This window comes from Myotis lucifugus, unplaced genomic scaffold, assembly GCF_000147115.1.
Source record: "Myotis lucifugus unplaced genomic scaffold, Myoluc2.0 scaffold_186, whole genome shotgun sequence".
Lineage (NCBI taxonomy): Eukaryota > Metazoa > Chordata > Mammalia > Chiroptera > Vespertilionidae > Myotis > Myotis lucifugus.
The window spans coordinates 2,107,202-2,175,846 of NW_005871234.1; the positions used below are offsets into that span (position 1 = coordinate 2,107,202).

A 68,645-nucleotide genomic window follows, 5' to 3' on the forward strand; every position below is an offset into this window, starting at 1 on the left:
AATGGGGAAAAGGGGGACCTATGTAATACTTTCACAATAAAGATTTTTAAAAATAAAATCCTAGCCCTAACCGGTTTGGCTCAGTGGATAGAGCATTGGCCTGCGGACTCAAGGGTCCCAGGTTCGATTCCGGTCAAGGGCATGTACCTTGGTTGCGGGCACATCCCCAGTGGGGAGTGTGCAGGAGGCAGCTGATCGATGTTTCTCTCTCATCAATGTTTCTAACTCTATCCCTCTCCCTTCCTCTCTGTAAAAAATCAATAAAATAGCCAAAACCGGTTTGGCTCAGTGGATAGAGCGTTGGCCTGCGGACTGAGGGGTCTCAGGTTTGATTCTGGTCAAGGGCATGTGCCTGGGTTGCGGGCACATCCCCAGTGGGAGATGTGCAGGAGGCAACTGATCGATGTTTCTAACTCTCTATCTCTCTCCCTCTCTGTAAAAAATCAATAAAATATATTTTAAAAAAATCAATAAAATATATTTAAAAAAAATAAAATAAAATCCTATGTAATAAAAATCCAGCAACTGAATGGCGGAACGACCAGAACAACTGGTCGACCAGTCGCTATGACGCACACTGACCACCAGAGGGAAGACACTCGACAAAGGAGCTGCCCATTGGTGGTCAGTGTGCTCCCACCGCTTGGCTGACCTGGATGAGCTGCACTCCCACAGTGGGCCAATCCCTGCAGGCCATGCCCCCCACCAGTGCATGAATCCATGCACGGGGCCTCTAGTGAAATAAATAAAGAGTGCTGGGTTCAAAGTTACTTGAATTCATTTTTTTTCTTCTGCATGAATGATTTTGTTATTAATTTGATTTACAGGGAGGTTCATTTTAAACTGAAATTTTAAGTATTTTTCTCCAATCCTTGTCTATTGACTTTTATGTTTTGGATATGTAAAACATTATTAACATAGTTCAAAAGTCAAAACTATATGCAAAGGTGTATTCTGAAAAGTCTCATTCCTTTCCCATCCCATTCTCACTTAACCCCCCTAGGCAAGCCATTTCATTCATTTCTGGTTTATCCTTAATCTTTCCTTTTACAAAAATAAGCGGACACACATATAGACTTTTATTTCCCTTACTTACACACAAAAACAAAAGCATTCAAAATGCGCTTTTTCATTTTATTTTTTAGGAAGGTTTATTGAAGTATGATATATATTCAGTCAAATTCACCCTTTTCAAGTGTGGAGTTTGATTGATGTTGACATGTGCGCAGCCAGGTAACCACAACCAAAACCAAAATACAGAAAACGTTTCCATCCCCTCACAGCGCTCCCGTGCCCTTTTGCAGTCGGTCTTCTTCCACTCCCAGCCTCCGATGAACAGATTTAATTCCTCTCTCCATTACTTTACTTTTCTAGAATATCATAGAAATGCAATCATACGGTATTTAGCTCCTCGTGTCATCTGGCTTCTTTCACTAAGCGTAATGCATCCTTTGTTGTTCAAAATACTAATAGTTCCCTTCTTTTTATTGCTGTGTCCTATTCGTCGTGTGGCCAGAACTGTTTGTTTATTCCTTTCCCAGTTCATGGTCATTTGGATTGCTTCCAGCTGACTTCACTTTACTTTTATATCTTAACAATATAAACCGGGAATAATTGAATATCAGCTTATAGAGTTCTATTTTCTTTGCTTCCCTGCATTTTTGAAGTTGCTTTTTCTGGTGCTTCCATACAGCTCCTCTCCCCTCCCCTGCAAGACTTGTGTTTGTCACCCTAATGCTGTTAGAGCAGTGTCCTAATACACCAAGGTTGTGGGTTTGACCCCTGTCAGGGCACATGCAAGAATCAACCAGTTGCCGAAACCGGTTTGGCTCAGTGGATAGAGCGTCGGCCTGCGGACTGAAGGGTCCCAGGTTCGATTCCGGTCAAGGGCATGTGCCTGGGTTGCGGGCACATCCCCAGTAGGAGATGTGCAGGAGGCAGCTGATCTATGTTTCTAACTCTCTATCTCTCTCCCTTCCTCTCTGTAAAAATCAATAAAATATATTAAAAAAAAAAAAAAAGAATCAACCAGTGAATGCATAAATAAGTGCAACAACAAGTTTATGTCTCTCTCTTCCTCTCTCTTCCACTCTCTAAAATTAATCAATAAAAAATGTTTTAAAAGATATGTTTGTCAATAGAAGTTCTTTATTTTAGATATTGGAGATCTAGTATCTTCACTTCATATCAGTTTTTTTTTTTAACTTTCTTGTAATTAAAAAATGATTTTTAGATTTTGGGGATCCAGTGTCCACACTCCAAAGTTATGTGTTTAAAAAAACAAACAGGCCCTAGCAGGTTTGGCTCAGTGGATAGAGCATCAGCCTGTGGACTGAAGGGTCCCGGGTTCAATTCTGGTCAAGGGCACATGCTGGGGTTGCGGGCTCCATCCCCAGGGGCATGCAGGAGGCAGCGATCCCCAATAGGGAATGTGCAGGAGGCAGCTGATAGATGATTCTCTTTCATCATTGATGTTTCTGGCTCTCTCTCCCTCTCCCTTCCTCTCTGAAATCAATAAAAATATATTTTAAAAATTAAAAACAAACAGTAATGTGCAAGGACAAATGCTTTTGGATAAACATAGGCCTATTTTATGACCTTTCTTTTTTTTTTAATTAAATCTTTATTGTTCAGATTATTACAGTTGTTCCTCTTTTTCCCCCCATAGCTTCCCTCCACTCGGTTCCCACCCCACCCTCTGCCCTTACCCACCCCCCCACTGTCCTCATCCATAGGTGTAAGATTTTTGTCCAGCCTCTTCCCGCACCCCCACACCCCTTTTCCCCCCAAGAATAGTCAGTTCACTCCCTTTCTATGCCCCTGATTCTATTATATTCACCAGTTTATTTTGTTCATTAGATTATTTATTCACTTGATTTTTAGATTCACTTGTTGATAGATGTGTATTTGTTGTTCATAATTTGTATCTTTACCTTTTTCTTCTTCTTCCTCTTCTTAAAGGATACCTTTCAGCATTTCATATAATACTGGTTTGGTGGTGATGAACTCCTTTAGCTTTTTCTTATCTGTGAAGCTCTTTATCTGACCTTCAATTCTGAATGATAGCTTTGCTGGGTAAAGTAGTCTCGGTTGTAGGTTCTTGGTATTCATCACTTTGAATATTTCTTGCCACTCCCTTCTGGCCTGCAAAGTTTCTGTTGAGAAATCAGCTGACAGTCGTATGGGTACTCCCTTGTAGGTAACTGACTGTTTTTCTCTTGCTGCTTTTAAGATTCTCTCTTTGTCTTTTGCTCTTGGCATTTTAATTATGATGTGTCTTGGTGTGGTCCTCTTTGGATTCCTTTTGTTTGGGGTTCTCTGCGCTTCCTGGACTTGTAAGTCTATTTCTTTCACCAGGTAGGGGAAGTTTTCTGTCATTATTTCTTCAAATAGGTTTTCAATATCTTGCTCTCTCTCTTCTTCTGGCACCCCCATAATTCGGATGTTGGTACGCTTGAAGCTGTCCCAGAGGCTCCTTACACTATCTTCATATTTTTGGATTCTTTTTTCTTTTTGTTTTTCCGGTTGGGTGTTTTTTGCTTCTTTGTATTTCAAATCTTTGACTTGATTCTTGCGATCCTCTAGTCTGCTATTGGAACTTTGTATAATATTCTTTATTTCAGTCAGTGTATGCTTAATTTCTAGTTGGTCCTTTTTCATAACCTCAAGGGTCTCACTAGATTCCTTGAGGGTCTCACTAAATTTATCAGATGTTTCTAGAAAATTCTTGAAAACCCTTATAAGTGTGGTTTTGAACTCTATATCCAGTAGTTTGCTTTCCTCCATTTCTGTCATTTGTGACCTGTTTCTTTGTCTCCACATTTTTTATGCTTCCCTGTGTTGATAGAGTGGCTTTCTGTGCTAGGTGTCCTATAGGGCCCAGTGGCTCAGCCTCCCCAGTTACCTGAGGTGGACACTCTTGGTGCACCCCTTTGTGGGCTTTGTGCACAGTCTTGTTGTAGTTAAGCCTTGATTGTTGTAGGTATCACTGGGAGGAATTGACCTCCAGGCCAATTGGCTGTGAGAATCAGCTGTGTCTGCAGTGGGAGAACTTCTGTGCTGGAGACACCCTTCTGGGGCAAGACTTGCTTCAATGGGGCTTTGGTGCTCACTGAGTCTGCCCCCTGAGTGTGTTCCTTATGAATCTGAGAGTTGTAATCGGATGGTCCCACTCTGACCACTGGGTACACTGGCACTTGGGTCTCTAGAGGTGCTAATTTAGCTCTGCATGAAGACCCCACATGAACTACGGAGAGATCGTGCGCTCGTCTTCTTCTTCGGGGTGGGAGGGGCCCAGATGAGGCCCAGCTGTGAAGCAATGCAAGCTGCTGTGGGGCCTTGGGCCTTCTTTTGGAAGTTCTGGGTCTCTCTGACCCAGCTGCAGTTTGTTAGGTAATTTTCAGATTGCAAAGGGCCAGGCCTTTCATATGCAAAAGCCTCTGCGCACAGCTTGGGTGGGGCGGGGTCTCAGGTGATCAACAGGGCGGAGCAAGCAGCTATGGCTGCTCCTCAGTCCTGCCCTAAGAGGCCCCAGGTCTCAGTGTCCCGGTAATTGCTGCAAGCACCTCTGAGAGAAAGCCACCCTTGAGTTCCGACCGATGCCAGACAGTCCAGTTTCTCCCCGTATGAGTCTGGGTCCCCAGAGACTCACCCAGAACTGGAGTTCAGAGCAGTCGGGAGCTTGAGGCTCCCTCCTGATTGAGAAAGACAATTGTGTCCTCAGTTGCCAGCCCTTTCTGCGTCCGCCTCCGTACCTCTACACTTTACTTCCACACCTCCTCTGAGTCTCAGTGTGCTTTTCTCTTTCCTTCTAGTTGTAGAATTTCCACTCAGCCAGCCTTCCTGTGGTTCTAGATGATGCCCATTTTGTCTTTTAGTTGTAGTTTTGAAGTGGTTGTGCGAGGCAGCAATTTCTGGTGTTTACCTATGCCGCCATCTTGGTTTTTCCTCCATTCATTTTCAAAGAAAGTAAAAGGGAGGTAAGGAGAGAGGGAGAGAGAGGGAAACATCAATGTGAAAGAGACACATTATTGGTTACCTCCCACATGCCTGACAGGGGCTGGGAATTGAACCCACAAACCAGATACTTGCCCTTGACTGGAAATTGAACCCAGGACTCTTGGGTGGACGGGCCAACACTCTAACCACTGAGCAACACCAACCAGGACTAACCTTTTATATATATAGATCGTGTCTGCCATACATTGAAATACATTAGAATTTTACATTTGTAACTTTTAAATAAATTGATTTTTACCTATGGTACCAATTGATCTCTCCACCAAATTGACATAGTAGATCAAATGTTCTAATGCTGTATAAACAGCCTTATAATGCAAACAGTGCATACCTACTTCTCAACCATCTTGATTCTGTATCAGTGGGAGGTTCTGTGGCAAGAAGAACTGTGTTCAGCTCACACTTCCCTAGGCTGAGCTATAACTAGGATGCAATGTGGCAGTAACTACAGTAACACAGAGACACAAAACTCAGCATGTTGTTTTTCAAATGGTAGATTTTTAAATCATTGGCATCTTTAAGACCTAAATTTTGAGCTTGCTGGAATTTTTTAAAACCAGCAAATGTAAGGCTCACTTCAAAAAATAATGTGATTAACTTTGGCCAGAATGAGATAAAAGCGTCTCACCATCTTCAAAGAAATCTGGCCACACGAATAGACGCTACCAACCCCAGTGGTTCAGCTTGCCCAGTAATGAGATCTGCCCAGAGATCACAGAGAACCAGCGCTAAATGGGTCAGAAGGAAGCCTCAGGTTGAGACTTTCCTTGTTTAAAAAAAATTTGCTTTGAGAAAACATTAATTCATTTCCTTCCTCCTTTTAGAAAGGAAAATGAGGGCCTTGCCTCCACATGTGGACTCATTTCATCAGCTGAAATCAGAGAATCACATAATGGCAGGCAGGACTCAAACTTGCTGCTCTGGGTGGGGGTGAGTCAAGATTCCAGCAGTAAGTTAGCTCACCATTTACTAGGGTTACCAACGTGAACTGTGGCAAACTTTTCTTAATGACAGCCTGACTTATAACTGTCATTTTAAAAATATATATATTTTTATTGCTTTCAGAGAGAAAGGGGGAGAGAGAAACTTCAATCATGAGAATCATTGATCAGCTGCCTCCTGCACGCCCCCTAGTGGATCGAGCCCACAACACAGGCATGTGACCTGACTGGGAATCGAACTCTGACCTCCTAGTTCATAGGTTGATGCTCAACAACTGAGCCACGCCGGCCAGGCAACTATGTAATTTTTTGAATGTTGAAATTAAAATTTTTCTTATTAAAATGATTATGCCCTCACTAACAGGATATTGATAACACTTCTCATCTTGATCCAGATCTCTTTGGTCGGGGAGTGGGGCGTCAGTTCTCCTAAGTATTGCAGCAAAAAAATCAGCTGACCCTTAAACCATGGGGATTTGGTTTAGTGAGCCGTAAATGCTTCCCCCACTTCAGCACTAGTAAATGACCAGCTTTAGGCATTTTACCAAACAAAATGGGAGACCGAGGACATTAAAATCTGACTTCCCTATGTCAGAAGATGAACTCATTGCCAAACTGTTAACTGTCAAAGAAAGCAAACTAACCCCCCCACCTAAAAAAAACAACCTAGAGCAGTCAACAGTAGCTTCTAAAAGGCCTGCCTTGAAAAACATCCTGTCCTTTGAAAGTGTGTTTTTTTCCCTTTAGACTTTTGCAAATTTGATTCAGAAAATAGCTCAATTGGTTTGTTATAGAGCAAGAAGTGTGTGTGTGTGGGGGGTATACATAGATTTGTGACCATTATTTTAAGTTGTATGCCTCAGCACCGAGAACAGATGAAGATGTGGGACATTGACTAAACAGTTTAAGATTACACACACACACACACACACACACACACATTTTATTGATTTCAGAGAGGAAGGGAGAGGGAGAGAAAGATAGAAACATCAATAATAAGAGAGAATCACTGATCGACTGCCTCCTGCACTGGGGATCGAGCCTGCAACCCGGGCATGTGCCCTTGACCAGAACTGGAACCCGGGACCTTTCAGTCCGCAGGCCGATGCTCTATCCGCTGAGCCAAACCAGCTAGGGCCAGTTCAAGATATTTTGTAGTTTCAATTCCTCCAGTCAGTGTCTGAAGTATTAGAAAAAGGACTGAAACAATTTCCAAAGCATCAGGAATTTCCATTTTCACCCAACGTAGTCTTTGTTTCCTTCCAACAGTTCTCTGTTAAATAAGAGAAGGAAAATCTCTGCATAAAGTTTTCTTCCTTTACTTGGAAGGTTGATAGTGATATACTTACAGGTCAATAATGTGTTAGGGAAGCCTTGCCTCCCTAACCTTGTTTATAAACCTACCAACCCTCACCCGGACAATGCCCTCCTTGCACTCAGCCTGTCTGGGCAAAGCTGTTATTTCCTGATGTCCATACCTCGGGCAGTTGTTTGATTTTTTTTTTTAAATATATTTTATTGATTTTTTACAGAGAGGAAGGGAGAGAGAGATAGAGAGTTAGAAACATCGATGAGAGAGAAACATCGATCAGCTGTCTCCTGCACATCTCCCACTGGGGATGTGCCCGCAACCCAGGTACATGCCCTTAACCGGAATTGAACCCGGGACCCCTCAGTCCGCAGGCCGACGCTCTATCCACTGAGCCAAACCGGCTTCGGCTGATTTTTAATAACACCAGTGCACTTCTTTGGGGTGGTGTCTAAGACATGATTATTTAACATTTGCCAAAATGTTTAGAATAGTGTAAACATCATCAATCCACCAACTGGATTGTGACTTCTTTTGTGCTCTTGATTTTTTTCTCAAAATTGCTTTTTGTCAAGCACATCCATATGGAATATAATTGTATGTACTGCTATTTAAAAACTAAAGGGTCGCCCTATCCGGTTTGGCTCAATGAATAGAGCGTCAGCCTGCGGACTGAAGGGTCCCAGGTTTGATTCCTGTCAAGGGCACATACCTAGGTTGCAGGCTCCATCCCCAGTAGAGGGTGTGCTGGAGGCAGCCAATCAATGATTCTCTCTCATCATTGATGTTTCTATCTCTCCCTCTCCCTTCCTCTCTCTGAAATAAACAAAAATATAATAAATATATATATAAATAAACTAAAGGGTCATCAAAAACAAGAACATTCTGAGAAATTGTCATGGCCAAGAGGAGCCTAAGGAGCCACGATAACTAATGGAATGTGGTGTCGTGTAGGACAGACCTGGCAAAAGACATTAGGGAAAAACTAAGGAAATCGGAATAAACTATGGGCTTTAATTTGCAATACTGAATTAATGCTGGTCCATTAATTGTAACAAAAGTACCATAGTCGTGTAAGCCTTCAAGAGAGGAAACAGTGTGGGGTATAAAGGAACTCTGTACGATCTTCTCAATTTTTCTGTAAATCAAAAGTGTTCCAGAAAGTTATATAAACTGTTCTAAAAATAGCTTAAAAATAAAAACTAAAGTTGTTACTTGAACTTCAGTTGTTTAAACTTTTTACTCTTTTATCCATTTGTTTAGCTGCTTATTCTGCTGCTTAAAGACCTTTCATTTTTTTTTAATATTTTTTTTTATTGATTTGAGAGAGAGGAAGGGAGAGGGATAGAGAGATAGAAACACTGATGAGCTGCCTCCTGCATGCCCCTTACTGGGGATGGAGTCTGCAACCAAGGTACATGCTCTTGGCCAGAATGGAACCCGGGACCCTTCAGTCTGCCAGCTGATGCTCTAGCCACTGAGCAAAACTGGCTAGGGCAAGACCTTTTGTTTTTATAACTGCTGGAGAGGTGCCTGCTGGATGCTACGCATGAACAGATTGTAGACACTTGGGTTCTGAATAAATTGTGTTTGAATAAAGGTCATCATGATTGTTTCTTTTTATTCTTACTCTAAAAGAAAATAATATATCTGGCATCTTTTAGTTGTACCCTTTTATCTGCCTCTCTAATAAACATATTTTTCTCAAAATACATGAAAGTGCATAAATGTTCTTTTAAATTCAGAGTGGAAGGGTATCTTACAACAACCTATGAGATCAATATCCTGAAATGAGGTGCCTAAGATACTTAATCCTACCAGCATTATTAGAGCAAATGCAACCATAAAAGGTGTCAAAAGTCGGGTTCATTGGTAAGGCGTTGAGACGCCCTCCCGCGGGTCCCAGGGGAAGAGCTGGGAGACATGCTTTGGGTTCTTTAGGACGCAGGCCAGGGTTCAGATATGTGCCCACGTGTCTTACAGAGGCCTCTCCAAGAAGCACAGGTGAGGAACGCATGGGCGGCGCTGGACCGGGCCTGCTCTGCTCCAGGTGCTCCGGGGAGACCGTCATAGCGGGTGTCCTTTTCCCACGGATCTGCAGGCTGCATCCCTCCCAGGTGAGGTCAGGGCCTGCACGGGCTCAGGGGGCACTGGCGCTCTGCCGCCTTTTACCCTATGGAATTAGGGGCGTGGGGGCAGCTCCCAGAGACGGGTGATGGGTGGAGGAAAGCAGGCAAACTGAGGCATGCACAGAAGCTCCCTGGAGGGACAAGAGGGTGCGCTGGGCAGGCCTTACAGGGGTAGAGGGACAGGGGGAGGGAGCCTGACTCATCCTCTCTGAGTCTAACTTTGACTACCTGGTCCCTGTGTGTCTACTCTCCCCACCCGTCACTAGCCAGCCTCTTAGACCTGAGAGGGACCCAGGTGGGAGCGATTTCAATCCCCAGGTGGTTCTCACAGCCACTGAGAATCACGCCACCTTATAGTGCCCTCTTCTCTTAACCTGGACTCCCAGAACCTCCTGACACATCCCAGGGCTCTTTTGCTCTTTACCTGATGGATTCTCCTGATGTGAATGCCCAGCTTCGTCTGCCCTGAGCTTTACTGGGTCACCCTTTCCAGTTTGGTTCCCACGAAAGGGAATTGGATGTATTGACTCCTTGCTACGATGAGTGTTGGGTGGGGCTGTGTGGCCCCAGGTCCGCTCCCGGATTGCAGGCCAGCTGACCCCATGACCACTAGCTGGGTGGTCTAGTCAGGGGTGAGAGGGGCCTACAGGAACCCCTGGAACAAACCGGCCTGGGGGAGGGCTGTGGACAGGCCAGCTCCCTTTAGTGACTTGCCTCGTCAGCAAGCACCTACCTCAAGATTCTGAATTTTCTTTTGTTGTTGTTGTTCATCCTCACCCAAGGATATTTTCCATTGATTTTTAGAGAGTGGAAGAGAAGGGGAGAGACAGAGAGAAACATCAATGTGAGATAGATCAATTGGTTGCCTCCTGCACGTGCCCCGACCAGGGCCAGGTATCAAGCCTGCAACTGAGGCACATGCCCTTGGATTCAAACCCAGGACCCTCCAGTCCACAGGCTGACACTCTACTGAGCCAAACCGGCTAGGGCAGGACTCTGAATTTTCCATTGGAAAACCGTACACTGTTTTTAAAGACACTTAGCTCAGAAAACATATCATCTTTCATAATTCAGCAGTTTCCACAGAGCACTTAATCAGAAAGCCAGGAGTTGGCTGTATCAGATGCCATGTTATACTCTGGCTACTAAAAGGAGCAACTTCGTCTTTTTTAATCAACTAAAAAATAAACCCGGTGATTCCTCTTCCAATTTTCCTTTTAACTTGAGGGAAGAACAACTTGGGAGGGCTACTTTAAAAATTTCTTGTTGCCAGATTTGGACGCAGACATGCAGAACTGGTAGAATTGACACACTTCACTGGGCCTGAGCATCCCTTGGGGTGGGTGGGGTGGGGTGAAGCAGAGGAGAGGCGAGTTTCTCTGACATCCCCAGACTCCTAGGAGGCTAGCAAGGCCACAATACCTTTTCCTCTAGTCAAGAATGCCTGTTGCTTTGTTCCGGCCTCTTCTGTGGAGAACAGAAGCCCTACTTATTCTAGCAACTGTTCCTTCCTTTTCTCCAGAGTCTAGAGACATGATTCTCAGACTCCAGCTGATTGATTGGTCCAGGGTGGCTCCTGATTCAAGAGGGGCAGATCAGAGGCCTTCCCTGGTGTCTTTGAACTGAACTTGGAAGGAAAGTATGCCCTTCTCCTGGCCTGGATATATTTTTATTGAGAGAAAGGAAAAGATAGAAACATCAATGATGAGAATCACTGATCAACTGCCTCCTGCACGCCCCACACTGGGGATTGATCCTGCAACCTGGGCATGTGACCTGACTGGGATCGAACCGTGACCTCCTGGTTCATAGGTTGATGCTCAACCACTGATCCATGCTGACTGGGCAACAATTAAGATATAAAAATTAATGTATGGTACCAGGTGGGTGCTGGAAATATTAGGGGGAACACTTTGTAAAGCATATGATTGTCTAAGCACTATGCTGTACACCTGGAACTAATACAAAATAATATTGAATGTAAACTGTAATTGAAAAATAACATTTAAATATATATATAAAAATTAAGAGCTACTAGCAATATAATCACTGCTATATGGTGGACACCCATGCAGAGTGAGAGATAATAATGCTGACCTGCCCTGGCCCGTTGGCTCAGTTGGTTGGAGCATCGTCCATGCACCAAAAGGTTGCAGGTTCGATTCCCAGTCAGGGCACCTACCTAGGTTTCGGTTTGGGTTCCCCAGTCGGGGCGCATGTGGGAGGCAACCGACCATTGTTTCTCTCACATCCATGTTTCTCTCTCTCTAAAAATCAATTTAAAACATCCTTGGGTGAGAATTTAAAATTTAAAAGTAATAATAATACTGATCTGCAGAGAAGCAGACAGCAGATGCAAAGGCCTGGTGGCACTGGTGTTCCTGCCATTTAGCTGTGCCCTTATCCTTTCTGCAGTTTGGCTCATCAACCCTTACTTCAACATGTGAAATGCCTCGGTCCTCCCAGTAACACACAGGTGTGTCAGTTACCTGTCATGGCCAGAATCACTGCACCACTGCCCCCGCTTCCTGGTGTCACCGGCTCCCAATTCAAAGTCCTGGGCAGATCTGTCTGAGTGGCTGAGTCTACATCTGCCTGTGCCTTACTTTCAAGAGAGCGAGGAAAGCAAGCCTTTCAGCTCCTGTCGGGAGGGGGGCTCCACCTCCCCAGAGATGCAGAGGTGGGGATCTCCAAACACAGGACAAAGATCCTGATCCAGGCAGCACCAAATCCTGAGTCTATCCAGGGAGTAAGAAAACGAGAGTCCAAAATCATTCTCGGAAGAAGTTAGGAGGGGAGGGAAAGAGAGTGGTAAACTATGGGAAGAGCAAAACCAAAGGATCTTTTCTTTTCTTAATATATTTTTAATGATTTCAGCGAAGGGAAAGGGAGAGAGAGAAACATCAATGATGAGAGAGAATCATTGATTGGCTGCCTCCTGCACGCCCCCTACTGGGGATTGAGCCCGCAACCCAAGCATGTGCCCTTGACCGGAATCGAACCTGGGGCCCTTCAGTCCGCAGGGTGACGCTCTATCCACTGAGCCAAACCAGGTAGGGCTTTTCTTTTCTGTTCGATAAGATTAGGCCTGAGCCATTTCATAGATGACAAACAAGGAGGTCTCATGACAAGACAAAAGTAGCTAGCACTCCATCCTGCCTCTCCAGCAGCAGGACGGAGCTGTCCAAGGACAAGGCCACGCTGGACAAAAGGACATTGCTCCTGAAATAAAGGAACTAGAAGCGTTATTAATGACTCCTCAAAAGACTCAGTTATCTGTTGCCTTTAATTAACATCTAAATAGATAACATTATTCTTCTATAATTATAACATGGAAATGTCTATGAACAAAATAGATAAATTTTTTGGCAAATGCCTAGGAAAGAATAGTCAAGTTCATCCAAGGTTTTAAGCAGCAGCATCTATGCAGCCGGGGTGTGGTCAGTGTTTGGGGACAGAGGTAAATATCCGCAATCCGTGCATTCCTTTGATTTCTTCCTTTAGGGCCTAAGGAAGGAAAAGAGCATCATCATTTCCTTTGTATATGGCATTGGCTACAATGAGTCCCTCAGACAGTATCTTCATACAGCTCTCTATCTGTAAGACACTGTGCACCTTCTTGCAGCACTTTTTCCATTTTTTTGGAAAACAATTTATTTTTTTAAATCAGAATCTAACCTGGCTCAAAAATCAGAGGCCTAAAAAGGCATACAGTGACATCTCCCTCCCACACCTGCCCTCTATCCCCCAGTTTCCACCTCCGTCCCCCAATAGCAGTGGTTCTCAACCTCTGGCCCTTTAAATACAGTTCCTCATGTTGTGACCCATCCATAACATTATTTTCGTTGCTACTTCATAACTGTAATGTTGCTACTGTTATGAATCGTAATGTAAATATCTGATATGCAGGATGGTCTTAGGGCGACCCCTGTGAAAGGGTCGGTCGACCGCCAAAGGGGTCGCGACCCACAGGTTGAGAACCGCTGCCCAATAGAGAACTGCTGTTAGTTTCTATGCGAAGACTCAACATTGCATAGTCAAGCTAATATAAATATATATTCCCCCACACACACACTACCTTTTTAAAACAAAATGGTAGCACTTTAAACACACTGTTCTACACTCTGCTTTCCCCCTCACCTCTGGAGAGCGTTCTGTATCGGCATAAAGAGCACATTCCTTGTTTGCATCAGCCTGGCATATGGATCTATCATAACTGCTCAGCCCAGCCCATCATGATGAACTATTAGGCTGTTTTTTGTGTTTTGCTATTTCAAACATCAAACAGCTGTTCTTTAAAACCACACTATTTAGCACAAATAGCCCACTTTTACTTGAAAAATAAAGTTGTAAAATATGAGACTCAGCACCAGGGCACAAACCTGAATGAGCCACCACAGCCAAACTGCATTCATTTCTCTGGCTTGCCAAGAGGAAAGCTACTGGGCCCAGGGAGGCGTGGACCACGGGAGCGTATAATCAATGCAGAGGAAGAGTCCACGTCCTTTACATTAGGCCCAAATCTGACCATCACAGTGGGGTGGACATTCCGCCCCCCCCCCCCCCCAGTCTGTCCAGCCATCTCCCTTCTCCTGGGGAACAGCTGCTTTCCACGTTGTGTGCTGCTTGCTGGTGGGACTGCCAACTGGCCTGGCACTGAGGGAGCTATGCCCCTGACCCAGCCTGAGTGGTTCAGGTGTGACACCGGCTTTCAGCTGGGGACACAGATGGAAAAGCCACGGGAAAATGATGAGAGAGGCAAGAGAAGTAACACAAGTCCACGAGAAATGGACTCAGTGCAGTGATGGGTGCGCCAGACCCCAAGCCGGCTCAGGGCTGTGGTGGGTGTTCCCAGGAGGGAGTGTCTGCTACTGAACTGGCCACTCGTGCAGGAGGCAGCCCAGGAGCGGGGCAGCTGGGGATGGAATGGGCAGAGAGGGACAGGGCATCGGGCCCAGGAGCACAAGGTGGGGAAAGGCTGGGAACGCACCGTGGCTCCCCAGGAAAAGCCTGGCTTCCAGGCAGGTATCTGAGGGGTGAACTAAGGCAGGCCACACAGGGACTGGTGATCCCAGGCCAGGAGGGTGGGACTGGACTCTGTGGGCAACCAGGATGCACAGGGAAGGGCTCTGAGCTGGGGAGACACAGGCAGAGGCACCCTCGTGAGGACCCAGGTGACGAGCACCAGACAGGAAAGGGGCCAGGGAAGAGGAGAGGGCAACTGCTGTTTACCAAATGCCTCCCACATGCCGGCCCGAGGCTGGGCACGTGTGGGCAATACCTCACGCGATCTTTGCCGAAGAGGAAACGAAGGCTCAGATCCCACTGCAAAGTGGAGAGCCAGGTCAGTGCTCACTCTCCTCCCTGCGGCTGCTCCCCAGGCGGGAACAGGATGCAAGGGGAAGAAACACTTGTTCTCCTGGCACCCCTGGAGGAATGGTGAGTTCACTCCTGAGGGTGGAGGAGTGTGAGCTGCAGTGGCAGGGGCTCCCCATCCACAGGGAACCAAGCAGGGACCATTGGAAGAGCCAAGTGGTTGCTGTTCCATCCCCGACAGCCCGGCAGACCACTGGCACCTTCGGGCCGTAGGTGTCCGCGTGCGAGTGAAGGGTTGGGCTCCACGATGATCCACAGACAGATTTAGAAGGGAACCAGCCCACACAGGGCTGACAGGCCAAGGGGCATTAGTATCCCTGGATACAAGGCAGACAATGCTTGAGTCAAAGGGTGGAGGGCATTCATCCCTGCCAGGCAGGTCGGGAGGCAGCACTTGAGCTGGGCAGAGGAGGGAGGAAGGGAACCCTGCAGGGGGTCCGATCTGGGCGAAGCTCATGCACAGAGACCACGGGGCAGGGCCAAGGGAGGGTGTGTGCCGAGACAGGTGGGGGGGCCTGGAACAGCAACCTGGGACGCCTGAACGTGACGTAGAAGGGGTCACAGCGGGGCCCTCATGACCAAAGCAGTGCTTTACAAACGCTAACCTAGTTCACAACGTTGAAGACCTTCCAGAATGATGCCAAATATCCCTGCTGAAGGCGGCCAGTTTACAGACACGCCCCAGGGTCAAGGCTTGTATTAATTCCACGTAAAATAAGCGTAGATAATAAGTAAACCGGCCTTGTCTGGTTAAAGCTGATGTTTCAGGCCCCTATGGTGTCTGTCACTGGGTCTGGGGCAGCTGGAGCAATTCTCAATCATGCTGTGCCCCAATCTGTAACGCAGTCCTGGAGAGAGGCTCAAAAAATCTTCAAATCTACAAAACGTATCTCTCGGCACGCCTACATTTACCAGTACTATCCAATATGTGACCACAACAGTAAGCACTGGCTCATACAAAAACACGACAAAACTATTAGGTGGCTTGTTTTCCGTTTTGAATAGAAGCCGTAATTGTCCACAATGGATTCCAGATAGTTCCCGCTTACATTTTCTCAGTCCTGGGTCCTGTTGGCATGACTGTGGCACTGCATTATTCTTTCCTACGACTGCCAGTCAAATACCATGCCGCCCGGCAGGCCCTCCCGGATGTAGGGACAGGGGTGGAGGGGCAAAGGGGCGCTGTTCCTCTCTGACCTGATTTACCATCTGGTGCTGCTGGACAGTCCTCTTCTCCTTAAATTCTTCTGACTCGATTTGGATTTCATACATCGCCCCACAGCCTCCTGAAATAAATGCGGTTTGAAAGCGTTTCCATTATTAAGTTGGGGCCGCCACAGCCCGGCAGGTCCTTGGAGTCACGCACAGTCTCAGGGTCCGAATACTACTGTTCAGCGGAAGTTGCTAAGACTGTTAGAAGCAGGCTACGGCTTAGGGTCTGAGCACACACACCTCCTGGCAGGCTGCCCCCATCCAAAACGTGTTCCTCCTTTGGCAAGGCGGGTGCCCCACCCAGGGTTATCACTTGTGGGGGAGGAAAGATAAGGCGCGAATGCAGGTTTTCCTGGTATTTCCTTTTATTAAGCCAACAAATGCCGTCGAAGAGTGTGGGAGGGACTGAATTTCAGTGTTCCTCCTTCAAACTATACCAGCAATCGCTTTTTTAGTGCAAAAATACACTAAAATTTGGTTTGAAAACTAGAATACTACCCAAAAGAAAGGAACAAGGATGTGCAAGAGAGACAGGGACATAGGAGCTGCAGCCCTGGCCAGGGTTGTTAAATGGTTAGAGAGTTGGCCCAGCAACAGAAGGGTCACGGGTTCGATTCCCAATCAAGGGCACGTGCCTGGGAGGCAACCAATCTCTCACTTGGAAGCTTCTCCCTTTCTCTCTCCGTCCCTCCCTTACACTCTCTTTAAAAAATCAATGGAAAAAATATCCTCGGGTGAGGATTAACAACCACAACAACAATGCTGGCCGCTGGCCGCTGGCCGCCAGGCCTGGCCAGCCAGGCGGGTCTCTCTCCAGCGCCTCCTGCTCTGTAAACAGCACCGAGTGTTTCATCAGGGCTTCGGCAGGGAGGGAGAGCTTTCTGGTGAAGTGCTCGAGGCAGAGCTTGTGGTGGACTCATCCACACCCTGACCAAGCTCTGTCTCCACGTGGCTGGGGAGCTAGTGCTGTGACTGATGAGAAAGAGAATTTCCCCCTCCCCGTGCTGTTACACCAGGCCACTGTGTGCAAAGCGCTCTGTTTCCCTTCTCTTACAAGCCCTGAGTCCAAGCTTTGCTTAAACCAAGGCTGCCGGCCTCAATGCCCTTTCTGTACTCGGCCCCAGGCTGGGCAGAGTCAGACAGGAGGTCAAGTTCCGGCTCTGCCTACGTGGGCCTGGGCAGGTACAGGGCTCGTGATATCAAGGCCTCAGCATTGCCGAGACCCCGGCAGAGTGTGCACCCCACCTCCCACTCCAAAGGATCTTCAGATTGATTCATCTCTATTCCCAGAACAACACTTTTTTCTAAACCTTCTCCCAATGTTACGTTCTCAGAAAAGCCTGTGGGCCGTTGTGGCTGTGCAGAGCGGCCAAGACCGAGTCGGGGTGTGGGAGTCAGGTGCCCGCCCACTGCCAAGCTCCCCCCACCCCCCGCATGGGTGTGTCTGGCAAAAGGCCCTATCTCCCCCGTCCTGTGGGTGCAGGAGGTGACTGCCCAGTCAGCCGGCCTGAGGAATGCACGGTCTGGCTGGGGCAGGAAACCGGCTCAGGCCAGAGTCTGCCCTGGGTCCTGGTTGGCCGCCTCCTCCCTGTGAGGGGCTGGGCAGGTTCCCGGGCCTCCCTGGGCTCATCTCTTCGTGAGGAAAGGGAGGCAGGTACTTTCCTCAAAGGGACAAACTCCCGCTGGTCCGCTCCAGCCCTGACGTTCGAGGGCATCAGGAGAATGTGGGGGGATTTCTGTAAAGCCCACCTGGCAGTCAAATTAAAGGCCGGGCCAGAGCCCAGGGGTGACTGAGAGGGAACTCATCCCCACAGTCTCCCTCCATGGTTCTGTAGCCCCTCCTCCACATCTGCCCCAGAGCCACCCGCATTAAGGAGCAATCAAGTGCCTTTTGCTAAGCCCACCTCCCCCTCCCCGCCCCCTGCCCCTCCAGAGAACAAAATCCCATCAAACTCTGCGGGAAGATGAGGAAACCTTACCTGAAATGTCAGTGACTTTGATAGTTGTAGCTCGAGGAAAGCTTTCTTTGAGGATTTGGGTTACTTTGAGCTCCCCGTCAGTCTGCGAGGCAAACATCCGCTGGGTGCAGCGAAGAGGAAGCTGCCACAGGACAGAGAAGGCAGAGGAGAGGCATGGCTGAGCAGGATGACGCTGCCCCCAGGGGGCCACTGTGCAGGACCCACCTGCCATCTCCCCACCACCCCCACCCCCCGCCCCGGCAGGGCCAGCGTGGCCCTGGGCTAAGTCATCTAAGCTCGCCGGGATGCAGAATCAGCTTTCTTGGGGTGGGGATGATTGTAAATAACTCATTTGGACTCTAGAGACAAGGCCCCAAACCTAATTCAACAGATGTCTGACTTGCCATGATGATGCCGGGAGGAAGACTATCATGATGCCAGTTGTACAGGTGAGGAAACTGGCATTAAGTAATATGCCCAAGCCTGGATCCATTAGTAAAATGCAGAGCTGGGAGAGGCCAGGCAGCTGTGCCCCGCTGGCCCAAGGTGCCACTGACCAGGCACTGGTGGGGCCAAAATGCCACCTACCCTTTAGGCCTGATTAATATTCCAGCCTCTCCAGTGGGATATGACCTTGTGACCTACTGTTCAATAAGCCAGTGACCTTTTGCAACATGAATTCTCACTGGGGGGAAGCAGACTTCTATTAAACCACCTGAAGGAGAAACATTTTTAGATTATTTGCCATTGGCAACCACTCTCCCCCGTCCCCTAATGGCTACCACAGGGACCCAGTGCTTCCGAGGGGAGCGTATCTCAGTCCTTAGGGGTGAAGGCGCAGAAAACCAGGCCAGCAGCCCCTTGGCTGAGTTGATGCTGAGAAGGGAGGCGTAATATAGGGTATGACAGGCCTTGAAGGTCAGGCTAAAGATGTTGGACTCAGTCAGGCATCTTGGTGCCAAAGTCACCTGCACAAAGCGGTGTCTTCTGAAGCTCGTCAGGAAAGATGCCCAGGTAAGAGGCAAAGGCAGCAGGGCCAGCTCAGGTCCCTGACTGGAGGAGGACGGCAGGTGGGGAACACCTGCACTGTTTATCCCGTGCTGGTGCTAAAGGGACCTCCCCCCACCCTCAGTCCTGGCCACCCTCAGGCCTTTCCTGATGGCCCAGAGCAGGGTCCTGTGTGATAGAATCTCGGGGCACCTTCTTTAAAATGACCACCTGGTCTCAAAGGCCATGACCGAGTCTGTCCTGTTACTGCAGCCCTCCAGGGCTGAGCCAGGGCAGGCCCTCGGAGGACCTGGGGATGGATGATGGATGGATGGACGGACGGATGGATGGATGGATGGATGAGCAGGGAAAGGACCACACAATTCAAGACATGCCTACTGGACACCCACAAAGAAGTCCGACAAGCAGCTGAAATGCAGGTCAGCAGAAAGAGCTGGACTTACACTGAGTGCTGTGTGAAGGGAGAAAATGTTGTGGATCTGGGTAAGACTGGGTGGTGGGGTGGAGTGGGGTTGGAGGGACAAAGGCAGAGAATAATGGGGTGGCGGGCAGAGGGCAACCACTGAGGAGTGCAGTGGTTGTCAGCGCTGCAGATTTCTCAGGAGAAGGCTTTCCTGCGTAGCAGATGTGTGGGCAGCAGCCTTTAAACAGGCACCCTACTGGCAAAATCCCCAGCGGCCGCCGGGCCACGCTGACAGTCACCCGTAGACCTGCCTGGGGAGCGGGTCCAAGGCCAGCCGGGGAGCAGGAAGCACAAGGGAGGACAGGGAAAGAGGTGGGTGAAGCGAGGAAGGGATGAATCAAGGGGGAGAGGAAATGAGGAGCGCGCGTGGTGAGTGCCCTCTGCTGGGCTCGACGCCGGGACTGTGGGATTTGTGCGGGTCAAGGTCAACGAGGCCGGCGGACGTTCCCACAGTCCAGACCCCGCCACATGCCCGGCACGCGCGCCGTGACTCCGGCTAGGACTCCGATGCCCGCGGCTCGATAGAGCAGCACTGCTTTTCCCGTGCCGCTGCACTGGGGTGTCTGGGTGTCTGGGTGTCTGGGTGTCTGGACCCTCGCCCGGCCTCCACCCGGCTCTGGGGGCCCCCTAGCGCACCGGGTCCTGACACTTCCCCGAATGCCGGTTGCCGGGACCACTGAACGAATGAATCAACGAGTGAAAGAATGAATGAACGAGAGAAAGGACGGGGAGCCCCTGCCCCGACCCCGCGGCCCCTCCGCAGCTCCCGCCCCGGGGCGAGCACTTGGCCCTGCCCGTGCTCACCGCGCGGATCCGGCGGAGCAGAGGCGCTGCCGCGGCCGGGCTCCACGCCGCCATGCCCGGCCGACGCGACCCGCCGCCCGAGGTCGCCGCGTCTCCCGAAAGGCAAGGAGCCCAGAAGCGAATGCCACCGGGGCGGGCGAGGCTGCCCCCTGCCGCCCGGAGGCCGCGGGCCGCCCGCGCCGCTCCGCCCCTCGCCCCGCCTGGTCTGAGCCTGCGGGACGCGCCACCTGGGACCTGCCGCGCCCCGCCCAGGGTCCCGCCTACTCGGCGCTCCGACAGCCAATCCCGGCCCGTTCCACCAGCGGGGCCCGCCCCCTCAGCCTGCAAACTCTACCCAGGTGTGTCCCTCATCCCAGTGCCCCTCGTGCCCTGGGCCGATTCCCTCTCCCCCGCTCCCGCAACCTGGCTTCCCTGCTGAGGGGCTTGGGTTTCTTCCTCCAGAAAAGAGGGGCCGGAGGAGGACTTGAAAACAGGGGTGTCGTTTTCAGATTTGCGTGTTAGGAAGGTCCCGGTGGCTCCTGCGAGGAGGAGGGACTGTAGCGGCGGAACTGGAGCTGAGGACGAAGTTCCGAGGCTGTCGGTACATGGCAGGTGAGAGCTGAGGCCTGAACTAGAGCCGCGGCAGCGGGGAGGACAGGAGTGGATTGAGATTTTGGGGGAGGTGAATGCAATGCAGTGACTAGATTGGGGGTGAGGGTGAGGGTGAGGAAGTCGTCTGGGGTGACTCCCAAGTTTCTGGCTTGGACAACGAAATGGGTGGAGTGCGTGAAGGGGGAGCGCCAAAGTCAGCTTTGGACTTGCCTGAGTTTAAGGTGCCTGCGGGACACGGCCCACCTGAAGCTTAGGCTCCACAGACCGTGGAGTCGCAAGAATGTAGTGGAAGCTGACGCCTTGAGGTAAGATTGTCAGCAAAAACTGCCCGCCTATATCCTATACCCTTTACCAGCTCTTTTTGCTATTTCATTCCGGCCTATCCAATCAATAACCTGCAGCTTTCAAATGGATGGGTTGGTCAGACCTACCGCTGTTCTTTAAAGTGCTCAGCTAAAAATATGCTCATTCATTACAGTATGGAGTGACTCCTACATCTTGTCTCTCATTCATTTCTCCTTTGAATTACTGCAATAGCCTCTCACACTTTTTTTCTTAGAAATTATGGTTGGAAGGATTAAAGACACTGCTAACTTTTAATTTTTCTTCATTGTTGTCAATGACATAATTAAAACTGACAACAATGTTTAATCCATTGGTGTAGTGGTGAACTCTTTGCTACTCAAACCACAGGTGCAGGTGAGGCAGAGCCACCCCACTTTAGGAGTGATAATTAGACCCAGGTCTAGCCAATTAGACTTAGGAATTGGTTTAGGGTTGGTCACATGTTCTGAGCCAGACCAATGATAGATGGTCTAGCCTAGGGCTAGTAGAGAACCACTGGTCTAGGGATTTTTCTGGAAGTAGAGAAAAGATCATTTTCAACTGGTTGCTAAACTGGTAGAAAGCCTACTCCGGGCGGTTATCTTTGCAACCATGTGGGCAGAGCCACTTTGGAAATGAAGCACACAGAAGAAAGCCGAGCTGAGAGGAGACAAGTTTGACATTGCTTGTGCAACTGGAACCCGACAGTGCCAGAAATGAGCACTAAAGACATTTTAGTTGGTGTTAACTTAAAAGTTAAAAAGACCTTTCAAAGTGAGAGGAAAACAAGTGTTTATTTGAGATCAATAAGAATAGGTATCTGGGCCCTAGCAGGTTTGGCTCTGTGGATAGAGCATCGGCCTGCGGACTCAAGGGTCCCAGGTTCGATTCCAGTCAAGGGCATGTACCTTGGTTGCGGGCACATCCCCAGTGGGGGGTGGGGGGGTGCAGGAGGCAGCTGATCAATGTTTCTCTCTCATCGATGTTTCTAACTCTCTATCCCTTCCCCTTCCTCTCTGTAAAAATTCAATAAAATATTTATTTTTTTTTAAAAAAAGGATAGGTATCCGGGAATCATTCATTCAGGCAGAAGTCCAAATATTGTTCAATTAGGAGACAAAGGCAATGGGTATTTATGACAAAGGAAAAGGGAACAATTACATCATAAGGAAAGCATTTCTATTGGTGCAGATAACCTAGGGATGTTAATTTAATTTTATTATTTTTTTTATTCTTAGTAGTATTATAGATATCTCCCATTCCACACCCTTTCCCCCCTCCACTTAGTCCTACTCTCCCCCAACCTTCCACCCCCGTCTTCACTACCCTATTGCCATGTCCATAGGCTATGCCTATAAGTATATAAGTTCTTTGGTTTACCTCTTCTCGTCCCTCAACCCCACGTTGAGGTATGTCAGTCTGTTCCATGCCTCCACGCTTCAGGTCTTACTTTGTTGGGCAATTCATTTTGTTCATTAGATTCCACAAGTAAGAAAGACTATGTGATATTTGTCTTCCTCAGTCTGGCTTATTTCACTTAGCATAATTTTTCCAGGTCCATCCATGATGTCCCAAAGGGTAAGAGATCCCTCTTTTTTACAACTGCATAGTATTCCATTGTGTAAATGTCCCACAGCTTTTTTATCCATTCATCTACTGATGAGCACTTGAGCTGTTACAAATCTTAGCTATTGTAAATAACGCTGCTATGAACATAGGGGTGCATATATTCTTTCTGATTGGAATTTTGGGGTTTCTTAGGATATATTCCCAGAAGTGAAATTGCTGGGTCAAACAGAAGTTCCATTTTTTGAGAAAACTCCATACTGTTTTCCATAGTAGCTGCTCCAGTCTGCATTCCCACCAGCAGTGGACTAGGTTTCCCTTTTCTCCACATCCTCATCAGCACTTGTTGTTTGTTGATTTTGTTGATGATAGCCATTCTGACAGGTGTGAGGTGATATCTCATTGTGGTTTTAATTTGCATTTCTCTGCTGATTAGTGACTGAGCATTTTTTCATGTGTCTCTTGGCCATTTGTATGTCCTCTTTGGAGAAAAGTCTATTCAGGTCTTGATTTTTTTTTTTAAATATATTTTATTGACTTTTTACAGAGAGGAAAGGAGAGAGATAGACAGTTAGAAACATCGATGAGAGAGAAACATCGATCAGCTGCCTCCTGCACATCTCCTACTGGGGATGTGCCCGCAACCCAGGTACATGCCCTTGACCGGAATCGAACCTGGGACCTTTCAGTCCGCAGCCCGACGCTCTATCCACTGAGCCAAACCGGTTTCGGCATTGATTTTTTTTTTTAATTGGATTGTTTGTCTTCCTTTTGTTGAGTTGTATGGGTATTTTATATATTTTGGATATTAACCCCTTGTCAGATGTTTCATTGACAAGTATGTTCTCCCATATGGTAGGTTCCCTTTTCATTTTGATGGTGGTTTCTTTTGCTGTGCAGAAGCTTTTTATTTGAATGTAGTCCCTTTTGTTTATTTTCTCCTTAGTTTCCTTTGCCCTAGGTCACAGTGGTCGGCAAACTCATTAGTCAACAGAGCCAAATATCAACAGTACAACAATTGAAATTTCTTTTGAGAGCCAAATTTTTTAAACTTACACTATATAGGTAGGTACATTGTTATTAACTTAATTAGGGTACTCCTAAGGCTTAGGAAGAGCCACACTCAAGGGGCCAAAGAGCCGCAGTTCTTATACCAGTACCAGGCTGTTTTGGTTACAATGGCTTTGTAGACCAGTTTGATATCCAGTATTGTGATTCCTCTTACTTTGTTCTTCTTTCTCAAGATTGCTCCAGCTAGTTGGGGTCTTTTATGGTTCCATATAAATTTTTAGATTATTTGTTCTAGCTCTGTGAAATATGCCATTGGTATTTTAATAGGGATTGTGTTGAAGCTGTAGATTGCTCTGGGTAGTATAGACATTTTAATTATGTTAATTCTTCCAATTTATGAACATGGTATACACTCCATTTGTTTGTATCTTCTATTTTTTTAAAACTTTTTATTGTTGAGTACTACAGATGCCTCTTTTTTTCCCCCCCATAGCTCCCCTTCACCTGGTTCCCACCCAGCCCCAGGCCTTCACCACCCTATTGTCTGTGTCCCTAGATAATGCATATATGCATGTAAGATCTTTGGTTAATCTCTTCCCGTCCCCTTCCCCCATTCCCTCTGAGATTTGTCAGTCCCATGTTCGATTTTATTTACTAGTTGTTTTTGTTCAGTAGATATTTTGTTCATTTATTTTTAGATTCAATTGTTGATAAATATGTATTTATTGCCATTTTATTCATATGTTTGGTATTTTTCTTATTCTTTTTCCTATTCTTAAAGAATACCCTTCAACATTTCATGTAATACTGGATTGGTGGTGATGAACTCCTTTAGCTTTTTCTTATCTGTGAAGCTCTTTATCCGACTTTCAATTCTCAGTGAGAGCTTTGCTGGATAATGTTGGTTGTAAGTCCTTGCTATACATTACTTTGAATATTTCTTGCCACTCCCTTCTGGCCTGCAAAGTTTCTGTTGAGAAATCATATGAGCACTCCCTTGTAGGTAACTAACTGCTTTTCTCTTGCTGCTTTTAAGATTCTCTCTGTCTTTAATCCTTGGCATTTTAATTATGATGTGCCTTGGTGTGGGCCTCTTTGGGTTCCTCTTGTTTGGAACTCTCTGCACTTCCTGGACTTGTAAGTCTATTTCTTTTACCAGGTAGAAGTTTTCTGTCATTATTTCTTCAAATAGGTTTTCAATATCTTTCTCTTCTCCTTCTGGCACCCCCATAATGGAAATATTGGTACACTTCAAGTTGTCCCTGAGGCTCCTTACATTCTCTTCATATTTTTGGGGTTCTTTTCTCTTTATGCTCTTCTGATTGGGTTTTTTGTTGTTGTTGTTTTTGTTGTGCTTCCTCATATTTCAAGTTGTTAATTTGATTCTTAGACTCCTCTACTCCACTGTTGAATCCCTGTAAGCTATTCTTTATTTCAGTTACTGTATGCTTAATTTCTGACTGGTCCTTTTTCATGTTTTTGACATTCTCACTAAGATCCTTGAAAGTTTTGCTAAGTCCCTTGAAGCTCTCATGAAGATCCTTGAGTAACCTTTTAACTATGGTTTTGAACTCTGTATCCAGTAGTTTGCTTGCTTCCATTTCTTTCATTTGTGACATGCTTCGTTGTCTCTGCACTTTGGCTGCTTCCCAGTTTGTTTCTATGTATTAGATAGAGCTATGTCTCTTGGAGTTTGGTAGAGTGGCCTTGTGTAGTAGGTGTCCTGTAGGGCCCCGTGGCTCAGCCTCCCCAGTCACCTGAGTTGGGTACTCTAGGTGCACCACTGTGTGGGCTTGTGCACTCTTGTAGTTGAGCCTTGATTGCTGTTGGTGCCACTGGGAGGAATTGACCTCCAGGCCAACTGGCTATGAAGACCAGCTGTGACTACAGTGGGAGAACTGCTGTGCAGGAAATACCCCTATGGAGGACTTGCTTCAGTGGGGCTTTGGTGCTCACTGAGTCTGCCCCTTGAGTGTGTCACTTGTGAATGTGTAGAGTTGTAACCTGCTATGGTCTGAAGCTGTCCACTAGGTGCACTGGCTCTAGGGTCTCCAGGGAGGTGCAAAATTAGCCATTGCCTGGGACCACCTGACAGGAGCTAAAGAAAAATCTGCAGATGCCTTCTATTTGTATTGGGTTTGGAAGTGCCCAGGTGAGGCCCAGCTGTGAAGCAAGGCAGGCTGGTGCTAATGCCAGGTCTTGGGCCTTTTGATAGGTTTGGGACATGCTGTCACCAGCTGTCACCAGCTGCAGCTTGTTTGAGAGATTTTAGCAAAGTCTGAAACCTGAGCCAGGACAGGCCATTCATATGGAAAAGCTGCTACAAACAGCTTGGGTGGGACTGTAAATAGTATGGGGCAGGGTCTCAAGGAATCACCAGGGCCAAGAAAACAGTTTGAGCCAGGTTGATGGGGACTCAGATATGGCTACCAGCCAGACAGAGGATGTCCCAGCACAGGAACAATGACTCCTGCAAGCACCCCTGTTTGAAAGAAAGCCACCCTGAGTTCCTGCCCTGATGCCAGACAATCCAGTTCCTCCCTGTATGTGTCTGGGTCCCCCAACACCTCCTGGTGCTGGAGCTCATAGGGGTTGAGTCCAGGTAAGTTTGTGCACCTGCCCTTTATGAGGGACACCTGGGTCTCTGGCGGCCCCTGTTCTGCAGCCACAATCCCCACAGGTTTTTATAGCTCATGGTTGCAGGGACTTCTCTTCCCAGCTCTGAGACCCTGGGTTAGGGGTCTGGTGTGGAGCTGGCACCCCTTGACCACATGAGGGGCCTCTGCAGAGATGATCTCCCTCCCAATTAATTAAAAAATGCAGCACACAAGGGTGCCAGACCAGTCTGTCCTGCACCTCCTCCCCTCCTACCAGTCTCAATATGCTTTCTTCTTTACTTCTCTAGTTGTAGGATTTCCATTCACCCAGCTTTCAGGAAGTTCTGAATGATGGTTATTCTGTATTTTAGTTGTAATTTTGATGTGATTGTGGGATGTGGCAGATACAGGTGTTTACCTATGCCTCCATCTTGGTTCTCCCCCCTAAAATTCCTTATTCTGGTCAGGACACACACATCTAGCTTTTGGGATCTCAGAGACTGACATCTGGTGGTCAGTGGTAAAGATGCAGGTTGAGGTGTCCATACCTAGCCAGAGAGCAATGGAGTATTTGATAGAGAAGGTCCAAGGCATGTTTTGGACATTGTTTCTGACTGTGCAACTTTGAAGAATGACTCTGGCCCTTCCAAAAATGATTTGGTTTATTCTACTACTCATTTATAAAGTTTGAAATAGCTTTCAAATTTAGCCATTAGATACTTAACATTTTTATAGTCAATTTTAAGCCTAATAAAACTGTCCAAAAATTCCAAAACTGACTGTAGCTTTCCCATATTATTTAGCCACAGTCATTAAGTTTTTATTTCACATTTATTAAAGTTTTTAATTTTAACCTTACTCAATGAAGGTCAAAATAATTCTAGCACTATTTTGACTAGACCTAAAATTATCATTTGGACCTCTAAAAATAATATTTCTCTTACAATAATGAAAAATGGCTGAGGTGGGGGTGTCTTTTAGATAATGCTGAGTACTCAATTTCAAGGTCAGAAAATTAAGAAGTCTAGTCTCTCCTCTTCCCTTTTCTCAATCTCATAGCCAGGAGTGTAGATCTGGGTTAGCAAGGTAGAAAGGAGACTTGTTTTTTTCTCTGGGATGTGCTTTAGCCACTGTACCCTTTCTTCTAAGAGTTAAGAAAACATTTTAGCTACTAAATGTTAAGCAAAGACAATCTTCTGTAGAGGCTGCAAAAATTCTCAAGTTTCACAAATAAGTGTGTTGAGACACATCTTAGTCATTTCTTTCTTTCAATATATTTTATTCTGATGAAGTTACAAAAGTAGATACAAATTACTTTTTTTAAAGTATAGTTAACTGACTTAGAAAAATAGAAAAGCCCCTAAAGATTTAAAAATACAACGTAAGTTTTCATGTAAAGAACATTTAAAAATATTTTAGATGGTAACCAAAACTAACTTATACAAGCTATTTTTTATGTAGACCAAACATAATAAATCAGCAGTCTATTTGGATTTACAGAATACTTGTTTGGAATAGAATCTGATAATGAGGGAAAACCCAAGTGAATTTCAATGCAGTTGCTTCAGTAAAGTTACAGTCACATGTAATATCCCCCAAAAGGCTTTTACAGTCTGAAATATCAAAATCTAATGTAAAAATACAGGAAGACTGAGGGACTACTATTTTCCCTCTTTGCCAGAATTCTACAATAAATAGTAAACCCACTTATTGGAACAAATATCAGGAGGAAATAATGTCCCTGTTGAAGATGCTCAGTTTGGTGTCCCAGGCCAGCATTTTTTAGGCTGGAGTTCTACAGACAGCAGACGGCCTCCTCTAACCACACAGGGGTAACACCAGTGCTGTGACTGGGGCTGCTTCTAAACAAATTTCTACGACTTACATTCTGTGGGCCTGATTTGTTTATGCTTGTGAGGTAATAATGTTTTTCAGAAGCTCTACTTCTAGTATAACCTCACTGCTCAGAGAAAAGGCCAACAGTATAATCAGGAAACCTCAACAATGTTTGCAAAAGTTAAAATCAGCACCAGGATTGCTCCTCTTGCCTCACATGACTAGGAAAACTTTCCTTTCTTTGTTATCAGAGTCATGATGACTACAGATTTGCATTTCTTGAACAGGCAGCTACACGAGCTAGGGGCTCTACAAGTCTTAAGGTGATAGGAAATACTTTTTTAGCTGGCAGCCCTCTAAAATCACTTTATTCAGTCAAGAGAAGAATAAAAGATACATTTGGCTGTAAATACAAAAACTAGTACAAGGAAATTTCAATATTTAAACAAAAATCTGCACATTTTATTTTAAAGGCCTGAAAATAAAAGCACCAACGGATTAACTGCATATTATAAAGCACTCCCCCTCCACCCCATGGATCATACATTGAGAGATGGCTTGTGATTAGGAGGGGTCAGGGTAGGGAGTGTTGTCCAACAGGCATATGCTGGGCACAGAGAGACAAGTCAAAAATGAGAGTCAAAGACAGATTTCTTCCAACTGTTAGCAAAGGTTGGCCCGTTAGCCAAGTCAAGAAGGGGCCATCCTCTACCCATTCCTCCAATTCTCCTGCCCTCAACTCCTTGGCCTTGGATATAAACAAAAACTGTTAACACTGATGTTTGGATGCATTGCTGATTAAGCCAGATTAGTATGGGAACCTGGTAATGTTTTTATTTTTTAAAAGGCCATTCTGAGTCTCAAATTACCAACAATTTTGTGTCACTAGTATGCTGCCTTTACTACTATTCTAACGTTACAGTCTTTGGTTCATTTTGGGCTGAGTCTTGAAGAGAGGGGGGGATTTCTATCATGAAAAATAGATGGAGAAAATTGAGAACCCTTTTGTTTGAGAATATTTGAAATATTAGAAATGATGATGCAAGTGCAACTTCCTTGTAGACTTAAAGCCAATAGTTGAGAGGCAGTAACATTCTCAGTGGTATCCAGAAACCTGCCTTCTTATTTGTAAAGAATCAACATAAACATATATACAGCTTGACAGGGACCTTTGAATAAACTTAAAATGTGGACCATGGAATGTCTCATAGAGGGCTTTTCTCTTTTTTTCATAGGTGATTATCCCACTCTTTAATTCCTAAAACCATGAGGTACAGTTTCAGCCTAATTAGATGAAATGTTTTGTTTCCTTTAAAATCCTGAATATATTTAATAATTTATTGAAATTGAGTTAAGAGTTTTTAAGTTATTCTCTTCCTTATACTCCAGTGGAATAATAAAAATAAATAACAATAACGAAAAAAAAAAAAACCCTATCAAAGTTAACCTTTGCCAAAGCCATCAAGAAGTTGGTACTTTGCAAAAGTCACAACTCTGAAACAGAATGCTGGTGAACTTAAAGTGGCTGCTGTCTGGCAAGTCTTTAATATATTTGTGCCTCAATACTTTTAAACCGCCTGAGTTCACTAAATCCTAGAAGCCTAATGAAAATCAGATCTTTTCTTCATTAAAAGGGGAGATCCTTTTTATCTGAATAGAAATAGGATAAATTCAGGTTTTGATACAATAGTTAACACAGGATAAAACCCCCAGAGGAGCTCAATCCATCCTTTAACTATTAACAGAATGAAGACCTTTTTTTTACTTATTCTTCCAATGCTGTCTCCTTTAAACGCGCACACAAACACACACAAGAATAGGAAACACATCAAACTTTTAACTGTGTTATAAAATGTGTACACCTTTCAAGATGTTTTTTGCAAGATTTTTTTTTATTTTCCTTAAGTTTTATCCTTATTGGGATAAAGTTGATGCATTTCTATAGTACTCTTCACTAAGTCTCAAGCCACACACACACAAAAAAACACCCCAAAACACATAGAAATCATTTTTTTAAAAAGGAAACTCAAAACAATCAAGTAATCTGAGCATTTTTCATTCTATCCAGAATTTCAAAGCCGTCTGAAAGACGACATGAATGAAAATAGTGGTTTGAGGCCTAAATTTGTCTTAATTTTTTGGAAGTTTGCTTTTTGTCAGCCAAAAGCTACATATTCAAATTAACCTGAATGAAGTATTTAAAAAAAATCTACAAGACCACCTTGGATGCCTTAAAACAATTATTTCTAATATGCACTCTCTCCTAAACATTGAGATAGGTTCGTATGTGAATAAAATCCCAAATTAAGATTAAAAAGTAAAGTCATTTGGTTACTCCCACATGTCATATGATGATTTAAATGGCAATCATGGATTTTGAAAAAATATGCATATTATCTATAAAAACACTAGTATATAACTTCAAACAACATATTTATCCAAAGTGACACAAATTGTTCTAAACCTTAAGGAAACTTAAAAACACCTCTTCTATAAGCAGAATAAAACCTAGCTGACTGAGATATTAACAAATTTGTTGTGGAAACTTGTTAATAAATTATTGGTAGAAATTCTTAATATCCATTATGCTATAACCTGAAACAGACTAAATCATTTTCTTTAGTAAAAGAATAATATGTAAACTGATAAACTACAGATTAACCATCACATACTAACAGCAAGTGTGACTCAGTGACAATAACAAGTGTGGTGACACAGTGCCTCAAATCTGGCTGTGTCCTGAATTTCTCACTCTGTAGGTATCAGGCCAACCTACCTTTGGGACAATAGGTCTTTTTATCCTGTTTCTTAAAAGTTTGTGTCACTAGTCTATAACAGACAGCAATGAGATAGCTCTAGCAGTAGATGAAGCAAGAGAATAATTGTGTACTAGAAGCAGCATTTATCTGTCTTTTGATCCAAGCTTCTCAATTAATTCCTGAAGAGGTGCCAGCTCACGCCTATCAATCAGATTAAACTCCTAAAAAGAGAAGAAAAATAAAATTTAAAAATGGATCTAAAATTAAAATTCTGTAAATGTCACTGAGAAAGTATTCCCAACCCTAGTTTTCTGAAATCGAAAGGAATAATGAAATGATCCCTGTGAACATTTTTAATAGAATAATTTTTACTCCTTTTTAAAATATAGAGGACTTACTAAATAAGCAACTATAAAGGAATGATGCTTACTGGGTAAAACATTAAAGTTGTATATGTTGGCATTTACATAGGAATTATCTGAAAACTTTACGCTGAATCTTTGCTAGTGGCCACCTCAGGGGCAGCAGACCTTTTCCTTTCATAGTTCTAGCTATACTCTATATCTATGCCATGCAATAACCTCAGAAGGAAGATAGAGAAGAGCACATTATCCTTTGTGTGATACATAATATTGTAATACACAATTATTTATAATAATAAAAGCATAATATGCAAATCGACCAAACAGCTGAACAGCAGAACGACCTTCGGACAACCATGCTATGACATGCACTGGCACCAGGCCAGCCAAGGTGGATATGATGCAATTGGCAGGGGAGCCCCGCAGAGGGAGGCCCAGGCCACCGACCAGTGGGCTGCAGCAGGTGGGCAGGGCCTCCCTCTGCAGGGTGATCCATTACTGGGCTCTGGGAGAGGGCGCAGGCCAGGCTGAGGAACACCACCCCCCACCCCCGAGCGCACAAATTTCATGCACCGGGCCTCTAGTCTACTATAAAGCTGCTGGGTTTTCCACCAAAAAATATCTAGACATATTTGTATTTTGCATACAGAATTATATATTTCTAAAGTGAGACTAAAGAAGTCCCGATTCTTCCACATCTTTTTCAAACAATGTGATTATTTTAATTTTTAAAGTTTCTAGCTGCTAAAACTTCGTAAGATTTGGCCTTATGTGGGACTTCTAGACACGGAACCTAAGACAACATGTAACAGGTTCTTCTAAATATTTCTCTTCCAGGCATAAACATCTCATGAAACAACCCAACTTCAGACGTTTTTCATAGTGTCCCTTTACCCAGCAGTGGCGATGGATCAGAAGGGTATGGACAAGCTTTCTTGGGTTTTTGGTGCTCCTTGTCATATCCTAACCAGAGACCCGGGCAGCCAGAGGCAGGAAACCCAGAATGGAGATGATGCTTTCTATGCTGCTATGCCCATCAATGAAATAAATAATGTAGAAAAGAGAACCCTGCTTATACTTAGCTCTGCATCTATAAATAAAACTCTATAAATTGTTCTTTATTAAAGTTACTAAGCCAAGTTATGTCCAAGTCAAAGAACACAGAAGTCAACATGGTTCAACTTACCTGAACAAAGAAAATAAAGTGCTTAAAGGAGGTGTTGAGGTGAGCCTCCTCTTGCAGCTGCATCACAGAATCAAAGTGCTGGTGATAAATATGGGCATAAACCCTGAACAGACGTTTTAGAATGGTCTTTGCCACAGACATAAAGTTTTTGGGAAATGGGACACCTATAATAAATATACATATATATCCATTAGTCTTTTATTTAACTGAACAGCAGAAAGTTTAGATATAGCCATGAGCAACTCCAAAAGACAAACATGCACATTCACAAATACAAGCCTACTGCCATATATACATTTTTAAAAGGCAAGGGAAAAGAGAATCCCAAACCTAAGTATATGAGGTATGCTCATATACCACACATTTTCTATCTTAAAATAGCAGGCACAGGTTTCAAAATTTATATATAAAATGTTACTGAATCAAAATTAAAATAAGCCTATTTGTGGTTAATATTGAAGAGTTTCTTCCTAAGACTAAATGCTACAGGCCAGCAGGTGTGCCTTAGCAGCTGAGCAACGACCCAGGAACCAAGAGTCCACAGGTTTGATTCTTGGTCAGGGCACATGCCCAGGTTGTGGGCTCAATAGGGAGTGCTGATGCAGCCAATTGGTGTTTCTATCTCTCTATCCCTCTCCCTTCCCTTCTCTAAAAATCAACACATATTTTTTTAAAAAGATAAAATGTAACAATATTGAGTATTTGACTATAAATAGAAAATTTTTACTTTTTGTAATCTGTAACTAAAAAAAATTTACACATTCAACTAGGACTGGAAACTCTCCTAAACAAAAGAAAAAAGGCATACTTCAGGTCATCATAATCTGTTTTACAAGTATTTTACTAGTATCTTCTTGAATTACTCTGAAAAGCCAATTTTCTTAAACTAGGAGTATAAACTTTATTTTTTTTTAAAGAGCTATTTTCATTTTTCTGTAGTCTAAGAAGGGAATATACTTCCTAAAAAAAGGGAGGAAGGGCAGCTCCCTATTTTTCCAAGAAAATAAATATCTCCTTAGAAAAGACAGGGAGAGGGTTTAGTGATCTCTTTCCAAGCAGTGCAAGTAAGGATGCAACTGGTTACATTCCTGAGAATTTTGGTTAACAAGACCAAAGTCTCTTAGAAGGCAGGGATAGGAGAAAGACAATACAATTGGCACTGAATACAGTAAATAAACACATAGGAAGGTACTTGCTTCCAAATAACCTTAAAGGTCTGTTCCAGAACATTTACTCTTGAAACATTTTCTTTAAATTTTCAAAGAACAAAAGCTTAAATACTTTTTCCTTCCCTGAATTTTGTTTTGTTTCTCAATTAGTCCTTACTGGCTTGAAATTTAGTATATTTTGCTCTTATAAGCTGATTTTTGTGGGGGATTTCCCCCCATCCCCAGTCTTGGCTAACAACCTGCCCTTTCAGACATTATTCTGAAGTATGGGCTTGTTTTTCTGAAATGGGTCTTGTATTAATGTACTGAAAAGATGGATTTTTATGTCAAATTTCTTTTCAAAATTTGTAAATAGGTACCTTGCTAATAAAAAGGACAGTAATAACTTGGATATACTAGTTTAAAAGTGAATAATTTCTTCTAAGTAGGTAATTGGCATAAGTAAATGTGGTATATAGTAATAACCTAATGAGGGGGAAAAGAATGCCAGGATAAATTATTGATGAATGGGAAGCTGAGAAAAGAATAAAGTCAAAAGTATCTTAAAACTTTAATGAATAAAGAAATATTTGTTTTAGTCTAAGCACTTTCAAGCTGAATTTAACAGAAATATTCAAGCATAATCACTATACAACAAATCTTTATTTGCTATTAAGCAAATAAAATGCTTAATAGAATGGAAAAGTTGACCAATAGCAAACAGAAAAAATGTAACATGATATAACTTCTGAAAAACCTTTAGTTAGACTGCAAACAAGGAATCTGCTATGGTTTGAATATTTGTGTTGTTTCCCCCACCACCCCCTGGCAAAATCCATATGTTGAAGTCCTACCCCCTTGCTGATGGCATTAGTACGTGGAGCTTTTGGGAGTGACTGGGTCATGAGGGCCAACCCTTCATGGATGGGATTATGGCCTTAAAAAGAGGCCTCACAGAGCTGCCCTTCCACTATGAGCCTGCAGTCTGGAACCCAACCATGCTGGCACCCTCATCTCAGACTTTCAGCCTGTAAACTTTGAGAAATAAATTTCTCTTGTTTATGTGCCATCCATTTTCTGGCATTTTTTTTTTTTATTATAACAGCCCAAACAAGACAGAATCCAACAATATGTTGTTCATAAGACACCCTTACACTGAAAATGACAAGGACCAATCTCATCCATAAATACCAATTCCAAAACCTTAATCAAAATATTAGCAAATAAAAATACTCTTCCAGAACATTAAAAAAAAAAAATGAGAAAACGTTATGGCCATTAGTAACACAATTCACACACCTCTAACCAAAAGCAAGATTCTTGCTTAATGCTAAAATTCTAAACGCACTCATCAAAGGAAAGAAGAAAAGGATGTCTGCGTTATCACCATTAGTCAGCACTGCTCTGGAAGTACTAGTTGGTAAGTACAATTAGATAAGAGTTACACAAGAAGTATACATTATCAGAAAGAGGCAAAATTACCATTAGTATGATGGAATTGTATACTTTAAAAACTCAAGAAAAACAACCCAAAACAACAGAAATAATCAAAATCTGGTCAATTATAAAATTTATATAAAAATCAACAGATTTTCTATATACTAAACACTAACCACTGGAAACCAAATATTAATAAAAAAAATTAAATGCCTAGGAATAAACTTAAGAAACTTGAAGGATTAGCATAACTGTAGAATTTTATAAGAGGATACAGCAAATAAGAGACATGAGTAAATGAAGAAATATACCTTATTCTTGGATAGGAAGACACAGGATTGTCAAGAGAACAAGAATCCCTATATAATCTACAAATTGAATAAAATCATAATAAAAATCTCACAAAGATTTTTTTTTTTACCTTGACAAAATGATTCTAAGTTCTTTGGAAGAACAAATATCCCAGAATAGTCGTGAATATTCTGAAAAAGAAGAGCAAGGAAGAGAGACCAGCCCTATAAGATGCTCAAAGATTTATGTCCATGTTTAATTAAAACAGTATGGAATTTCTATAGGAACAGATAAAGAGATTAAAAGACTCCAAAATATGTGACAACTTGATGATCAGGGGAGAAAAGACACATGTATTTGATAAATAGTACTGGACAAACTGACTAGCATTATAAGTGAGGAAAAAATGAAGGGAACAATGAGAAAAAAAATTCCTGACAGAACAAAGATTTAAATGTAAAAACAAAACCACAAAAAAGTACTAAATGAAAACATGGATAAATATTTTTATAATAGTGAAGTAGGGAAAACCTTTCTAATCATTGATTAAAACCCAGACATCATTAAAGAAAAGATTAATAAGACAAAATAAGAAAGTTATAAGAATATATAGCAAAATCACTTGATGAACACAGTAAGACAAAAGGCAACCTAGGGAAAAATACATTTATGACAAAAAGCTAATATCCTTAACATAAAAATAAATGAACAAAGGATATAAAGAGAAAACACAATGATCAATAAACAAAAAATGCTCAATCTCATCAATATCTTAAAAATGTGCCTTAAAACTAACTTACTTACCTAAATTATAAAAAAAATTTTCAGTGAGTAACAACCACTATTGGTGAAGAAACACAGGCAGACACAAACATGTCTGAAAGGAATATACATTTATAATCTTTTACAGAAAAATCTGAGTCTGTTACATTTTTAAAAAATAGAGCGTTAAAAAGCACACAATTATCATTTAAAAAGAAAAACCGTTATACAACATTAACTCACCAATCTTAGAAGGAAAAAGGGTTTCATCATCAAGTTGATCCTGAACCCAAGTCATCAAATAGTCAATGTATTTTGGTGCAGAACATTTGATTGGCTTTTTAATATTAGTACCATCTGCCCAATGATATTCATATCTGAAGAGAGAAAAGTTTTATTGATAAAGTTTTCACATTAACAAATGTGCAACTTATTTTTTTAAAATATATTTTATTGATTTTTTACAGAGAGGAAGGGAGAGAGATAGAGAGTCGGAAACATCGATGAGAGAGAAACATCAATCAGCTGCCTCCTGCACATCTCCCACTGGGGATGTGCCCGCAATCCAGGTACATGCCCTTGACCTGAATCGAACCTGGGACCCTTCAGTCCGCAGGCCAACGCTCTATCCACTTGAGCCAAACCGGTTTTGGCCAAATGTGCAACTTATAATCAAAGTAGGTTCATATTTTGTCAACAGGAATTATATATCTATATCTATATCTTTAGTAAATTACCTAAACTACTGAAGATTACTGAGAGTTTCCCACAGAATTATTTTGAAAAGTGATGGTTATAATTGGAAGAAAAAGAGACGATAATGTGGCAGCTGGCAGTGCCAGAATGGATGTTTTCTAGCACAGCCCTGGGAAAGATAAATGAACTGTATTTCTGTCTGTGAGGCAGAGGATGCAGAGGACTGGGGAAGGGACGGAGGGATCACCGCACTCTGAGATCCTTGGGCACCAAGTTATCACCAGTAGAGTCAAGATCATAAAACCCTGCCCAGCCAGTGTGGCTCAGTGGTTGAGCATTGACCCATGAACCAGGAGGTCACGGCTTGATTCAAGGCACATGCCCGGGTTGTGGGCTCGATTCCCAGTGGGGAGCATGCAAGAGGCAGCCAATGGATGGTTCTTTCTCATCACATATCTTTCCCTCTCCCTTCCTCTCTGAAATCAATAAAAACATTTTTTTTAAATATAAAATCCTGTTTCTTGGAGAGGGTGTTAGTCACGTTTCTAAGAAAGCAACACTTAGGCACTCAATATTCATTCAAAACAAAGAGTATGCTCAGATGGTGTGCTTAACTAGAATGATTAACAAGATTTATACAAAACTTCACTGTATAAAGTATTTAAGCCATAGATCAGTTTAATTTTCTTATTTTATTTAAATTTCTTTAAGAAAGCTTGAGAACTAAAACTTAAATCAACACAAAATAAAAACATCCCTCACCCTAACTGGTTTGGCTCAGTGGATAGAGCCTTGGCCTTCGGACTGAAGGGTTTCAGGTTCAATTCCAGTCAAAGGAATGTGCTTGGGTTGTGGGCTCAATCCCAAGAAGGGGGTGTGCAAGAGGCAGCCAATCAATGATTCTGTCTCATCATTGATGTTTCTATCTCTCCCTCTCCCTTCCTCTCTGAAATCAATAAAAATATATATTTTTTAAATTCCTCATAAAATACTATAATAAAAATAGGATTACCAACTGACTGGGGATCTATCCTTTGCACCTGTAGCAAATTCGGAAAAGACAATTTTTTCCCCCAAGAGGTAAATAAGTATCTTGACAACTACCACCATGACATAAATTCAGTCATTTACTATATTGAAAAGACTGAAAGGAAACACCTAAATCACACACCACCAAACTTTGACAACATATGGGTGACAGAGTTCCATCTCTTTCTCAGTATTTCTTGAAATTTATTATAGTCAATTTTTTAAAAAATCTAGCATCTTTAAGCCAAATAACGAACACAGCACAGTTGGAAGTAATTAACACTAAATAAACACAAGAAAAAGGAATCAAATATTAAAGTTAACTAAAAACTCAGTTTCAAGAAATTAATTTAAAAAACAAAACCATAATGTTAACAGAGTTCTAAATTTCTTTTCCTTTTACAACTCCTTACTGTAATGCAATTACAAAATCAAACACTAAGTACCAAATGCCAAAATATTTAGTAATAACTAAAAGCTTATTGGTATTAAAAATTCATAAAATTGAACTGCTTTTACACAAGCATATAAGAAAAAAAGTCTTTATTATTTAATTTTTATCAATTAGTGATTAGCTTTACTTAGTAATCCTATATAAAATGCAGTAATATGTACCTTGGACCTGCAGACATGACTGAACAGCTTGCTTCAGTGCAGAATTCTGTAATAGTTCCATATAACATGTTGATCTGATTGAAGAAATCCACAGCTAGAAATATAACAGCAGAATTGTGTTAAAATATCTATGTAAACACACCACCATCAGACTTCTCAGTTGAAAGAAAAATAGACAAATTCTTAGCTGAATCCTTGGGAAATTCAACGATCCAAGGATACTGTAAATTCTCTTTTCTTTGTAAGTTGTCACACCTAAGTAAAGTTAACTTTTAATATACATTCATTTTTAATATACTAAGCTTTTAACCAGCATGCAACAGCAGAAAAATAAAAATCAGACATAATTCTAACTTAATGGTGACTATACGTCACTAGAATACACAATTTGATTATATCCAAGGGAATGAAAAAAGCCATAGCTTCTATTCATCTGGACTAGACAATATCATTTGCGTTAGAAAAGTGTTATGAAATACATTGTGAGGGAGAAGGTGTATTGGCAGTTATGAACAATCATTAAAAAAATCCAATTCTGCCAAAACCGGTTTGGCTCAGTGGATAGAGCGTCGGCCTGCGGACTGAGGGGTCCCGGGTTCGATTCCGGTCAAGGGCACGTACCTGGGTTGCGGGCACATCCCCAGTGGGAGATGTGCAGGAGGCAGCTGATCGATGTTTCTCTCTCATCGATGTTTCTAACTCTCTATCTCTCTCCCTTCCTCTCTGTAAAAAATCAATAAAATATATTAAAAAAAAAAATCCAATTCATCGTAAAAAAAGTTGAGGCTACCTCTAGCTGGTTTGGCTCAGTGGATAGAGAGTCGGCCTGAAGACTGAAGGGTCCCAGGTTAGATTCAGTCAAGGACACATGCCTGGGTTGCAGGCTCGATCCCCAGGAGGGGCCGTGCAGGAGGCAGCCGATCAATAATTCTCTCTCATCACTGATGTTTCTCTCTCTCTCCCTCTCCCTCTCCCTTCCTCTCTGAAATCAATAAAAAATATATATTTTTTAAAAATTGAGGCTGAAGACATTAAAAAAAAAAAAAAAAAAAAGACACAGGATAATGTCCCTTGCCCTGGATTCTCCAGCTAACAGAGGGGGCAAAATTACAAGAGATGAATAATACAACATATAAGAAGGTAGTTATACAAAGGCCAACAGTAAATGCGAGAGTTCAGAGAAAAGGCAACATATTAAAGAGTTGAAGTAGTCAGGGAGTACTTGTAAAGGAGCTTCAGCTAGAGCTGCAAAAAAAAATGGAACAGGAAGAAGGTGAGTGAAACAACCGAGTGAAGCATATTACGCACAAAGCGAACCACGTAAGCCTTAAAACCACACATATTTTAAAAAAATGTTTTTGTTCCCTGTCTGAAGGAGTACCTAAAATTCCACTAGGGCTTTTTCAAGTTTCTTAAAAACATATTAAAGGAACTTTGTACAAAATTCCCTCACTTACAAACCTTACTTCTAGTCATGTTTCTAAGAAAGCAATACTTAGGCACTCAATATTCATTCAAAACAAAGAGTATGCTCAGATGGTATGCTAGTTTAGTTTACAAATCTAAAGCAGCAATTTTCAAACCAGTGTGCTGCCAGAAATTTTAAAACATGCAATACCTGACTAGTCAGGGGCACTGACTTCTTTTTCCCTTTAAATTTAAAAATTAAAAATGAGCCCTAACTGGTTTGGCTCAGTGGATAGAGCGTTGGCCTGCAGACTCAAGGGTCCCAGGTTCAATTCTGTGCAGGAGGCAGCTGATTGATGTTTCTCTCTCATAGATGTTTCTAACTCTCTATCCCTTTCCATTCCTCTCTGTAAAAAATCAATAAAATATATATTTTTTAAAATGACAACAGTCAACACAATAGCTGTCTGGTGTGAATGACTCAAAATTATACCTATATTTTGGTCAGATAGGCAAAAATATATTTTTTCCTCTGCTGCAGAATTTTAGCAATTAGTTTATTGTCAGAGAGAAGTTTGTTGTTAGAGAAGAAAAAAGAGAGAAACATCAATTTGTTGTTCCACCTATTTATGCATTCATTGGCTGATTCTTGTATGTGCTCTGACCAGGGATTGAACCCACAACCCTGGCATTTCAGAATGCTGCTTTAACCAACTGAGCTACCTGGCCAGGGCTGCACCTTGTTTTTTCTCTTAGTGATATGAATAATGGCTTTTTAAAGAGTTGAGAAAAGCAAAATTTTTCTTATGTGGCTATTAGAAAATTTTAAATTACATTTGGATCTTACATTATATTTCTATCAGATGTGCTGATCAAGGCAACAGTTATCAATAGCTGATTAATAATATAACACATAAAGACAACTAAACACTATGGAAGTCGCTATACCGTTAGAAGTATATATTACCACCTATGAAGTAGCCTTACAAACAAAATCGTCTGACCAATTCAAGCTCCAAATCTGTGCTAACATGGTAGCCACTAGCCATATGTAGCCACTTACATTAAAATTAAATTAAATTTAAAATTCAGTTTCAGTCACATTAACCACATTTCAAGTGGCCACAGTGCAGATACAGAACACTTGCATCATCACAGAAAGTACTATTGGACAGTGTTGCTCTAGATGAAACAGTTACAGGAAATAAAAGGAGGAACAGAATATAATTGGTGTCTTGGGGATATAATCAGCAAAATTCACACTGTGGAGAACAAATGAACTAATGTCTTCAAGAACAACAAAACAGCAAAGAAAGAAAGACTAAAATGAGGGGAAACATATGTACATATATACAATGGAATACTACTCAGCCATAAAAAAAGATGAAATACTGCCATTTGCAACAACATGGATGGATCTTGTAAATATCATGTTAGGCAAAATAAGTCAGACGGAAAAAGTCAAGAACCATACGATTCACTCATCTATCTACATACTAGAGGCCTGGTGCACAAATTTGTGTATGGGTAGGGTCCCTAGGCCTGGCCGGCAATCAGGGTTAATGGGGGCCTTCCTTCGTGCTGCGCTGCCCCCTGGTGGTCAGAGAACATCACAGTGAGCGATCGAACTCCCAGTCTCCTGGTCGAACTCCGGAGGCGACACTATGCATATTAGCCTTTTATGCATATCTACACTAATAAAAGAGAAACATGGTAATTAGCGTATGACCGCTACCCTTCCCATTGGCTAATCAGCATATCCTTATGCAAATTAACTGTCAGCCAAGATGGCGGCCGGCAGCCATGCACTGAAGCGAGCAGGGAGGCTTGCTTGCTTCAGTGACTGCGGACTCCAACGTCCCCCACCTGCCACTGCCAGCCTCTCAGCTGCAACTCTAAGCAACTATGTACTACGTTGCAAATAAGAAGCTAAACAAAACCCCAGAAGCCAGCCGGACCGCAACATTGTATCGATGTTTTCAGCAGCGAGGCCTCAGAGCTAAAGCTGGCCCAGAATAAAAAAAAAAAAAAAAAAGGAAAAGAAAACAAGGAGCGGTTGGGAGCTTCAGTCACTCACCAACCAGAAAACGGCCCTCAGCCCCTCACCCAGACTGGCCAGGCACCCCAGTGGGGACCCCCACCCTGATCCAGGACACCCTTCAGGGCAAACCAGCCAGCCCCCACCTGTGCACCAGGCCTCTATCCTATATAGTAAAAGGGTAATATGCCTCCCAGCACCGGGGTCAGCGGAGCAGCGAGGCTCCAGGCACCGGGATCAGCGTAACAGGGGGCAGTGCCCAAACCCCATGATCGCCCTGCGGCTCTGTGTGTGACAGGGTGCGGGGCCCCAACCCCCTGATCCGCCCTGCTCTGTTCGTGACAGGGGAAGGCGCCCCAACCCCCTGATCAGCCCTTCTCTGTGCCTGATAGGGGGGAGCTCCCCAACCCCGATTGCCCTGCGGCTCTGTGTGTGACAGGGTGCAGCGCCCCAACCCCCGCCCCCCCATGGGCCCTGCTCTGTGTGTGACAGGGTAGAGCCATAACCTCTCCATCGGCCCTGCCCCGAGTGTGACAGGGTGCAGTGCCCCAACCCCCTGATCCGCCTGCTCTGTGTGTGACAGGGGGCGGTGCCCCAACTCCCCTATCGCCCTACTCTGTGAGTGACGGGGGGAGCTCCTCAACCCCCTGATCGGCCCTGCTCTGTGCGTGACAGGGGGGAGCTCCCCAACCCCCTGATCGACCCTGCTCTGTGTGTGACAGGGTACGGAGCCCCAACCCCCCTGATGGGCCCTGCTCTGTGAGTGACAGGGGGCAGCGCCCCAACCCCCTGATCGGCCCTGCTCTGTGCATGACAGGGGGTGGCGCCACAACCTCCCCATCGACCCTGCCTTGAGTGTGACAGGGGGCGGTGCCCCAATCCCCCAATCGGCCCTACCCTGAGCGTGACTGAGGGTGGCATCGCAACCTCCCGATCCGCCCTGCTCTGTGCATGATGGGACGGCGCCCCAACTCCCCAATCGGCCCTGCTCTGAGCCTGACCAGGGGCTGCACTTAGGGATTGGGCCTGCCCTCTGCCACTCAGGAGCAGGCCTAAGCCAGCAGGTCGTTATCTCCTGAGGGGTCCCAGACTGCGAGAGGGCACAGGCCAGGCTGGGGGACCCCTCTCCCCACCCCCCCGAGTGCACAAATTTTTGTGCACCGGGCCTCTAGTAGTAGATATAAAAGCCTAAGCGACTGATGGGTAGCTATGACATGCACTGAACACCTGGGGCAAATGTTCAATGCAGGAGCTGCCGAGCTGCACTGACTTGGCAGCTGTGGTTCTCGGATGACCCACTCGGAACCAGAGAGGAGGGAGCCCGATTCCAGGGTACATCATCAGAGAACCGCCCTCTCGCAATCTGGGACCCCTCAGGGGATCGTGCACCAGGTTTCTAGCATGGAATATAAAACTGAAAGCACAAATGAACAAACAAAAAAATCAATCAAAAACTCAAGCCCTGCCCTAGCCGGTTTGGCTCCGTGGATAGAGCATTGACCTGCAGACTGAAAGGTCCCGGGTTCGATTCCAGTCAAGGGCACATGCCCAGGTTGCGGGCTCGATCCCCAGTGGGGGGCATGCAGGAGGCAGTCGATCTCTCTCTCTCTCCCTCTCCCTTCCTCTCTAAAAAATAATTTTAAAAATTTTAAAAAACTCAAGCCCTAGCCCTAGCCAGTTTGGCTCAGTGGATAGAGTGTTGGCCTGTGGACTGAAGGGTCCCAGGTTCGATTCCAGTCAAGGGCACATGTCTGGGTTTTGGGCTCGATCCCCAGTAGGGGGTGTGTAGGAGGCAGCCAATTGATGATTCTCTCTCATCCTTTCTCTCTCCCTCTCCCTTCCTCTCTGAAATCAATAAAAATATATTAAAAACAACAGCCCTGGCTGGTTCGGCTCAGTGGATGAAGCGTTGGCCTGCGAATCAGGTTCAATTCCAGTCAAGGGTACATGCTCAGGTTGCGGGCTGGATCCCCAATGGGGGACGTGCAAGAGGCAGCCAATCGATGATTCTCTCTCATCATTGATGTTTCTGGCTCTCTCTCCTTCTCCCTTCCTCTCTGAAATCAATAAAAATATGTTTAAAAAAACAAAACAAAAAACACCTCAAGCCCTAGCCAGTTTGGCTCAGTGAATAGAGTGTTGTCCTATAGACTGAAGGACGATGGGTTTGATTCCAGTGAAGAGCGCATACCTCAGTTACAGGCTAGATCTCCGGTGCATGCTAGAGGCAACCAACTGAAGTCGCTATTCCACTAGAAGTATATACTACCACCTCTGTGGTGGTTACCAGAGGGAAAGGGAGTCAAATATATGGTGACAGAAGATCTGACTTTGGGTGGTGAGTACACAATGCAATATACATATGATGTATTATAGAATTTGTATACTTGGAACCTATATAATTAACTGTCACCCCAATAAATGTATTTTTAAAATTTAAAAAAAGAAGGAAAAAACTGGCCTTCCTGGATCCTGATTTAAACCAACCATACATTTTTTTTTGTTTTTCTTTATTTATTTTTAATCCTCACCCGAGGATATTTTGCCATTGATTTTTCAGAGAGAGAGTGGAAGAGAGAGGGAAAGACAGAGAGAAATATTGATGTGAGAGAAACACATCAATTAGTTTCCTCCTGCACAAGCCCGACTAGGGCTCAGGCCAGGGAGGAGCCTGCAACTGAGGTATATGCCTTTGACCAGAATGGAATCGGGACCCTTTGGTCCGCCAACCATACATTTTTGTAAAATATATATATTTTTTATTAATTTTAGAAAGAGAGTAAGGGGGCGAGGGAAAGAGAGAGGGAGAGAGAGAGGAGAGGAGGGAGGGAGGGGGAGAGAGGGGAAGGGGGGGAAAGAGGGAGAGGTGGTTGAGAAACATTGATCAGCGGCCTCCTGCATGCCCCCTACTGGGGATCGAGCCCACAACCTGGGGCTTATGCCTTGACTGAGAATAGAACTGGCAACCTTTCAGTGCACAGGACAATGCCCAACCAACTGAGTGACACTGGCCAGGGCTCAATCATACTTTTTTTTTAAAGAAACATTTATAGGACTATCAGCAGAAATGTGAACACTGATTGCATATTTGATATCATAAAGGAATGGTGGTATCATTATCTTTAAAGGGAGAGTTATCTGCCCTAACCGGTTTGGCTCAGTGGATAGAGCATAAGCCTGCAGACTGAAGGGTCCCAGGTTCGATTCCGGTCAAGGGCATGTACCTTGGTAGCGGGCACATCCCCAGTAGGGGGTGTGCAGGAGGCAGCTGATCGATGTTTCTCTCTCATCGATGTTTCTAACTCCCTATCCCTCTCCCTTCCTCTCTGTAAAAAATCAATAAAATATATTTAAAAAATAATAAAATAAAATAAAAGGAGTTATCTTTTAGACATACTGAAATCTTTATAGATGAAATAATATGTCTGGGATTCACTTCAAAATAATCAGGGTGAGATACACAGAAGAATTATGAATTGGCCATGAACTGATCATTGTTAAAGCTGGATAATGGTTACCTGGGAATTCACCGTGCTAGTTTCTCTACTTTTGTATGTTTGAAATTTTCCATTAAACAGTTTATTTATTTATTTTAAATATATTTTTACTGATTTTAGGGAGAAAGAGAGAAAGATAGAAACATCAATGATGAGAGAAAATCACTGATCAGCTACCTCCTGCATGCCCCACATTGGAGATCAAATGCACAACCCGAGCATGTGCCCTGACCAGGAATTGAACCATGACCTCCTGGTTCATAGGTTAACACTCAACCACTGAGCATGCCAGGTGGGAAAATAGTTTAAAAAATTCCCGAACACTGGAAATTTTTAATAAATTTAATCCTTATCACCCATAGCTGATTTTATCTCAGAAATATAACCTTAATATTCAAATCTCTAGTCTCTGCATATTCTTCCATGTCATGCCCTCACTTTCTTGAACTCAAGAGTGACTTTCTGCTTATAGATTCCACCATTTTCTCCCAATCTCTCAATTCCCTATGACTACTCAAGTCACAACAAATAAGTGATTACAGCTTTGAACTGCAATTGACTTTTCTGTATACATAGTAGGCAAATTAGAGTTGCTGGGTTTGGGAACACAACTATACAGATGGATTCCCTACAAAGTCATGGTCCACGACAAGTGGAATCTTTGCATGTATCAATCTCTTACTTAAGTTTACTCAGCTGCATTCTCCCAAGCACTCACCATTTCTTCTTAGGTCTCCTTACTCAACCAGAAAGGCTACAACCAAGTACTCCAAAGAGAACACTACAGTTTTTAATGTATTTGTATTTATGTGTTTCTTTACAGATAATCTGTTATATTACAACCCTCACATACCTGTTAAAATAAAATTCATTAACAAAAAGATTTTAGCAAACCTTCCTATAAACCAGCAAAGTTGAATGTTATTAAAACTTACTATTAACGGCAATCCATTCATTGAGATCCTCTCCCTCCGGCAACATAACAGCTTGTCTCAGATTCCCGCTTCCTAGAGTTGCTTCTGCGTGTTTTAAGAGTTCATACTGATGAGACCCTTCAGGGATATTCTTCTTTGGTTTGAATGTTTTAGAAGAGCGGCTGCTGCTGTTAGGTTAAAAGAAAAAGTATATAAATTTTTAGGACTAGAAAGAAGCAGAATGGCATAATTTTAATGGCATAATATAAATTGTAAAATAAAATAAAAAATACTTCCTGAAAAGTGCCAGGGTTTGGGGTAGGGGGAGATGATCACAATAAAAAGAATGCTTTAAATTTCTTTCCTCATGTAGACACAGTATTAGCAGCACAATGTCACATAAGGCAATTTAACTATGCCTCCTGAAGCAGTCTGGTGTAATAGAAAGGGCACTTGAACCAAAAAAAAGAAAAAACCTGGATGCTAGTCCTTGATCTGCCACTATCTCTGTGGATGCTTGAGAAACCTAATCTCCCTTTGGCCTCAATTTCCACCTACACAAAATGGTGCTGCGAGGGAAGTAGCCCTAAGGTTCTAATAGCTCAAAAAGTTTCTATACCAAAATATTTGGGATGCCATCAAAGCAAACCACAGCGGAAGCAACACATTTTTTGAAGTTTTAAGCAGAAGAAGTAAATGAGAGAGAGACAACTGATTATTGGGGGGAAAGTAGGTTTTTATTCCTATCTCACACCATCCACAAGAAAGGTCTTCCTAACATGTCACAAAACCCAAACCTTAAATGGATGAATTTCATATTATAATGATTAAAATTCAGTAACAGAGCAAAAAGATAAGTAACCAAAAAAAGTACTTGCAATATGTATTACAAAAGATAAACTGGATTAATAATGGGCTTCCATCACCTGTTAAGAAAAAGGTAAGGTACCCTTTAGAGGAGTGGTTCTCAACCTTGGCTGCACATTAGAATCACGTGGGAATCTTTTTAAAATCCTGATTTCTGGGCCTCATCCTCCGGAAATTCTGTTTCTTTGTTACTAATGTTGTGGCCCCACCCCATAACAAGAGAAATGAGATGAATAGGCAATTCAGAAGGAAAACTACAATGACCAATGAGCATCTGAAAAGCTATTTAATTAAAATAAGATATTTCCTTAAACTGAGTGTCAAAAGTGAAAACAATTACCTTAAGTGTGGTATAGAGAAATTAGTGCTTTAATACAGCACTGGTGAAAGGGCAAAGTGTTTTGGGAGGGCAATATGGCAGTATCTGTTAACACTGAAATGTTCCTCAATCCATCCCTTCCACTAAGTATCTCTTAGATATGGTAAGGATGTGTATTCCAAGATTGTTTTTAACAGTGAAAAATCTGGAAACAATCGTAAGGCTAATTAGAAGAATGAACAAACTAACTATGATACATCTGTGTCATGGAGTATTGCATTGTAGTTAAGAACAAGATACAAGGACAAGATAGAGAGCTACATGTATTTACTTGAAAAGATCTCAAACATGGTTAAAACAAAACCAAATAAACAGCAGGAACCCATTTTGTAAATCTACAGAAAGGATACAAATCAAATTGATAGTGGTGATTACTTACTTCTAAGAAGGGGAAAGGAATAAACTGTGGGCTTTCATTTTACCCCAGTAATTTGAATTTTAAATAAGATTAAGAAGTAAAATGAATTATAAAAACACTAAGATTCAAATATGGAAAGTTTTTCAACGTGGTAAACACCTATATTTATTAGGGGAGTACTAAATTACAAGGAATTGCCTTTTATATCTAGAAAAGCTGTGAATGACAGAAAACTAAATTTGGAAGGCATAGAATGATGGCTCAATATTCAAATATTATCATCATCTAAATCGTGATTCAAATGACACCAAGACAGTGAAAAAGAATCCACAAAACGTGAGAAAATATTTGCAAATCATAGATGTGATAAGTGAGTGACTTGTATCAAGGATAAAGAATTCTTACAACTCAAAAACAAGAGAACCCAATTTAAAAAAAAAAAAACGGCCAAAAGTTGTCAACTATAATTAAAATATACAAATGGCCAATAAGCACACGAAAGGCTGCTCAACCTTCTTAGTCATTAGGGAAATGCAAATTAAAACCACAGTGAGATGCCATTTCACACCCACAGAGGACGGTTATAATAAAAAAAGAAGAGAGAGAGAGAGAGAGAGAGAGAGAGAGAGAGAGAGAGAGATAGATAGATAGATATGAGACTGACAGGTCCCTGTTGCAAATGCAAAAACGGTGCGGTGCTTTGAAAAAGTTTGGCAGTTCCTCCAAAGATTAAACCTAATTGCGGTGGAGCTCAGTAATCCCTCGCTCAGGTAGAACACCCAAGAGAAATGAACACACCAACACAAAAATGTGTCCAGTTCATAAAAGTTCACAGCATTATTCGTAAAAACCCCAAAAGGTGGAAGCTCAGATACCCATCAACAAAACAAAGTTCAGGAGAAATACAGAGCCTCACACTGACATCCAAAAGCAACTAGGCAACGTGCACACACAAACCAACCGCTAAATAAACATGGACTCGCAAGAGAAAGACTTGGGGGAGGGATGGGAGAGATGGTTCCAGTAACACAGGAATTTGCAATGAAAATCTAAACCATACAGACTTCCTGACCTGATCATCAGACTCTGAAGACTCTATACCCTTAACACGACAACCCAGAGGGGGAAAGCGACCTGGACCAAGGCCTTCTCCGCACTGTAGTCCCATTTTATAAATAGCGAAGGAACCCTCATTTCTCACGATAAGGAGCTAGTTAGATGAACTCTGGCTATGAAACACCATGCAATTCTGAACTTTAATAAAAACGTCAAGTATGTGGGTGATGTCTGTAACGAAAAATGGGTCTTTAGTCATTCAGACGACACACGCGTAAGCAATGCGCTGCGTGGAGGGAGCCACCTGAGCAGAATCAACAAGACGCCGGCGCAGTGCTTCTCGCGCGGCAGCACCGCACGTTTTTCCGGGGCGGCGTTTTTCCTCGGGGCTTTTCTAACACCGACGGTAACAGAACTGGACCAGCGGCGGAGTAAACGCTCAGTCAGCACGGATCCTCGGAGGAGCTCCGGGCTCCGCCCCCAGGTCGCCCCGTCGCCCTCCGGGCCGCTCGAGCGGAAAAGTTTGGAGGCGCTATGGCCCTGGGGCCTTTCTACTCCTCGGTCTCTTCGCTCCGCTTCCTCGGCGTCGACTTTCCCTCTCCGTCTGCCTCGGCCCAGGTCCTAGCCTCCCCCCGTGACCCTAAACCGGAGCAAACCAAGCGCCGACCACCCCGACCCCGGGGCCGGCCCTCACCTCAGGCGCCCCCTCTGCCCTTCGCCGCCCTCCGCCCTCAGCCCCGGACCCCGGGCCCGGCTGCACTCACAAGAGGAAGCTCATCTTCTATCCTCAGAGGGGAGGGGAGGGGCCGCTGGCCCCGTCGCAGTCGGGACTCGGAGCCCGCACGGGAACCGAAAGGTAGCAGGTAGGCCTCAACCCGCCGACAGCGGAAGCACTGGCCGCCGCTGCTCCGAGCCGGGGTCCAGCCAGTATAAGCGGGTGCAAGCTGCGGCGCCCACCTCACGCGCCTCCCCCACCTAGCGGAGAGGAAATGCGGAACCAGCCTAATCTCGCGAGAAAAGCCTGCTCTCTGCCCCGCCCCGCCCCCAGCTGAGCGTTACGCGGCTCCGCCCTCTTTACAGATCACCCAATCACCAGCCCCCGGGCCTGGACTTCCTTTCCTGGGAGGCGTGGTCGGGTTGCGGTCCTAGGCCGCCGAGAGCGGCTGGCCTTGTATTTGACCCAGCTTGTTGCTGTTGGTTTAAGTTCCCTAGGTAGCGTGGGGGCCTCTAAAAGTTTTAATTTTATTTTTAAATTGAGGTATAATTCACACAGCATAAAAGTCACTCTTTTAAAATATATATTCACGGAGCTGTGCAACCATCCACGCTATTCTAGAATATTTTTGTCACCGCATAAAGAAACCGGTACCCATCAGCCGGCCTCCTCGTCTCAAGCCCTGGCTGCAACTAGTCTACCCTTCTTTTTATATACATTTGCCTGACCTGGACATGTGATATAAATGGAATCATGTGCTCTTTGTATAACTGGCTTCTTCCACTTAGCACAATGTTTCCAAGATTCATCTTTATGTTGTAATATGTACCAGTATTTCATTCCTCTTTACAGATGAGTAATATTCCATTGTATGAATATACCTTACTTTGTTTATCCATTCATCTGTTGATGGACACTTCTGTTTCCACATTTTCACCATTATGAGTAATGTGACTATGAACATTTCCACACGGGGTGGAGGGTGGAAAAGCAGGGTTTGCCACCCCAAACTATGCCTTTTGAAATATTGATCATTTTAAACTGGTTATTTTCAAGAAACAGAAGACACAGAAAGAACCTTTAACCTCCCCCCTAACTGCCCCTAAAAAATTGTTGAGAGAACCTGCTCCAGAAAGGGACCTAGTATCATATAAAACTACAGTTTAATATGAATTAAGTGTGACAGACAGGAAGGAACCTATCAAGCCTCTCTAATCAAATTCCTTTCTATGTCCCATTGTTAAAGATGTCTCAGCAAACATTTATTTACCAAATATTTGCTTTTTGCATCAACATGTGAATTGCCTTCCTGTCCTTTGTAGTTTATGTTCTCTTCTACTTTTCTTTTTTTTTTTTTTTAAATATACTTTATTGATTTTTTACAGAGAGGAAGGGAGAGGGATAGAGAGTTAGAAACATCGATCAGCTGCCTCCTGCACACCCCCCACTGGGTATGTGCCCGCAGCCAAGGCACATGCCCTTGACCGGAATCGAACCCGGGACTCTTCAGTCCGCAGGCCGACGCTCCATCCACTGAGCCAAACCGGTTAGGGCTCTTCTACTTTTCTAAATTTCCAACTTTATTCTAGTAAGCAAATACTTATATTATTTTTTAACTTTTGTTTTTTTAAAAAGAAGCAAGATAGAATAGTGACTAAAAAGCTCATATTTTGGAGGTGACAGTCTGGGCTGAACCCTGCTAGTACTACTTAATAACCATGTGATCTTATGCTTCAGTTTTCTCATCAGTAAAACTGGGGGCAAACTCATAGGGTTGTGAGGATTAAATGAAAGGGAAAGAATTCAGTTCTTAGAACATAGATACACTCAATCAACATTTGCTATTTAAAAGGGAAGAACATTTTAATTGATTGTTTTAGATGTTTGCATTGATTTTTTTAAATTTTATTTATTTGTTTAAATCCTCACCTGAGGTTATTTTTCCCATTGATTTCTTTAGAGAGAATGGAGGGGAGGGAAGAACAGGTGGGGAGAGAGAGAGAGACAGCAATGTGAGAGAAACACATCAATTGCTCACCTCCTATTGGAACCTCGATCAGATATGGATCAAGCCTTCAACGAGGTATGTGCCCTTGACCAGGAATTGAACCCTAGTCCCTTCCATCCACGGGCCGACGCTCTAACCACTGAGAAAAATTGGCCAGGAATTATTATTTTTTTTAATATATTTTATTGATTTTTTACAGAGAGGAAGAGAGAGGGATAGAGAGTTAGAAACATCGATGAGAGAGAAACATCGATCAGCTAGCTGCCTCCTGCACACCTCCTACTAGGGATGTGCCCGCAAGCAAGGTACATGCCCTTGGCCAGAATCGAACCCGGGACCCTTCAGTCCGCAGGCCGATGCTCTATCCACTGAGCCAAACCGGTCAGGGCAGGAATTATTATTTTTAGAGAGAAAGGAAAGGAGAGGGATAGAGAGATAAAAACATCGATGATAGTAAAGCATCATTATGGGCTGCCTCCTGCACGCCCCCGACTGGGGATGGAGCCCTCACTTGGGCATGTGTCCTGACCAGGAATTGAACCAGTGACCTCTTGGTTCCTGGGTTGAAGCTCAACACTGAGCCACACTGGCTGGGCTAATTGATTTTTTTCTAGAGAGAGGAAGGGAGAGGGAGAGAGAGAAACATTGAGGGGATCAAGCCCATAACCCAGGCATGTGCCCTGCGGGGAATTGGACCAGCAACCTTTCAGTGCATGAGACAAACAACCAAAGAAAGTGAGCCACATCGGCCAGGGTTTGACATGTTTTATCCCCCCTATTAGCTGGCCAGCTTCCTGAGAGCAAATCACGACTGTTTATCGTTGTGCAGTCTTTTACCGGTGCCTACTGTGGGGCCTTGTATCAGCGTATACGTTCAGCAAATGTTTGCTAAATGAATGCAATTGCATATTTGGCTAAATATTATTTTAGAACAATTGTTTTAAACTGATGCAGTCCCTTAATTTCAGAAGTTTTGTGGAGCTCGGGAATCTCTCTGCCTTTACCTACCTTGGGATTCCCCAGATGAGAACAATCTCTCATCAAATGGCAGTGAAATGGCCAGATATAGAAATGCATATTTATATTTTCTGGGAGAGATGCAAGTGCCTAGATACTTTCCCAAACACTTTTACAAGACAGCCATGTGGGAAAACCACAGAGATATCACTAAGATACTGGAGTGAGGGCCACAAGGAAAGTCCTGTTGGTTCTGTACCCTTGGCTGATAAGAAAGAATGTAGCCATTAAAGGCTAGAGCAGTGGTTTACACTGAAAACTAAATCTATGTATCTTGGATGCATATGTGTTTTCTGTGAGAATTTTTTAAAATATGTTTTTATTGATTTCAGGGAGAGGTAGGGAGAGGGAGAGATAGAAACACCAATGATGAGAGAGAATCATTGATGGCATCCCCTACTGGGGATCCAGCCCACAATCCCAGGCATTTGCCTTGACCAGGAATCAAATGATGACCTCCTGGTGCATGGGTCAATGCTAAACCACTGAGCCACACTGGCCAGGACTATGAGAATGTTTTATATTGGTGTTTTCAGTTTGTCATACACACTTTCTGACTCTGTGGTCTAATCCTATATAATAAAAGGCTAATATGCAAATCAACCAAATTGCAGAACAACCGGTTGCTATGACGTGCACTGACCACCCAGGGGCAGACGCTCACCACAGGGGCTGCCCTGGGTGGTCAGTGCGCTCCCACAGGGGGAGCACTACTCAGCCAGAAGCGGGGAGCGGGCTTAAGCTGTCAGCCGGACATCCCTGTGAGCTCCCGGACTGCGAGAGGGCACAGGCTGGGCTGAGTGAGGGACCCCCCCACCCCCAAGTGCACAAATTTTGTGCACTGGCCCTCTAGTAGAAGTATAATGTGTAATTTAATTTTTTCTAGTATATATATTTTTTAAGCAAAAATAAACACAAAATCCCAGGTGAAATTAATCTGATAATATATTTTATTTAACCCACCATATCCAAAATAATGTGATTTTTAACAAGGAGTCAGTTTTTAAAATTTTGATGAGATATTTAACTTTTTTCATCCTAAGTCATCAAAGTATGATGTGAGGGTATTTTAAATCTACAGCTTAATTTGGACTAGTCACATTTCAAGTGCTCAGTAGCCACATGTGGCTCATGGCTGCTATATTGGACAGTACAGGATAGATCAACTGTATGATCTTATAAACACAATTTCAGTACTGTGGGTCCATTTATACTTGCTCTCTTTAAGGTTTTATTTTTTAAAATTTATTTTTAAAATATATTTTTATTGATTTCAGAGAGGAAGGGAGAGGAAGAGATAGAAATATCAATGATGACAGGGAATCATTGATTGGTTGCCTCCTGCACGCCCCCTACTGGGGACTGAGCCCTGCAACCCAGGCATGTGCCCTTGACCAGAATGAAACCAGGGACCCTTCAGTCCGCAAGCCGATGCTCTATCCACTGAGCTAAACCGGCTAGGGCAGGGGTGGGCAACCTTTTTGTGAGTGTGTGCCAAAACCAGCAAAATCTCTGACTCAAAATTCTTCTGCGTGCCAACCCTAATTTTTTGAGAACATGTTACGCCTACTTGATATCTCTTAAGGTGTATGTATGTGAAAAACCTTGAAGAAATAATAAAATTTATTCGAGTGACAAAAACACAGTATATGATGATGAAAAATACATTTATTTTTTAATGTGTACATGCACACTGATAGTCCGACAGAAAACTTTATGACTCCGTTTGATATTATCAGTGGGACTTTTGCTGCTGAGAGAAACATAGAAATTTATTCCCCTTTTGTTAGTACCGGTGGGCAAAGCGAGAGAGAAGGTTTCATTTTTATAGAGTGAAATTTTGAATAATTGGGTGAGGTGGTTGTCTTGTCAACGAAAACCCGTTGCGTCTGAGGCTGAAACCAAATCACTGGTCGGATCTAGGAAGGCAGGGAGAGTTAAGGCAGAGGCATAGAAATTGCTCTTCCCCTCTCTCGTCAATCCATGTCTATGGTCTTTAAGATAACTTGTTATGTAAAATTATTTATTTATCTAAGATGCACCTACACTGAATTTATCTGAAAAATAAAAAAGTCGATATTAAGAAAAAAATTGTAAATGGAAGATTATAAGAGAGGGTTTCGCGTGCCAGCAAAAGTTACTGGCGTGCCATGTTTGGCACGCGTGCCAGGGGTTGCCCACTCCTGGGCTAGGGCTATACTTGCTCTTGTTGGTACCAAAGTGCCAAGTCGTTACTGTCTAATGAAACATTAACAGGAGCATACAATATGGAAACGATGTAGTAGCACCAAGTGTCAGTCGTATGACATCTTGGTGGAATGAAGAAATAAGGACAAGGAAAACTGTGGGAGAGTAAAGTCACAGCTCAGCAAATGGTGATACAGGATGCCCATCCCAAAAGAACTTGCCCAGTACCTGTCACTACCATGTTCATGTTGCAAGTGATTTTATCTCATCCAAAACATCGCCTGTCACATTCAATAATGATACTCTTTTGGTCTGAACTTCTGTCGCTTTCTTGGTGTTTAATTTATAACTGTGTGATTTGGTGGTGGTATGAAAGCTATAAGCAAGGATATAGATTTGTACTTTTATAATGATTTGTATTATTTAAATAATGTATTTATCATAAAAGGGTTTCCAGGCATCATGGCAGCATGGGAGAAAGGAATTCGTGCAAGTTCCTAACCCCCATTAATGGCATTGTTCTTCAAACTGGAGAATCACCAAGGATATGATAAGTTGATTATACGTTTGGAAAACCTTTCAGGATAGCTAGATTTAGGCTGAGGGGGAGAGGCAGAGAGCCTCAGGGATTTGGGGGAAATCCTAGATCAATATTTGACCAGAGTATTAATAAAGATAAGATTTGAGGAGACAGAGAGAGAGAGAGAGAGAGAAACCAATGCTAATTGCTGCGGGGCAGTTTGTTCCCCCTAATTGCTGCAGAGCAGTTTGTTCCCCCAGACCCAGCCTATAGTTTACAAAGACTGGGAAGGTTTTACTCTCTCCTTGGATCAGTTGGTCAGAGAGATCTCTGCTCACCATCTGGTCACAGCAGATGCTTGAAAGCAGAAGCTAAGCAGCAATTTATAAAGCCACCAGTACTGCTACCCCCTCCCCCTCCCCCATTCATCACGCAGTTCCCCTTTCCAGCTCCCTTGGGCAGACGTCCTGTCTCATCGTTTACAGAAACTCCAGCTTTGCCCTAACAACCTCCGTGGCTCATGCAGGGCCTCTTCCCACTGTGATCACAGTAAGGTTTCTGCCCCTCCCAGTTCGTTGGTGCTCTCTGGGCAGCTTGTGTTTTATTTATTCTCTGGGCAGCTTGTGTTTTTTTTATTTATTTATTTATTTATTTATTTATTTATTTATTTAAATCCTCACCCAAGGAGATTTTTTCCTGTTGATTTTTAGAGAGAGTAGAAGGGAGAGGGAGAGACAGAGAGAAACACCGATGTGAGAGAGACACAGCGATTGGTTGTCTCCGGCATGCCCCCAACCAGGGCCTGGAGCCTGCAACCGAGGTATGTGCCCTTGACTGGAATCGAATCCGGAACCCTTCAGTCTGCAGGCTGATGCTCTATCCACTGAGCCAAACCAGCTAGGGCGGCAGCTTGTGTTTTAGACCCTATCACATGTGGGTAAAAAAAGACAGACACACAATAAAGTTGCTAAGCTGTCCCTGCCTGTCATCTCAGGACTCAGGTCGAAGATTGTAAAAGAGGGGTCCCAATTTATCAGACAACGAAGACTCACTCAGCAAAGAAGCCAGATGAAAGTTTCCACTTTAGTCTTAAGTCTAAGTCAGACTGTGTCAATTATATATATACACATTGGTGAATAAAATACATAGCCCCCCTGGAGCTTACACTCAACTGGAGAAGAGAGATGTTAATCAAATAATTACACAGTAAGTACTAGGAGGAAAATCACAGAATGCATTAAGAATCTTTTTTTTTTTTAAAATATATTTTATTGATTTTTCACAGAGAGGAAGGGAGAGAGATAGATAGTCAGAAACATCGATGGGAGAGAAACATCGACCAGCTGCCTCCTGCACATCTCCCATGGGGGATGTGCCTGCAACCCAGGTACATGCCCTTGACCGGAATCGAACCCGGGACCCTTTAGTCCGTAGGCCGACGCTCTATCCACTGAGCCAAACCGGTTTTGGCTGCATTAAGAATCTTAAAAGAGTCTTGGCCGGTGTGGCTCAGTTGGCTGAGCATTGCCCCACGCACTAGTTCACCAGTTTGGTTCAGGTCAGGGCATGTACCCAGGTGGGCTCCATCCTTGATGGATGTTTCTCTCTCTCTCTCCCTCTCCCTTCCTCGCTCTCAAAAGAATTAATTTAAAAATGTTTTTTAAAAAGACTATTAAGAGAGTGAAACAGGCAGGAGAGACCCAGGAGACTGGGGAGACTTGGGAGATGTTATTCAAGCCAAGACCCCAGAAGATGAATTAACTGAAGGAAGAAGAGGGAAGGTGTTCTGCTCAGAGTCAACACCGTGTGCAAAGGTTTTGAAGTAGGTAAGAGTTCACTATGATCACGGAACTGAAAGAAGTCAGTGTGATGAGAATGTGGCAGGTGAGGGGGAAAGTGAAAGGAGCTGAAACCAGCCACTGAGAATCTTGGCTCTTATTTGAAGCAAGGGGCCAGCCATTGAAAGGTTTTCAAGAGAAGGATGACGCCATCTACATTCTAAAACTCAGAATCAGGGGACCAACGGGGGACAAGGGATAGGGGGAGGCGCATATGTAATACTTTCAACAATAAAGATAAATTTAAAAAAGGAAAATGCTAAATCAGTTAAGATTCAACTATATCTATTGTAGTTGTCTGGGCAGTAGATGGAGTTGACCTGGACTAGATCAATGAGGAGAAGTAGATGGACCTGACATCTGTTCTGGGAAAAGCATATACAGGTCTCACTGGATGTGAGTCAAGGCTGACTCTTCTGTGCTTGTGGAACAATCAATTAACTGGGAACCGGTTGTTACCAATGACTGAGATGAAAAAGACGGAGGAAAAGCAGCTTTGGGGTTAGATCAGTTCTGTTGTAAATGTATTAACTCTGAAATGTCAATAATACAGATATACTCTGAAATGTCAATAATACAGATATATACAGACTAGAGGCCCAGTGCACAAAATTCGTGCACTGGGGGAGGGGTGTCTGGTACCCCTTTGGGGATGCCTGACTGCCCTAAACCGGCAGTTGGACATCCCTCTCACAATCCAGGACTGCTGGCTCCTAACCATTCACCTGCCTGCCTGCCTGATTTCCCCTAACTGCTTCTGCCTGCCAGCCTGATCACCCCCTAACTGCTCCCCTGCCAGCCTGATTGACACCTAACTGCTCCCTGCCAGCCCAATTGCCCCAACTGCCCTCCCCTGCAGGCCTGGTCGCCCCCAACTTCCCTCCCCTGTCAGCCATCTTGTGACAACATGGGGGTGGCCATCTTGTGATGACGCAAGCATGTGAGGGTCAATTTGCATATTACCTCTTTATTATATAGGATTTGAAGTTCAGTAAAGAGACCAGGATGGAGATAAATTTGGGAGTTGTCAGCATACAGATAGTTACAGGCATGGCAGTGGACAAAATAGCTGAGGTAAGCCCGGCTGGTGTGGCTCAGTGGTTGAGCGTTGACCTATGAACCAGGAGGTCACAGTTTGATTCCTGGTCAGGGCACATGCTTGGATTTCGAGCTTGATCCCTAGTGGGGCATGCAGGAGGCAGCCAATCAATGATTCTCTCTCATCATTGATGTTTCTATCTCTCTCCCTTTCTGAAATCAATAAAAATACATATATTTTTTAAATAGCTGAGGTGAGTGTGACAGGCAGTTGGACAGATATGAGCAGACAAGGACGATGGGCCAGGTATAGAAGGTCACCAGGGCAGAAAACCCTGGGTGCCTACCAGTGGACAAAACTGGGAAAACAAGGACTTCACCCCCTGTGTAATCTTCCCTCCCCTATATCACTGGTCATGCAGTTTAGGCCACCTGACCTTTCATGTTGCTAGTCATGTGATTCAGACCCTCGCTTGACCTTTCCTCTCCTGGCATGTTGCTAGTCATGCCCGTTAGACCCCTTAAGAGAGAAAATGAATTGGGGTGGAGAGGAGTGGAGAATAGCCATTTAAGCATTAAGCCCTCAGGACAATGAGATCTTGATCCAAATCAAATACATTTAGGCCTCATTTGTGTTTCAGCTCCAGGCCCAGAAAAGCAGCAAAACCAGACAAGCTAGGCCATGGCTGACCTCAGGACCAGCTGCATTGACTAATGTCCCCCTGCCTGGCACTGACCAATCAGTGGTGACCATGCCCTGAAAGGACACTCCTGGAAAGTTGATGAATATTCTATTGAGATCTTTCCCAGGGACTGCCCCTAAAGTCCCCACCATGAAACGCCCTTAGGATGAAGAGCCAGTGCTCACTCTCAGGCAGGAGCAACCATCCCCTTTCCCTCTTCTCTCCCCCCACCAGGGCATTTTCCTTGCCTTTCTTTTTCTCCCAAGCTGCAAGGGCCCTTCTTTTGCCTCTGTAATTTGTTTTCTGAGCCCATGTCTTCTACCACTCATTTCTTCTACCTCTGTGACTATCTAAATAATCTTTGTCTTATGGTTTGAGTCTTGGCTCTGAATTCTTTCCTAGCCAGAACGCAAGTGCCGAGATTGCTGAACCCAGGTCCGGTCTGATCTAACACCTGGTGCCATTCTCGCTGCCAACAGTGAAGGTAAAGAGTAAGAGGTGCCAGGAGAGAACCTTGATGAACCCTGATATTTAAAGGCCGAATAGAGGAGAAGACTGTGGCAAAGGAGGTTGAGAAGGAACGCTGGGGGCTAATTCCAGCAGGTCATAAATGCAAGAAGTTCATCAAAAGGTCGGTGAACCTTGGGGCTTTCAGCAGGGCTGAAAATCTACATGTTAGTTCCTGCTGCTGGCCAAACAGCTGAACAGCGGAAGGCAGTTCCCCCAACCTGATAATCTTACTGTCTACCAAACCTTACCTTTGATATGTATATTTGCTCTGCTTTAGGGCAAAAATGTGTGAATAAAAAGTCCTGGATCCGGAGATTCGGAGAACTTGGTTACTATAGCTAAGTCTCCTCTGGCTCCACCCAAGAATGCCTTTCAAATTTATATTTCATGTCTAGTCTCTTTATTCATTTACCGCAGCCCCCTCTCCAGATTCCTGAACCCTTCTAGATGCAGGGAAAGACCCCCAGCAAAGGAGCAGTCCGAGAAATAGGAAGGGATGTGATAAAGCAAGAGCAGAGTGTTGAAGAATAAGAGAGGGGTCAACTCTATGAAATGATCTTCAAAGTTCCAGTTAGATGAGGACTGAAGGGAAAGGTTATAAAAGTAGTGACCATGGGGCCCTACCCAGTTTGGCCCAGTGGATAGAGCGTCGGCCTGTGGCCCAAAGGGTCCCAGGTTCAGTTCCAGCCAAGGGCACGTACCTCAGGACCCTCCCTGGCCTGGGCCCTAATCGGGGCTTGTGCAGGAGGCAACTAATTGATGTCTTTCCCTTTCTTTTCCACTCTCCCTAAAAATCAATGAAAAAATATCCTCGGGTGAGGATTAAAAAAAAAGTAGTGGCTGTGGGGAACTCTTCTCACAGCAGTTCTCAGCCTCATGCTCCACTGCCCTGTGTCAGAGAGAGAAGCTATAAATGCCATGGGGGTGGGGGAAGGGATTCAGGCAGGAGCCAGATGTACTGAAGAAAACCTTTGTCACCCGGGCATGTCCTGCGATACCCACTGGAGGCTTTTTTTCTGAAAGTGTACTATTCTTGAGCGAGAAATGGTGACAAAAATTTGCCCTGAGATGGAGTTTTGAGTGACCCAGTGTCGGGTGCACACTGACCTCAGTGTGACCACGATTAAGCTCTCAACACTCTGGGCTTTACTTCCCCCTCTGTAGAGTGGGGTAGAGACAGGACACACCTTCCGGGGACAGCCAGGAGCTGGGTCCCACAAGGACCACTGGGACCTGTCCAGGAGAGAAGCACTCATTCCTTTGGGGTAGGAGCCTCCTGGGGGGCTGGGAGGGCAAGCACTGGCTGGAAAGCCCTCCGCCAGCACCTCCACAGGCCACGGCCTGGGCTTGTCCCGATCTCCGGGTTTCTGCTTGCTCCCCTCCCCCACTCTAGAAAGCCTCCTCCCTGCTGGCTTCTGGGCCCTCTGCACACTCACTCCCGCCTCCCCAAACCCTGTCCTGTCCCACACTTCCCTCTAGCCCCAGCCTCTTTAACTGCAGCCACTAGCTTCTACATCTGATTTCCTCCTGCCAAGGCTGGGGGCAGGCAATCACACCCTGAAAGGTCTGACAAGGAGCAAGCCTAGGCACACTCTGACATGTATGGGGTGCGTGCCCTGTGCCAGCCCAGTTCTCAGCCTGTCTCCATCACCCCGGGCATGCCCTTGACTGGCACACAAAAAGTGACCCATTGGGGCCCCATCCTCCCAGCCCATCCTCCTGGCCTGCATCAGACCGCTCTGCTCACGACAGAGAAGAAAAGGCCACGTGCCCTCTCCATGTGGCGGCTCCTTTGGATACAAGTGACCAGGAGGAGGAACACCCCCCCCGCCAAGGCCATGTGCTTAGTCCTTTGCTGGTCACCCCAACAATTGTTGGGCAGTGGACACTATTAACCCACCTGACTGGTGAGGACAGTGAGGCTGGGAGAGGTGACAGGATGGCATGTCACACAGCAGTGAGAATGAAGGCAGCATTCTAAACCAGGGCCCATCCTTGGAACATCTGGGACACCGAGGAAGTGGGCAGCCCATTCACTCTGTGGCCCTGGGTCTCAGGACAGAGGGGTGAGGGGACAGGGAAGCCTGAATGATTGAGCCCTAGTTGCCCATGCCGTGGATCACTGATTCATTCAACAAACCTCTGCTGAGCCCTTACCAAGGGCCAGACCCTGTGCTCAGGCTGGGAACACAGGTGGCAGTGTGGTCCCACATGGATAGGCATGGGCCAGACCCCAGCTCTGCCACTCACCAGCCTGAGGCCTGGCCAGGTCACTGCTCCCTGGGCCTCATTTTCCTCATCTGTAAAGTGGGGGGAGCCACACCTTCCTCACGGAGTCAGGGGGACGACTAACCGAGATAACAGGGAGAGTCTGGCACCGAGTAGGAGTTCAGTGAGTGTGAGTTGCTTGTATGTTTTTACTATTATGAATGGTGCATCAGGCCCTCTGAGAGCCCCCATCCGGAGAGGAGCTGAGACATGAGTACAAGGAACTATCATTGAGGCAGAACGTGGTTGAAAGACAAAAAACCTATGGGCCCTAACCGGTTTGGCTCAGTGGATAGGGCCTCGGCCTGCGGACTGAAGGGTCCCAGGTTCAATTCTGGTCAAGGTCATATACCTTGGTTGCGGGCACATCCCCAGTTGGGGGTGTGCAGGAGGCAGCTGATTGATGTTTCTCTCTCATCGATGTTTCTAACTCTCTATCCCTCTCCCTTCCTTTCTGTAAAAACATCAATAAAATATATATTTTTTAAAAAAACAAAACAAAACAAAAAAACAAACCTTATGGATGGTGAGGGGCGGGACAGGCCTGGGCAGCTTCTGGGCATGGCTGGTTCTTGAGTTGGGCTCTGGAGGTGGGAGTTTTCGGTCAGGTAGAGGCAGGGTGAGGGCACTCCAGGCAGAAGGACAGGCGTGGGCAGGGGCCTGGAGGTGGGAGGCATCCAGCACAGTAAAGGGACAGCAGGTGGCCCAGTGGGAAAGCTTAGTCCTGGAGGCCTGCAAGGCTGGGCTCAAGCATCTGTAGTTACCTCCCACAGTGGGCAGCCGGCACCCTGGGCTTCCCGCCCCTCCCCCAGCTGCACTCTTGCCACGGAAAACAGAGACTGTTTGAAACTGTTGGCTCCTGGAGACAAATTTCCACTTGGACTCCCCACTCCAGGGAAGGCACAAGGCCTCAGGGTTGCCAAGCGTGTGAGAGTGGTTCTTTGTGCTTAAAAGAGACCTAAGAAGGTGTCACCCAGCCCCACCTCTCTCCTAGAGACCAATGGACAGTGGAGCCAGCAGGCAGCCCAGCAGCTCCAAGACCTGGCTGAAATCCAGCCTCAGCGGTACAGATGCTGCCTGCTCTCAGCCTGGCCCCTCTCAGCTGCCGGCGTGGCAGGGCACAGGGGTGCTTGGGAGAGGAGCAGGCTGGGCTGGCTCCTGGCTGGAAATGCCTTTACTGCTTGTTATTTCCATTTTCATTCTCCCCTCAAGCTGAGACCCTTTCAGCCGTGTTAAGAGTTATGAAGTGAGCCCTGACTGGTTTGGCTCAGTGGATAGAGCGTCGGCCTGCAGACTGAAGGGTCCCACGTTCGATTCTGGTCATGGGCACAAAAAAAAAAAAAAAAAAGAAAGAAAGAGCTATGAAGTGATATGTCCTCTTCACTGCATCGTACCTGGAGGCATACAATATACGTCTGTCCATTACTGGTGGTGTTACTTTGATCACTTGGTTAAAGTGATGATTGTAGGGTTCTGGACCGTAAATTTACTCCTGCTATGAATACGTATTTTACAGAAGAGATAATCTGAGACTACGCAATGGGCAACCAGATAAAATACAGGAAGCCCAAATTTATTTAAAGTTCAGATAATCAACAAGTACTTTTTAAAAAAAGTATGGCCATCTTCCCAAATTATTTACCTAAAATTCAAATTTCATTGTGTCTTGTATTCTTTTTTCAGCAAATAAGAGATACTTTATTTTAATTTTATTTTTCAATGACAGTATGCATTCAATATTATTTTGTATTAGTTTCAGCTGCATCCTGTATTTTTATTTGCTGGATCTGGGAACCCTACATGTGAATATCTCGTTCCAAATCCAACTTCACCCAATTGTTTTGACATCCATTGACGATTCTGAATCAATGGTTCACTAAATTAGTTGCTTTCTAACTCCATCACTCTTTTACATTTATTAGTTGGCACTTTACCAGCCCACCTCTTTGGCCACTCTTTACAGTAACAGGCGGACAGTAGGCGCTCAGGTATTTATTTGTTCCAGCAACGAATGAACAAATGCTCGGGTTGGTTGGGCTTCGGCGACCAGCTGCGTCTGGCAAGGGCTTGCCTTCCTCAGCCAATCACCGCATGGTCCCAAGGCTTCCGAGCCTTCCAGGGCCTCTCTCGGGGCTCTCCTTGCTCCAATCACAAGCAAGGCTTTACTGGACAGGGACCAATGGGTGCCGGCGAGAGGCGGGGCCCGACACGCGCCCGCGGTATAACCGCGCTGCCGGAGCGCGCGCTTCTCTTCGGGCTCCGACGCCGCTGCGGGGCATGGCTGCTTCATCCCTCGTGTCCACGTTGGCCACCCGGCTGCTGCGACCCGCACAGAACTGCTGCCTCCGTCACTGTCCACTCCATTTCTCGGCTGTTCGGTAAGAGAGTCGGGAGCGGGGCCGCCGGGGCTCCAGAGGGACTCCGAGGGACTCCTGAGCATCTGCGTCCGGGGCGGCTTGTCCACCGAGAGGACTGGCGGGGCGACGTGGCAGCCGACCGCGGCTGCGGCCAGTGACCTGGGTGCTCGCCCGGCGCGGTGGGCTGTTACCCGTGCCAGCCTTTCGGGGGGAGCCTGTCTCCCGCGGGCTCGGGGCGTCGATCTGTCCCGGGGCCAGTCCGCTGGCGGGACGGGGTCCCCGGTGCGGAGCAGAGGCACTGGCGCGCTCTGGGGCGCCCAGGAACATGCCGAAGTGGGTGATGCCGAGATCCGTCTCGGTGAAAGCAGAGGAGACGCTTTGGCGCGCGCCGGGAAGGCTTCCGAATGAGCAGCCTCCGGCGACCGTCCCTCCCCGGGACCCTAGCGGCGGCGGGGGTTGGTGCAGTCTGATGAAATCCCCAGCCGCGCTGCTCGGGTACCGCACTTCCCCGCCGCTCCTGGAGGGAGAGGTGTGTCTCGCGCCTCCCCACACCCGGCCCTTTCCCTCCCAGGGAATAAATGCTGTGCTGTGATCACCAGGGCCTCGGCTGCTGCCCACCCGAGAGCTGGTCAGTGCCAGGCAGTGTCAATTGCGCTGAGAAACACCTGGGAGGAGGAGGGGGAGGAGGAGGAGGAGGAGGAGAAGGGGCGCTCTGTTTGCGTTTCATAGGGAGGTATTAGCTTTTCCCTGTGGGTTTGGTTTGTTTCCCCCCAGGACCTCAAACTCTCATTCTTAGACCTAGATTGAAGACTCTCTGGGGTGGCTGGGATTCCTCTCCCTAAATCTGTGCGCTTCTCCATCTTTAGAGCCTTAGCATTGCCAGCGACCTAAGCCTGGTAACGGGCACGGGGCTGTGCCCTACTGTTCGAACTCAGAGGTGATAGAAACTGTTCTTTAATGGAACTCACCTGTCAAGGGGCAGAAGACACGCGTGTCATTTCCTCTCGCTGTAAAAATGTTATTAGAGACGTGGCCAGGGAGCTGTAGAAGCACAGAATGCGGATTCCTGTGCTCTTGAAAGAAGATTTGGGGGCGGGGACACTCAAGGCTTTCCTTTCTTTCTTTCTTTCTTTCTTTCTTTCTTTCTTTCTTTCTTTCTTTCTTTCTTTCTTCTTTCTTTCTTTCTTTCTTTCTTTCCTTTCTTTCTTTCTTTCCTTTCTTTTCTTTCTTTCTTTTCTTTCTTTTCTTTCTCTTTCTTTTTTTTTTTTTTTAAGGCTTTTCTTGGTCTGAGCCTGACTTGCCTCTCCAGCACCTCTGTTACAGTCTGTTCTCCTCCTCCTTCCTCCCTTCCTGAGTTCTGGCCACACGGGCCTGTGGCTTTTATGATTCAGAAGAGATTTATAAATGTCCTCTAATTTATTACCTACAGAACTGGACCCGTTTGCTTGCTCTCCAGCAACAAGTACCCTCCTTTTACTTGCCTTTCTGAATAAACAAATGGACTTCCACATCTCTGAGGGCAATACTCAGTTTGGTATTTATGGTTCTGTTGTATTGCTTTACTGCTGGCATGTAGAATTTTTAAAAAATTTTATTTTTAAAGAGGCTACATTTATTTCTTTTAGGGGGTTGGTCTGAGAGTTTCACGAACATAAACTCATGGTTAGAGAGAGAGAGAGAGAGAACTGTAGTCTAGGAGACAGTGGGGTATAGGGAAAAAGGGACTTTGGAGGCAGAGGTTTGCGTTTGTATCTTGTATCTGCTATCCTCAGTTTCCCCTTCTGCATAACAGGGTTATAATAGCCCCAAGGTAACTGAGAGTAATGAATGCAAAAGTCTTAGCAAAATACCTAGTGTTTAATAGATATTAGTTCCATCCTACTTTGTGTCTGTCTTCATCCATTTCTGGTTCCATTAACCAGTGGATAACAAGAATTCTTTCTAGCCTAGCTGGTTTGGCTCAGTGGATAGAGCGTCAGCCTGTGAACTGAAAGGTCCCAGGTTCGATTCCGGTTAAGGGCACATACCCGGGCTGTGGGCTTGATTCCCAGTGGGGGACTTGCAGGAGGCAGCCGATCCATGATTCTCTCTCATTATGGATGTTTCTATCTCTTTCTCCCTCTTCCTTCCTCTCTGAAATCAATAAAAATATATATTTTTTTAAAAAGAATTCTTTCTAAAATAATCTGATCTTGAATTGTAAAATGCACCTGATGTTCATTGGATTTGGAGGAAAATGGAGATGCTACTGACTAGAGTTTTAGTTTTGATTTTGAATAATCCTCGTGACTTCTTTCTAGTTGTTCATAATTTTAACGGAAAATTTTCTAAACACATTGTGAAAGCACTACATTGCGGAATAAGTATTAGCTAATATACTTAATGTACGTTGGGTTTCCCATGGAACTGAGTCTGTATTTCTGTTTATTTTGAGGTATTTGCCCTTTGGCAAAAAAGATGATGGGAAGTTAGGTGATGACTCACTTGCTGGGCTGTGGTATGCAGAGGAGGGCTGAAACAGTTACAGTACAAGAAAAAGCATTGTGGCTTTTTGTTTTGGTTCTTGTTATTCTTTGACAGTTTTGTCTTTTTTTTTTTTTTTTTAAACAAATTGGCACAACATCCAGAATCTGCCTTTGGGACTTGGAACACGGGTTTGTTCATTCCAGAACCCTGTGTCCTTAACTTCAGTGTATCGTTCTTAGCCCAAATGTGCTGTTACATTCTAAGTTTGTTGCTTTCAAAAGGAACTTTTTGGTGAAGTGGAAGCTATGTCCTTTTCACAGAATACTTATATATGTATATCTATACCTATATCTATATTTATATATCTATATATATATATCCTTATGAGTATATAAGTAGATAAATATATCTATTGCATATTAAGGATACATATGTATGTATGTGTGAACATAAATCTAACCAATGGAAGAGAGTAAGAAATTAATTTTTATTGAATATATATGCCTGGAAGTTTATATGTTATTTCATCCAATATAAATGAGTGTCCTAAGCCCTCTAGTTTTTCACTCTATAGTGTCCTAAGATTTCAAAATGCTTTTCTGGCCTGGGGGGTGGGGTGGGGTATTCCTGGTACTAATATAGATCAGGGCATGTTGCCAGGGGGTACTTGTGTCAGCAAAGTCCTTTTTTTTTTCTTCATATGTTTTTATTTATTTCAGAGAGGAAGAGAGAGATAGGAACACCAATGATGAGAGAGAATCATTGATCAGCTGCCTCCTGCACAGCTTCTGCTGGGTCCCTTCAGTCCGCAGGCTGACGCTCTATCCACTGAGCCAAACCAGCTAGGGCAGCAAAGCCCTTTTAATGAAGTCCCCTTCAACTCTAATTCTGAACTGGATTTGTAAATATTAACATGTTTCCAATTCCTTAATGTACCATGGATCTATATGAAATGCTATTATTAATTTGTGCTGCGCTAGTACTATTACATATAATCTGGTAAAAGTATTTGGTTTGTAAAAAAAAGGTATTTGATTTGCTATAAAATGATATTTTCTTCATACCTCACAGGATGCAAATACAGATTAATATAAAGTTTAGATATAAAATTACTGCATTGTATCTAAGACATTGAGATTTAAAGTATTTATTTAATCATAATGCAAATAAAAAGCAGACAATGAAGGCTTAAAGACTGTTGAAACTTTAAAATTCTGTCTTAATTAATAGGCTTTGAGAATTGATCATATCTGACCATACAAGTCATCCAGTACCTTGCTGTTATCTTTGAGAATTAAATATGTGCCACGAGGGCAAGTAGATTGTTTTAATGTTTCAAACAGTTGTGCTTCATTGGTCTTGAGGTTGGAGCCTTCCTCATGACACTGAGGACACAAATCTAAAGGGAAAGACTTGTTTTCAGTGGCACCTTTGTGTTTAAGGAACAGATGCTTATCCTACTTTACGTAATGGGAACTTTGTTGTAAGGATTTGTGTGGAAATAGGAAAACCAGGAATCTTCCATATTGGAACGCAGGAAGAGCTGTCTAACCAGTTCCCAGTTCTCGTTGGGAAGAGATAGCCTTTCAGAGATCTGAACACAGTTTTGGTGACTTAGAGGTTCCTCCAGACCTGAGTTTCCTCATTGCCCCACCCCAACCAGCAGTTTTCCCTTCAACAGGACTGCTCTTCTCTCTGTCATATGACTGAGTGCTAACAACACAAACTGCAAATGGTATATCAGAACATAGGAAGAACTATTTAACCTCACAGTGGTGAGGGGGTGAAATAAAACAATGATTTTATTTATCTACTAGAGGCCCGGTGCACAAAATTTGTACACAGGGCTGGGAGTGTGTGTGTCCCTCAGCCCAGCCTGCACTCTCTCCAATCTGGCCTGCCTGCCTGATTGCCCCTAACTGCTTCTGCCTGCCAGCCTGATCGAAGCCTAACTTGCTCCCCTGCTGGTCCAATTGCCCCTAACTGCCCTCCTCTGCTGGCCTGGTCACCCCCAACTGCCTTCCCCTGCAGGCCTGATCACCCCCAACTGCCCTCCCCTGCTGGCCTGATCACCCCCAACTGCCCTCCCCTGC

The 68,645-nt window shown here is 44.4% G+C and overlaps 3 protein-coding genes and 1 long non-coding RNA gene across 9 annotated transcripts in view; 2 read left to right on the plus strand and 2 right to left on the minus strand.

Moving 5' to 3' along the window:
- Positions 1-12,665: 12,665 nt before the first annotated feature.
- BOLA3 (bolA family member 3) lies at positions 12,666-20,341 on the minus strand. Of its 3 annotated transcripts, XM_006096782.3 has the most exons (4): positions 20,220-20,339; positions 17,966-18,086; positions 15,972-16,060; positions 12,666-12,905 (listed from the first exon to the last, which is right to left on the minus strand). In XM_006096782.3, the coding sequence occupies exons 1-4, from the start codon at positions 20,271-20,273 to the stop codon at positions 12,840-12,842; spliced, it is 330 nt and encodes a 109-aa protein (XP_006096844.1). In that variant the 5' UTR covers positions 20,274-20,339; the 3' UTR covers positions 12,666-12,839. The 3 variants fall into 3 exon arrangements, with proteins under 3 accessions (XP_006096844.1, XP_006096845.1, XP_006096843.1); XM_006096783.3 differs by lacking the exon at positions 15,972-16,060 and having other exon boundaries at positions 20,220-20,341; XM_006096781.3 differs by lacking the exon at positions 20,220-20,339 and having other exon boundaries at positions 17,966-20,149.
- A 227-nt stretch (positions 20,342-20,568) lies between these two features.
- On the plus strand, positions 20,569-32,381 carry LOC102426420. Of its 2 annotated transcripts, none has more exons than XR_001349824.2 (2): positions 20,569-21,115; positions 32,103-32,381. It is a non-coding gene; the product is annotated as an uncharacterized LOC102426420 (long non-coding RNA). The 2 variants fall into 2 exon arrangements; XR_002831189.1 differs by having other exon boundaries at positions 20,569-20,810.
- MOB1A (MOB kinase activator 1A) lies at positions 27,564-49,937 on the minus strand. Of its 3 annotated transcripts, XR_001349822.2 has the most exons (7): positions 49,710-49,937; positions 46,307-46,473; positions 38,430-38,523; positions 36,333-36,466; positions 35,458-35,518; positions 32,452-32,615; positions 27,564-31,124 (listed from the first exon to the last, which is right to left on the minus strand). XR_001349822.2 is itself a non-coding variant. In XM_006096785.3 (6 exons), exons 1-6 carry the CDS (start codon positions 49,721-49,723, stop codon positions 31,047-31,049), a joined length of 648 nt encoding a protein of 215 aa, XP_006096847.1. In that variant the 5' UTR covers positions 49,724-49,935; the 3' UTR covers positions 27,564-31,046. The 3 variants fall into 3 exon arrangements, 2 of the variants coding, with proteins under 2 accessions (XP_006096847.1, XP_006096846.1); XM_006096785.3 differs by lacking the exon at positions 35,458-35,518 and having other exon boundaries at positions 46,307-46,470; positions 49,710-49,935; XM_006096784.3 differs by lacking the exon at positions 35,458-35,518 and having other exon boundaries at positions 49,710-49,934.
- Positions 49,938-63,976: 14,039 nt separating this feature from the next.
- Positions 63,977-68,645, plus strand: part of MTHFD2 (methylenetetrahydrofolate dehydrogenase (NADP+ dependent) 2, methenyltetrahydrofolate cyclohydrolase) — a 14,442-nt gene continuing 9,773 nt past the window's right edge. The window contains exon 1 of the mRNA XM_006096787.3: positions 63,977-64,107. Within this exon, the coding sequence (XP_006096849.1) occupies positions 64,007-64,107 (101 nt within the window). The 5' untranslated portion in view covers positions 63,977-64,006. The remainder of the gene's footprint in view (positions 64,108-68,645) is intronic.

Excerpts from the sequence above, each read along its gene's own strand:
- MOB1A (XM_006096784.3), bottom strand. Across the intron at positions 38,524-46,306 it reads TGAATGGATTGCCGTTAATA|CTGTGGATTTCTTCAATCAG; the intron begins GTAAGTTTTAAT and ends TTATATTTCTAG. Across the intron at positions 36,467-38,429 it reads GTCATGTCTGCAGGTCCAAG|ATATGAATATCATTGGGCAG; the intron begins GTACATATTACT and ends TTCTCTCTTCAG.
- BOLA3 (XM_006096781.3), bottom strand. The coding sequence starts at position 18,176 with ATGGCAGGTGGGTCCTGCACAGTGGCCCCCTGGGGGCAGCGTCATCCT. Across the intron at positions 16,061-17,965 it reads CAAAGTCACTGACATTTCAG|GAGGCTGTGGGGCGATGTAT; the intron begins GTAAGGTTTCCT and ends CATTTATTTCAG. Across the intron at positions 12,906-15,971 it reads AGCACCAGATGGTAAATCAG|GCCCTAAAGGAAGAAATCAA; the intron begins GTCAGAGAGGAA and ends TTCCTTCCTTAG.